The 71,740-nt window shown below is 43.4% G+C and overlaps 2 protein-coding genes, 1 non-coding gene and 2 pseudogenes across 4 annotated transcripts in view; 2 read left to right on the top strand and 3 right to left on the bottom strand.

Annotated features, from left to right (window-relative positions):
• The first annotated feature begins 4,943 nt into the window (after positions 1–4,943).
• Positions 4,944–5,447, top strand: LOC112306877 (large ribosomal subunit protein uL11-like; annotated as a pseudogene).
• A 28,855-nt stretch (positions 5,448–34,302) lies between these two features.
• On the top strand, positions 34,303–63,063 carry NFE2L3 (NFE2 like bZIP transcription factor 3). 2 transcript variants are annotated; one of them, XM_045197429.3, is made up of 6 exons: positions 34,304–35,137; positions 54,336–54,506; positions 58,069–58,152; positions 58,940–59,023; positions 59,623–59,706; positions 60,408–63,063. In XM_045197429.3, exons 1-6 carry the CDS (start codon positions 34,568–34,570, stop codon positions 61,656–61,658), a joined length of 2,244 nt encoding a protein of 747 aa, XP_045053364.2. In that variant the 5' UTR covers positions 34,304–34,567; the 3' UTR covers positions 61,659–63,063. The 2 variants fall into 2 exon arrangements, with proteins under 2 accessions (XP_053783220.1, XP_045053364.2); XM_053927245.1 differs by lacking the exon at positions 58,940–59,023 and having other exon boundaries at positions 34,303–35,137.
• LOC112307050 (small Cajal body-specific RNA 11) lies at positions 40,072–40,162 on the bottom strand (annotated as a pseudogene).
• On the bottom strand, positions 49,917–50,091 carry LOC112307044 (small nucleolar RNA SNORA23). The gene has a single exon (XR_002975010.1). It is a non-coding gene; the product is annotated as a small nucleolar RNA SNORA23 (small nucleolar RNA).
• A 4,700-nt stretch (positions 63,064–67,763) lies between the features above and the next one.
• Positions 67,764–71,740, bottom strand: part of HNRNPA2B1 (heterogeneous nuclear ribonucleoprotein A2/B1) — a gene marked incomplete at its 5' end in the record, with an annotated part of 8,936 nt that continues 4,959 nt past the window's right edge. Inside the window, 5 exon segments of the mRNA XM_024562944.3 lie at positions 67,764–68,255; positions 68,413–68,495; positions 69,601–69,723; positions 69,965–70,084; positions 71,322–71,384. Of these exon segments, the coding sequence (XP_024418712.1) occupies positions 68,434–68,495; positions 69,601–69,723; positions 69,965–70,084; positions 71,322–71,384 (368 nt within the window). The 3' untranslated portion in view covers positions 67,764–68,255; positions 68,413–68,433.

Raw genomic sequence — 71,740 nt, 5'->3', positions numbered from 1 at the left:
TCAGGGAGGCAGGCAGATGGGCCTCATTCCCCTGCAAAACAAGGTCCTCGGAACCCCAGGAAGAGCTGGGTAGCCAGATCTTGGAAGGGCGAATAGGCAGAAGCTGAGAACTGGCCACTCTGTTTTCTGCAGCCTGCCCTTTTTATGTTCCTTAAAAGTCAGTATAAATTAAACAACTTCAAAATTAATCCAGATCTACAATACCAGCCCCTAATTCTTTGTGGCATTTCAGCACTCATCACTAGACTCCAAATTGCCAAGAAAGCAGCCAGCTCATGTCTCCCAACAACAGCCTCCTCTAGCCTGACCAGGATGGAACATCTTTGGGTCACTTATCCAGTCATCTGCGGCTGGGAAGGGGAGTACAGCCCCATGGCAGGAGGGTGTCTCCTTAGAGCAGGGCTCAGGGCAGGCAAGTTCCCCAAACTCAAGTGACCCCTGCAGCTCCAGGAAACCCTGGAGGAACAAAGAGACAAATACCAGCACAAATACCAGGGGAACAATACAGGTACCCGGGGAGTAAAACTGGGGCACAAGAGGGAGGCTTAATTACAGGAAAAAGATACCAGTCACTGAATGTGGGGCGCACAGTGAGGGAAGGGCTGGAGACACGGTTGAACAATCACCTCTCTTGCAGAGACTGGCCCAGGGCCCTGCACGTGGTCGGAAATCAATAAAGATCCTCTGGCTGTTTTAATTCATTAACTCGGCAGCTTATTTAGCTAAACTGGGCCTGCTGCCCCTCGGAGGAAAACATGGATCGCAGTGAGTGAGGACTGCAATGCAGCCTTCCTGCATCAGAATCACGTGGGCGCTTGTCCAAAGTGCAGATACCAGGCTCCAAAGGAGCCACGAGGAATCTGGAGCTCTGGGAGTTGGGCCCCGGAGTCTGGACCATAGCAGAGGCTGCGTGCTGTGGACCTAGACCATCACGTTCAAATGGGAAACTGTTGCATATTGGACAGTTGGCCCTGAACTTCAGGCTAAAGTGAATTTTTCTCCAGCTGAACAAAATGGAGGCACTGACAGTATTCACACAAACACATCTGGTGTGTGAAAATAAAGGAAACCACACTTAAAACGGAGGGTGGGGAGCCCTGAAGAGGGAGCTCCAATGGACTGAAGCACTCCTTGCAGTCTACACAAACAACAGGAAAAAGGGAGACGAGAATTATTTTGACAAGAGAGGACATTTTTCCCATAGGAATTTCATCTCCCGCTTTTAAGAAAAGGAAGTTCCCTCCCTGCCCAGCAACAACACACTAACCACCGCTGGCAGCCAGTGAGAAACCACCACAACCTCTAACTCTTGCTCTCCTCCAATTAACTTCCATTCAAAACCACCCTCCCCATCCCCAGTGTCCTCCTAACACCATACAAAAGCTAACCTTGCCTTTGTGTCTTCAGACTTCCCTATGGGTTGCCATAGCTTGCTTCTCCCAAATTGCAATTCTCTGCTATTCCCGAATAAACTCTTTTTACTGGTAAATGAGTTTGTTTTACTGGCCATTTTGTTTTGGAGGTTGACAGGTGCGATTTGGCCCACTGGTCAGTGAGATGTGGTCCGTGGGTGGAGGTTATCTCTCTCCCTGCCTGCACACTTGACTAGTTTTCCCAGGCTCTCTTTTACCACAGGGCCCAGCTGCAGGGCGGGGCAGTCCAGTTTCTGCAGCGAATCCAATGGTGGGATCTCAGCCCCACCCTCTACCCATTGTGCTGATCTCAACCCTGCTCCTAATTAGTCCCTGAAGGTGCCCAGAGCTGGGGTGCCAGCGGTGAGGCCAGCTGGTCCACAAATCTCTAAGTCCCAGCCTCTTACCTACCCTGGCTGTATTGACACAGACCGCTGGAAGGGCTACTGCCCTCATTCCCCTTACTAGAGTCTCTTCTTCCCGCAGACACATTTATTGAGCACCCAAGCGTACACCAGGTACTGAGTAACTAAAGTGAGGGAGGCCTTGAATTCCCAAGGGTTTTCAATTCCCCAGGAGTACTGGTTGTTGTTATCGTTTCCATTTTCAGTTTTTATTTGATGATAATCTTTTTTTAAAGCTGATATTCTGCCATATAATTCAGAGTTTATATTTATATTTGTAAATACATTCTTACCAAGTGAAAGCCAAATGATACCATGTTACGATGAACAATGAAGGGTGCAAAATAAATTGAGTAAGTTAAGTAGTTAGGATGCCAAGAGTTTTGGGATCCACATGCAAAGGCACCTCGGACTACTCAGAACCACATTCTCGTTCTGTCCGTAGACCCTATTCTGTACCTGCCAGCTTGTGAAAGTTCACTTATTGTGAATGTAGCAGTAAATGAACAGGAAAGAACTTTTCTGTTTCTCGTTCCAGCCATAATGCAATTAGACACTCACTTACTGCTGACTTCCAGGATGTGGTGATACTAACTTTACTTTTGAATGAACAAGAACGTTCCACAGAGTTTTCAAGAGCATTTCATTAAAATCATCATTTCAGGAATGCTCAAGGGCAGAGTTGTAATTAACTAGGGCTTGATTATCCTGAACTAGCCAATAAGGCCAGGCTAACAGGCATCCTCTGCGTTAGCGCTGAACACGAAAGCCAAAGTAAATCAGAGCTGGACCCCAGACAACACGACGGATCAGTTTCAGAACAGCATCATCTGTTGTACTAAATTAACGTGGCTTCCTGGAACGACACTAGTTTTGCAGGTGTGTCTGTGCTCCATGCATACACTGACTGTGTTTTTATAATAAGAGCTTGTGCGCACTGAGAGCTTACTACCTGGCGTGCACTGTGCTAAGCACTTTACGTGGATTGGCTCATTTAATTTTCACAACAACGCTGTGAGACAGGTACTGTTGTCTGCATTTTACCAGTCGTGTACTGAGGCACAGGGATTAAGTTGCCGAAGGATACATACCAAGTAAGTGGTGGCTCTAGGATTTGAACCCAGGCAGGTCCGGCTCCAGAACCTGTGTTCTTAACCACTGCACTGTACTGTTTTATAATTATATCATTTAATATATACATTACATGTATGTATAATATGTACACATACTATGTATAAACATAGTATGTATATATAAAATGGGACTGGCATGGAATATATATTCCATATATAAATTAAAATATGGAATCATGTAAATTATGTGTGCAAAATTTTACATAACTTTGTATTTTACATACTTAAGTATTCACAGTAAAAATCATTTAATCCAATATTCAGCATGTGAGAATTTTTTTAAATTGAGGTTTAATTGAAATATTATATTGGTTTCAGGTATACAACATAATGATTTAATAGTTGTATATATTGCAAAATGATCACCACAATAAGCCTAGTTAACACAGAATTTCTTTCCTGATTAAACAAACAAACAAAAAGCTTCGTAGTCAATTCAAGTGAGAGAAATGCTGGTTCAGTGGCTTCTGCTCCAGGTAACAGGCACTCAGCCTCAACTGCATCAGGAAGCAGTATGAGGAAGCAGCTCTGATACCTGGCTTAGCTCAGCAAGCCCTCCTGCTCCACACCTCCCTCGCCGCACGGGCCAGCCAGCACCCCTCCTCACTAGGGAGGCCCTGCTGTGGCGGCCCCTGAACTCATCTCCTCTGATTCAGTGGAAGACAGTGCATGCCACTGCTCTGCCCAGGTCTCCAGTTCACCAGGCCAGGATTACAAAAGTGAATTATGCTATTAAAACTGCATTTCAAGGGAGTCAGGAAGATGCAAGCAATAAATGTTGCTGTTTAGCTGCAGGGCCTGTGAATTACCATCTTCCCTCTTTGCAATCACAGAAATGAAGCGTAATTACAAGTTAATGAAACTAAATTTTGCATGTGGCTTGGGAATTAAGAACACAGAGTTGCAAGGGTCCTCAGATCATTCATTCAGAAGTTCCATCACCTGTTGACAAATACAAACACTTTTACCAGCAGCCAGCATTTCAACCTTAAAAACTGACCCTCAGTGATCTTGATGCTCTCAGACAGAGTCCTGACCTCTGCCCAGTTCCCAGCTTCTTGAGTGATGAAAGGTGGTCACAGCAGTAGTCAAATGCCTTTCTGGTCCCTGGGTCACAGCCGTGGCACTGTGTTCTGGAAGTCAGCTGTCTCAGTGATGATCTACTAATGGCCCACCTTCCTGACGGCAGCAGAACAGGCAGCTTCCCTGGCAGGCCAGTTTGGAAGTACGTTCCAGAGGCCAATGCTGCAGGCTGGAGCCTGCTTCTCCAGCCTTTCATTGATTTTTATATTTCCAATTCCATGCATCAAATTCCTCTTCCGCTTCAAATACTCAGAGTCGTTCTTGTGTCCTGAAAAGAGCTGCCTGATTCATGTAATGCTAACAATCCTATGAGGAAGTACTATTGTCCCTCATTTGCAATCTGAGGAAACTGAGGCATAGGGAGGTTACTAGCTTGCCCGAGGTACTATTCAGAAAGTGGCAGAGCTAGGTTTCTAACACAAACAATCTATCTCTACAACTTGTACTCCCAAGGCTACACTGCCTCCTCAGTGTGCTCTCTGACGTAGTAGGAATTAATGGTGCCTCACTGGGCTGGAATTATTTTTATGACCTGATGTTATTTCACCTGTGATTAAAACTCCCAGAAGAGTCTGATTGGCCCAGCTTGGGTCTCAGATCCCGCCCTCCCCCCTTGATTGACAGCTTCATCAAGACTACAGTGGAGCAGGGTTAAGTTCCTAGAAGTAGTACCTGGCTGCTGTTTCCCAAGGGCAGGGAAAGGGATGCTAATCAGACCAAAACTACAGATGTCCACTGCAGGTACCAAAACTGATCCAAATAAGATCATTGCTCAAAAGTATCATGGAAAAAAAACAGTCAAGTGAAAATTGCCCAGGTGTTACATGGAAACTTGCCTTTGTTCTGTCACTAAGTAGTCCCATCTGGCTTTCCACCTTCGGCTTGGAGGAGTCTTAGGTGCGCCTAGAATTCAGGTTCGTCCAACACCAGCCGCTGCCACCATGCCACCAAAGTTCAACCCCAACGAGATCAAAGTCGTATACCTGAGGTGCACTAGTGGGGAAGTCAGTGCTGCGCCTGCCCTGGCCCCCAAGATTGACCCCCTGGGTCTGTCTCCAAAAAAGGTTGGTGAAGACATCGCCAAAGCAACCAGTCATTGGAAGGGTCTGAGGATCACAGTGAATCTGACCATCAGAACAGGCAGGCCCAGACTGAGGCAGTGCCTTCTGCCTCTGCCCTGGGCATCAAAGCCCTCAAAGAACTGCTGAGAGACAGAAAGAAGCAACAGCACATTGAGCACAGTGGAAATATCACTTTTGGTGAGATTGTTAACATTGCCCGGCAGATGCAGTGCTGATCGTTAGCGAGAGAACTCTCTGGAACCATTAAAGGGATTCTGGGGACTGCCCAGGCTGTGGGCTGCGGCATCTCATGACATCAGAGAGGACGTTAACAGTGACGCAGTGAATGCCTAGTTAATGAAGAACCACAAAGGAAAATATTTCAGTTAAAGATCATTTGAAAACCAAAAAAATAAAAAATAAATAGTCCCATATAGACCTTGAAGGCCACTCACACAAGGTGAAGCCTTTTGTAAAACAAAATAGGCATTGCCTCAAAGCTGCCGAGGAAGGAAGCCAGACAGTGGGAAGGAAATGGCAGAGAAGTGACACTGAGGAGTGTGAGGACTGGGTGCAGAGGTCACCCACTTCGCACCCCCACCTTCCGTGGGGAGGGCTTCTGGAAGGCTCAGGTTGAAGCCCCTGCAGAGCTTGGTGATGGCACTTCACCCACTATCACAGCAACTAGCTAGAGAATGTCCCTGTGGTAGAATTGAAAAGGCTTAGCGGTGCCCTGAAACAGTCTGTTTGACAAATGAGAAGCCTGATCCTCAAATGCCCAAATCAGCAGGTATCCCTGGACACCTGAGGGTTTCCTCCATTTCTCGGAGATTTTGCAAGTTCATTTCAGGGATATGTTTTATGGTGCACTTGAGTGGTTCCAACACTTCTTACTTAACATTTTTAAGTTTGTTTAGAGATTTTTTTCCAGACTTAAAAAATAAAAGCCCCAGATAATAGACTTCTGGCCAAGATGGATGCATAGGTAGACACATTGTGCCTCCTCACACAACCAAAAGAAGGACAACAAATTTAAAAACAAAAAACAACCAGAACTGACAAAAAAAATCAAACTGTATGGAAGTCTAACAACCAAGGAGTTAAAGAGGACACATTCATCCAGACCGGTAGGAGGGGCAGAGACGGGCAACTGGGCAGAGAGGACTCACAGCAAGGTGGTGGCTGGTGGACCGGGTGGTCCCACATTTGTGTGCAGATAAACTGGGAGGAACAACTGGGGAGTGAGACAGACCACACAACCTAGGGTTCCAGTGTGGGGCAATAAAGCCTCAAACTCCTGACTGAAAACACCTGTGGGGGTTGGGGTTAAGGCAGCAGCGGGAGAAACTCCCAGCCTCACAGGAGAGTTTGTTGGAGAAACCCGCAGGGTCCTAGAACGTACACAAACCCACCCACCCTGGAATCAGAACCAGAAGGGCCCAATTTGCTTGTGGGTAGCGGGGGAAATGACTGAAAGCTGGCAGAGAGCTAAGCAAGTGACACTGTTCCCACTCAGACCCTCCCCCACAGACAGCGTCACAATGCACAGGTGTGGGTTGCCCCGCCCTGGTGAACACCTAAGGCTCTGCCCTTTACTACGTAACAGGCGCACTGAGACCAAAAAAAAAAAAAAAAAAAAAAAAGGCCCAAATGAAAGAACATATCAAAGCTCCAGAAAAAATACAACTAAGGGAAAAAGACATAGCCAACCTATCATATGCACAGTTCAAAACACTGGTAATCAAAAGGCTCATGGAGTTGGTTGAATATAGTCGCAAATTACAGGAAACAAGGAAGGCTATGAAAAGTGAAATAAAGGAAAATATACAGGGAACCAACAGTGATGGGGAGGAAACTGGGAGTCAAGTCAACGGTTTGGAGCAGAAGGAGGAAAGAAACATTCAACCAGAACAAAATGAAGAAACAAGAATTCAAAAAAATGAGAGGCTTAGGAACCTCCAGGACATCTTTAAACATTCCAACATCCGAATCATAGGGGGACCAGAGGAGAAGAAGAAGAGCAAGAAATTGAAAACTTATTTGAAAAATAATAAAGGAGAACTTCCCCAATCTGGCAAAGGAAATAGACTTCCAGGACGTCCAGGAAGCTCAGAGAGTCCCAAAGAAGTAGGACCCAAGGAAGCACACACCAAGGGACATCATAATTAAATTAGCCAAGATTAAGGATAAGGAGAGAACCTTAAAAGCAGCAAGAGAAAAGGAGAGTTACCTACAAAGGAGTTTCCATTAGACTATCAGCTGATTCTCAAAAGAAATCTTGCATGCAAGGGGCTAGGAAGAACTATTCAAAGTCAAGAAAGGCAAGAACCTACATCTAAGATTACTCTATCCAGCAAAGCTATCATTTAGAATAGAAGGGCAGATAAAGTGCTTCCCAGATAAGGTCAAGTGAAAGGAGTTCATCATCACCAAGCCCTTATTATATGAAATGTTAAAAGGACTTACCTAAGAAAAAGAAGATCAAAAATATGAAGAGTAAAGTGACAACAAACCTACAGCTATTAACCACCGAACATAAAAAAAAAAACAAAAACAAAAACAAACTAAGCAAACAACTAGAATAGGAACAGAATCACAGAAATGGAGATCACATGGAGAGTTATCAGCGGGGGAGTGGGAGGGGGAGAGAGGGGGAAAAGGTACAGGGAATAAGAAGCATAAATGGTAGGTAGAAAATAGACAGGGGGAGGGTAAGAATAGTATAGGTAATGTAGAAGCCAAAGAACTTATATGTACGACCCATGGACATGAACTGAAGGGGAGGAATGCGGGTGGGAGGGTGTGTGTAAGGTGGAGGGGAATAAAGGGGGGAAAATGGGACAACTGTAGTAGCATAATCAATAAAATATATTTTTTAAAAAATAAAAAAATAAAAGCCCCTCATTCTCTCTCTCTCTGTGTTCCCCTCCCCTCTCATATTCTTATCTCGTGTAAATTCCTAACTGGTTTATTTTATAACCTCTTGCTCCCAGGACAAAAAGGAAAACTCAGATTTTTAAAACCTCAGACAGGTACTCTTTGTTGCTTTTACTAAGATTTTCCCATCATCCCCGGAGATTTCTCCATCGATTGTTTTCCATTGCTATTCTCTGCTTCCTGTGGAAGGTTGATTATGGGACTAAGAGTTGGGTGCAAAAACATGCCCCCGAATATCGCAGTTTCCCAAAAGTCTGCCCTTTTCCTAGTTTGAACTTCATGTTTTTACTTTTCCCTACAACGTAAGTGATCTCCCAGCTATAAGTTCAGAAAACCTCAGTGGTGGAGGCTTGGCTCACCATCTGCTCATTCCCTAAAGTGACCAAAGTAGGAAGGTCTTCAACGTCATTTTAGGAAGACCACCTTTCCTAGTGATGAGACCAAAGGACCCAGTGTAGGAAGGGGAAGAGGATTTATTTGAGGTGAGGCCAGCCTCCTGCTGCAGTCAGCAAAGCAGCGGAGCAGTTTATCACTAACCAAGGGACACTAGTGCTTTATCTGCCTGTGTAGATAAAGTTGTCTCCAGGCAAGAGGCAGAAATTTATGAACGCCTGGGAATTCTTTCTTCTATTAGAATAGGAAGAAGGAAGTTCAGGATGGTTGGGTCTCACTGATATGCCTGGTAATTAATGAGCGGAGAACACTGCCATTTACCATATTAGCTGAGAGAGAAAATGTGCAGGGAAGCAAAGAAGGCAAATACTGTTCCTGACAATGGTGACCAATCCGATCTCTGAGAGTCAAAGCTCTCTGGACGTGGAGGGAGAATTTCTAAAGCTTCCCCTAAGTTGCTAAACAATCCTCTCCCCACAAAAAATAATTTTCATTAACAAGAGAACAGTAGGGCCTTGCACCAAGACATGAAATGATAAATGAGCATCAGGACCAGTCACGCTGATATAAACTATAACCGTGGGGGCAGCCCTTTATTAGGAAGCTGCAAAGCGGAATCCCTCCTTAATGGGATTTTCTACTCACAGTTGTGCCCGGCTTCACCATGGTGGACGCTCAATTCATTTGCTCAGAAATCCTCCCTGAAGCATGGTGCTGTGTTGAATTTCTTAGCTATGTGACCTTGCGCCTGGGCACTTCCCTTCTCCATACTGCATATTAAAAGGAAACAAGAAAACACATTTCCTCTTTTCATATCAGAATCTCAAAAACAACTTTTAATTTTTAAATTAAAATACACTGAGGTAATGCCAAAATTAAGAACATGTTTGGGGAAAACGCATCACTCTACCATATTCCACCAGCAAAGCTACTTCATCAGTTTAGCACCCCCCCCTTTTATTTTTGCAAAGTTAAAGTCATAATGTACACATGACCACTTGGTTCATAATCATAATTTATAACAAAAGCATATGTCATCTTAGTGTGGGCCCTGATTGAGTAAATCCTTTCCCTATTGTTCATCCAGGTCAGAGTGTCCCAGTCGGCACAAGGCCACAGAGGCTTCCCTTTGTTACTGAGATCAGAGTCAGGGACTCTTACTTGGAGAGCTTCTGCTGCAACACATTCTCACCCAGACGCCAGCGTGGGGCCAGATCAGGTGAAATAAGCTCCCACTGCAGCTAGTGCAGGGGCTCGTGGAAAACTCCAGAAGCTGGGGCTTCATCATAGAACTGAAACTCAGGTGAGAAGAATGAGGTACGTGCCTTAGGTCCAAAAACAAATGAATAAACCTTGACATGACTAATCTGACCCATAATTAATTATGTTTAACATTGCTTGTCTTTCACATTTTGGTTACTAGCATTTAAACCTTTAACATGAACAAAACTTTTTTTCTTTTACAATAACAATATTTTTGTCATTCTCTTTTCATTGAAAAAGGAAAAAATGCATGTGATTTTTAAAAAACCCAGAGTAGACTTCCTCATTCCCAGACTTCTTCGTTAAGAAGCAGACATTGCTCATCATTTCTTGTGTGTCCTTCCAGAATTGTTCTTTTCACATACGTGCATGTTTACATGTGTGTGCCCCTTTCTGTTGTTGGCACAACAGGGCACACGCGACATTGCGCTTGCTATCTTTGCCTGACCCCAGATCTCAGATTGGTTCATCTTGGCACATATAACCTATTCCATTATTTTTTTAAAGAGCTGAATGGTTTCCCCCTGTATGAAAGTACTGTAATTTATTTAAACCATTTTCCTATTGAGAGACGTTTTCACAGGTTCTAGGTTTTTGTTTTACATTGAAAGTAATGTTGTAACCATAACCTTTTTGGATAGATTTGGGGCAACCAGAAGTTTTAGACTTCCTGAAAAATCGTAATGCAATGACATTAATTAATTAATTAATTTCAATGAAATAATTTGTATAGATTCCAGAAAGGAATAAATAAGTAAGTAAATAAATAAATAAGAAGGAAAATTTTCCCTTTGCAATAGCACGGATGGACCTTGAGAACCTTATGCTAAGTGAAATGAGCCAGTCAGAGAAGGACAAGTACCATATGATCTCACTCAGATGTGGAATCTAATGAACACAATGAACTAACAAGCAAAGTGGGGGCAGGCTCATAGATGGAGAGCATGCTGACAGCTGTGTGTTTCGGGGGGGTGGGGGGTTGGAAGGACTGAGCAGAAAAAGACAAGAAAGGAGAAAAAACTCATGGACATGGACCACAGTGTGGTGATTGGGGAGGAGGTGGAGGAAGGTAAAGGGAGGATAAATGGTGTTGGATATGGCCTTGACTGGGCGTGATAAACACACGGTACAGTGTACAGATGATGTGTTGCAGAATTGCGCACCTGAAACCTGTAGAATTTTTGTAACCAGTGTCACCCCAACAAATTCAAAAAAAGGAAAAAAGAAATACAAGATTCCAGAAAGGCATTTTATAAAACTTAACATTTTATTTCTGTTACTTTTAATTCTCGGCAAGGAATAAAAAGTGTTCTAATTTTCATCCTTAATAAGGAAATAATAGAAGCTTCCCCATTAGAGTCAGGAAAAAGAAAAAGATGCCCACTCTCCCTGCTATTGTTTAGCACTGCTCTAGAATTACCTGTAAAAGAAACACACACAGGCATTAAAATTTGCAATAACGAGGTAAAATTATCCTTATCTGCAACGATGTATTATGTACCTGGAAAAACACACAAACAGAAAACCAACAGAAGAGTTGTTAGAAACAGCAAGGGCATTCAGGGAGATGACTCTCACACACGCCTGGTGACTGGTCGACTGGCACAACCCCTTGGGGACACAGGGTGTAATGTGGACCATCCATCAAAACAAAGTGTGCACGTGCCCACTAAGCCTGTAAGTTCTACTCCCAGAAAGGTATCCTTCAAATACACTAACCATGGGCTCAGAGACTCACGGCCCAGTAAGCAGGTTTATGGTTGTTTGTATGGAAAAGAATACAATAATTAATAATAACATACTAATAAACTCTGTTTCACATACTCATAACTGTAAACCGACTTTTGCCCCCCATATGTGTGTATAGATACAGACATAGATTAGATATAGACATGTCCACTAAAGCATGTTCTATAATAGCAAAAAAAGATTGGAAACAACTTTGTTTTTAAACAGCCACCTATGCATGTATGAGGTGTATTATATGACATGAGCCTAAAATACTTGTTCAAAGAGTAGTCAAGAGGTGGGCCTTAGTGTGTGTCTCTAAGGAACGAACCTGGGAAGGACAAGGAGCTTTGTTTTTCCTCATACCCTTTCTGGGCAGTTAAAACTTCCCACGTGCCCCAGGATGCATGCCTTTAAATGTGCCTGACTTACTTTTTGTACCACATGCAAGGATTTTCTAATAGATCAATTTATTTTCAGGAAATCCTCATTCAAACCAGGAGACTGATATTTAGCTTAGATGGATGGCCTTTGTTCAGTAAACAAAAGCCTATTCATTGGCAGGAGGGGGTGGGAAACAACACCTTAGTGTTTTGGTGTTTTGGTTGTCATTGCTGTGGTTACGCTTGTTGTATTTCAGTCTCAATAGCTTTGAAATGGTATAACTGTGTCTCTACTCATCAAGTGACTTTACAGGTCTGGACGCTTCGAGTCCTCTGGCCCAGTTCCAATTCATATTGTTGACTCGGTGAATCCTGCAGACCTGTAACCCAGGATAACCTAGTTTTCCTGAGGGTCTTCAGGGACCCAGTCAAATGGAGTGACACTGACCCCAAGAGCTTGGTCCAGACCAGGCCAGCAGGAGGGACAGAGGGACCCTCAGCAGGTGGCTGTTCCATTTGCTTTAGCTGGCACCTCCCTTTACAGTGACTACCACTAGTGACAACACAGTCCCACTCCCATCCTCCTTCACCGCCGGTGTCCCCATCTGAAGCTCACTTCTAACATATGGAGGGATGGCCGGGTAATTATAGCGGGTGGGGAGATGCAAAGAAATAAGGACAGGTGGTGTAAGCAATAAAAAATTCTATGTTTAATAACCACACTTTACCTTAAAATTACCCAAGACTAAACTATATTGAACAGGCCCAAAGTCCTAATCCAAGAGGAGCTAGGTTCTGCTGTACTCATACCACTGGGGGGCCATCTTTAAATGGAATAATTCCCAGGCTGCATCCCCAGAGATTCTGCTTTACTGCAGCTGGGATGGGACCTAGGGATCTATATTTTTAAGACACTCCCTAAGTAATTCTGACAGGCAGCCAGATTCGGCAAACATAGGTATAAATTATTCAGTTACATCCAAATTATTGTGAACCAAGTAAGTCTAATAAATTTGGATGTGACCCTTTGAGTAGAAAAAAAAAAGTCCCAGGAAAAATTGCTATCATAAGAGAATTAAATTAATCCTCAGGAGTAAGTAAATTACTCCCAGTAAACACATTATAGTCACTGCATTAAGTAAAATGGTCTGCCTAATCAATAATGAAATAAGCAGAGAGAGGACATTTTAACGCATGCAAGAGATATTATAATTCAAACACTCACCTAGATCTGATAAATATTTCATGGACAATTTTATTTCACTCTACTTGAGAAATGAGCAAGGGCCTAAGTTCCTATTGAGCAACACCAGGTGTTTGAACTGAATTGGGAGGATAAAGGGTTAGTTACTATGTGAACCTCTCTTTCAAGGTAAGTATTATCAACCTCATAACTGAAAACAGCAGGTTATTCTCTTTCTTCAAGGTGGGCCGCTTCACGTGGTCTTCTGTCTCTGGCTCTGAACTGCAGCTCCGCGAGCCCCCTGTGCAGAGTGACGACCCTGTGAAGCATCCCTGGTCTCCAGAACAAGCCAAGTCTGTAGAGGTCTGGTGCCGCCAGGCCCCAGGCCTGGTCTTCCTGAACTTCCTCCTGCACAGAACCTGGCAAAACCTCGGGCTCTCTTCATTCATCAACGTGCAGGACCATAACAAAACTATCTGCGGACAGTAGGCGAGTTGTGTGTGAGGCCACAGCGTGGAGGGTGAACTCACCGCGTGGGTTTCTTGCCCCACCCTAAGTTGAGGAAGATGTTTTATAAAGGATAAAATGGAGCCAGCCTAGGAAGCCTTCAGGATTTGACAAGCTTATGGAGAGATGGTCTCAATACAAACAAGATATCTAGACTGTGAAAATCAGTTGTTTTCGGGTCTCAGAAAGTTGCAGGACAGGGCAGTCCAATTAATTTCACAGCAAAATGTACTAAAGACACTGGAGTTACTCAGAGAAATTGGTTGTCAGCGGTAAAGCCAAGCTTTTTCTTTTTTCCGAAAGAAACAGGAACTTTAACAGGACGTTTCACCCATTTCCCTGACCCACTTCACTGCTTTCCGCGAGTATTTTATTTGGTATCAACATGTAGTGAGACCCTCCACTGAATTTAACTGGGATGCCACCACCAGCCACTAGAGGTCGCATTGCATGAAGACCTGGGGCTGCCCTGTAGGAAAAAGGAAGGGGCTGGGAATCCAAGATTAAGCCCCCAGACCCTAAGATTAAGCCTCTGAAGCCGCTCTTCTGGACACAATGTCTCCAGAAGAGAGAACACTGAGGAACAGAAACTTTCAAGACAAAAGAGAAAAGACAACTGCACAGGGTGTGTCCCGCCAGTGCCCCCCACCCATTCGATGCAGGCTGTGCAGGGCTGGCGGAGAGCACTGTCGCTTGAAGAGGGTGTCCTTTCATTCTGGGGTGGAAAAGAAGGGTCTCTGGGCAAAATGTTTAAAGAGGGTAAGGAGCCTCTGCCTCGGAGTGCAGCCACAGTGGGGCAGCTAGAGGGAGGCCAGGAGCAGCCTCCAGATTCATCAATCAGGAAGGAGGGTTACACCCTCTCTGATCAGCACATTGGCACATAGGAGGATGCAGGAAACCAGCCACCAGCGGGAACTGCTGGGGCTAGCGTCCCAGTACCAATGCCTTTATTATAATCTTGGCCCTCAGTCGCCCCTCCCTCGTGTGTACGCGTGCATTTTGAGGTAAAAGTTGTATATATTGAAGTTCTCATATTTCTTTTTTTAAAGATTTTATTTACTTATTTTTAAACAGAGAGGAAAGGAGGGAGAAAGAGAGGGAAACATTGATGTGTGGTTGCCTTTTGTGTACCCCTCACTGGGGTCCTGGCCTGCAAACCCAGGCATGTGCCCTGACTGGGAATCGAACCTGCGGCCCTTTGGTTTGCAGGCCAGCACTCAATCCACTGAGTCACACCAGCCAGGGCAGTTCTCACATTTCTATAGTTAAAACACACAGGAATACATGAATGAATAAATTGGATACTAAGAATGCATGATTCTTTGAGAATTAGATGAGAATTGTATGAAAATTACATGCAAAATCAGAGCCTTGACTCTTTACTAAGCAAGACAATGACTTCCAGTTGGTCAATGCAACCTTCTATCTCCCTTTCACATACGCAGTTTTTCCCATAGTTATTGAAAGTAAAATATTTACCTGACCTCCAAGATTTTTATTTTAGGTGAGATGACAAGGCACACCCATGTAAGAAGTAAAGCTCCATGTAAGGCAGAATGTGACCAGAACCTCAATGGCGCAGATATGGATGTAATCACAACAGTAATCTAAACAAAGATACCATCAGTAGGAGCTGAAGTTACTTAGAAGTGGGACTTCAGCTGAGCTCTGAAAAGAATTTGGTTAAACATATGGGAGAGGAGAAAATAAAGGTTTACCTGAGAGGTAACCGCAAAAGGACAGTGAGCAGAATGAGAGGGCTGGGTGCAGGACAAGACAGATGTCTGCCTGTCACTCTCCACTGTTGGTGACAGTGCATAGGAATGTCCCCGTACTATCTTCTCACTTTACTTCCTCATTTAACTTAATCTCACTTAATCTTAATTTCCAAATGACTAGCCCCTGTACAACCCTGTCACATCCTCCCAGAAGCCTGACTGGCCACGTCCAGTTTTACAAACAAGAAGAGAAGGGCCAAAAGTGATCAGTAACTTGTTCAGGGTTACATGTTAGTAAGGGGCAAGCTGGACTCCACCCCAAGTCAGTGGAGTGCAGAGGCTGTACCATTGGGTTGGCCAAAACGTTCGGGTGTTTTCTGTGCAATGCCTCTAGTTGTACTTAGTTGTCTTGAAGTTCATTTGAAACAATTTTGTTAGATTGTATTGTGACAACTGTCATATCAGCGTGCGTTTAAAAAGCCTTTATCAAAATTGGTGAATTTTTGTATAGCCATTTTAATATTGAAGATGGAAGAAAATATGCAACATTTTTGGCATATTATGCTTTATTATTTCAAAATAGGCAAAAACACAACTGGAATGCACAAAAGGATTTGTGCAGTTTATGGAGAAGGTGCTGTGACTGATCGAACATGCCAAAAGTGGTTTGCGAAGTTTTGCGATAGAGCTTTCCCACTGGATGATGCTCCAAGGTTGGGTAGACTAGTTGAGGTTGATAGAGATCAAAACGAGACATTAACTGAGAAAATCAACATTCTACCAAGTGGGAAATAGCTGACATACTCAAAATATCTAAATCAATAAACTTATTGGTGAAAATAAAAAATGTGTCTTTACGGAAAAAACTAAAGGTACTTTTTGGCCAGTTCTATATTAACTTCTACGTGACTGAGTAAGTCTGAGGTGGGTGGCCAATAGTCAGCTCTGAGCTGTACAGAGCTCTCAGATGTGTCCTTGGCCTAGACTAGGTGGAGAGGCTGGCTGCAGGACCAGCTTACTTCCTATTCTCCTACCCTCCCTGATTCACAACTTCGTGCAACCTGCCCAGTTAATTGGGCCTAGGAACCCTAGCAGACACTGAATGTGGGGGAAGAGAGAATGGAAAAGGAGGCAGCCATTTTGAAGCTCTTCTAAAAGAAGATTTTGCAAACAAAGACAAAAGAGTTAAAGATACGAAGGCTTCAAGTTTTTTTAAAGGGTGTACTCCAGCACCAGAATCCTCTTGGGAGCTTATTAAAAACAGAGCCCTGGGGGAGGGAGGTGCTTACTGAGCCTCCAGGGTGGCCAGGGAGTCTAAATTTTTAACAGGCTCTCAAGGGGATTGTGATATACACTAAGACTTGAGAACTATTGAATGGTGCTTGTACCATTCATCTAGTTTCCCCTTCTTGCAAATATAATGCCACATGTACTCTAAATGAAAAAACCATATAACCATCATCCTGTAACAATACTTCACTTGTATCTTAGAAAAACGTTTCATTACTTAACTTTCTTTTCTCTGAGCATTTTTTATTTTTGAGCTTTGGATGACCAAACGGGTCAGTTCTAAACCCTTTTTGACCAGCACTAACCTCAAAAGGGCATCATTGTAATCCAGCTCACCTGAGCCATTTTCACCATTCATCATCAGTCTGTTATTACCAAGGAACTGATCGGTGGCATTGAGAATAATTTTTTATACTGACCGAAGATCAGGGTTCATTGAGTCACAAGACATGTTTGGGGGCCACAGGCAATCATTCAGCTTCCTTCTCCTGCCTGTCGCCTGGAAAGGTGGGCAGGAGAAATCCCTTCGCCTCTGGGAAGTGAGGGGTGCCCAGGCCCTTGCCCATCACCTTGGGGAAAACTTTCACATCTCCAAGCCTCTTCCTTTGAAGTTCATGGTGCCTGGAGTGGCCTTCCCTGCCTGCCACACCCATAAACTCCTATTCACCCTTCAAGTCCCAGCTCAAGTAGCAATAAAAATAATAATCATAAAAGTTTTCCCTGTTCTATTCTGTCCTAGCTTGCTATAATTTCTCTTTACAGTATTCATCAAAGTCTGTAACGATAAATTTATGTGATTATTTTATGATTATCTATATTCCACTTGACCGACAGCTATTTAAGACCAACTGTTTTGCTCACATTTGTATTTATAGCCTATTACCATGTCTGGCACATAGTAAGTACTCAATTAATATTACGAAGTGAATGAATTAATAAGTTCACATTTATTGAGTACTTCCAATGTGTCAGCCACTACGTTAAGTGCTCCTGATACATGTCAATTTTAATCTTCCCAACAACCTCTGATATAGGTGTTATCATTACCTCTATTGAATAGATAAGGAAATTGAGGCTTAATGAGGTTTCATGGATTTGCCAAGGTCACACAGCTCACAGTGCGTTCAAATATGAGTTTGTCAGCCTCTAGAACTCAGCTCTCAGTCATAAATCCATATACTTCCTATTTGAAATAGCCAACCTCCCTCACACTAGAATTTGTTGTTTCCTCCATTGTTTTTTCTCATAACATTGCAGCTATTCTTCTATTGCCACACTTATCATATTGCATCATCAGATTTAATGTGTGTCTGTGAGCTCCATGCAGGCCAAGTCTAACCAGCTAGTCCATACCTGGGTGCAATTACAATACTGCACAATATGTGCCCAGTTAACCTCTCATCAGTTTCTCTCAATACATCATTATCACCTTACAGCAAAGAACACACATGCCATTAATGTAGGTGGACTAATTAACCAAGTGAATGCATAGAGAGCTCAGAGGCAGACCAAGCACATGTGGAAATGACGTGTGAGATAAGTGGCAGTGGGGAAAGGAATGGAGCCGGTGTACACAGTTATTCACTTAAAAAGGAAGGAAGTTAGACCCATATCATCCACCATACACAAAAATTAATTATTAATGGTGTAAAGATTCCCAGGTCAAAAATAAAACTTTTCCAACATATAAAATGATGAGCAATTGAAATGCTAATCAGGGAAACAAAAATTAAGACTATGATAAAATAATCATTTTTAGCCCTACTCGGCATGGCTCAGTGCATTGAGTAATGGCCTGTGAATCAAAGAGTTACCAGTTCGATTCCCTCTCTAGGGCACTTGCCTGGGTTGCAGGCCAGGTCCCTGGTAGGGGGCGCACAAAAGGCAACCACACACTGATGTTTCTCTCCCTCTCTTTCCCCCTCCCTTCCCCTCTCTAAAATAAATAAATAAAATCTTTAAAAAAAAAGATCATCATTTTTATACCACTAAATTGGCAAAAATTAAGGAATCTGATTATACTCAGTGTTGGCAAAGACGTGGATCTCTAGAAACTCTGGTAGGTATATATATTAACAAACCATTTTACAGAAAAGTTTGGCAATATCTAATAAATCATGTTACAGTTATACTGTAGCGTATTATATGCAGTTAAAAAAGGAAATGAACAGGTGCAGCCACTGTGGAAAACAGTATAATTCCTCGAAACGTGGAACTGCCTTGTGATCCAGCAATTCCACCCCCGGGTGTAGGCCCAAAAGCAGCGAGCGAAAGCAGGAACTTGAGCGAATGTTTGTACATCCGTGTTCATGGCACCACTATTCACAAGAGCCAACGATGAAAGCAATCCAAGCACCAATCAATAGAAGGATGGATAAACAAAATGTGAGAGATATACAGATGCATATAGTGTGTGTATTATATATATCATTATATATAGTATGTTCAATATTATTCAGCTTTAAAAAGGAAGAAAAATTTTCTACATGCTGCAACATGGATGACCTTTGAAAACATTATGCTAAGTAAAATAAGCCAGTCACAAAAGGACAAATATTGTATGGTTCCACTTATATGAGGTACCGAGAACAGTCAAGTTCACGGAGACAGAAAGTAGAATAGAGGTCGCCAGGAGCCAAGGGGGAAAAGAACTGAGGAGCTAGCGTTTAATTGCACAGAGCTTCAGTCGGAGAAGATGGAAAAGTTAGGAAGCTGGGTGGGGTGACGTTTGCACAACAATGTGAGTGCGCTTAATGCCTCAAAAGTGTAAACTTACAAGTGGTTAACATGGCAAATTTTATGTTATGTATATTTAACCACAATTCTGAAAAATGAATGAGCAATGTATTTACTCATCCTCCTGCCAATGAACATTTGGGACATTTCCAGTTTTGTTTGTTCATTTGTTGGTTTTTGTCGCTATACTATGTCTCCTGATACGCTCGTGTACCTAAAAATGGAATTGCTGGGTCAAATTCACCAGGCCAAATTGTTTTCCAAAGTGGTTGTAGTAGTTTATATGAATTATATCATAGAATAATAATGTATAAAAGATGTTCAGGAACTGTTAAATTATAGCCAAAAGGATGTAGGTGAATTTCTCAACTTACCCAACCATCTAGAAGTATATTGCCCAGAAAAGGGAGCTCCACCCAGACAACAGCTGCTACATTTCATTCCCTTGCTGGGCATCCCTTTGAACAACGTTGGCTAATTGATGCCAGCAGGTGGTGGACCTCCAGGGTGGTGAAAGGTCTGGAGCCTCTGAAAGGGACGGAAGGCTGAATGAGATGGGGTACTGGTCTGGAGATGTGCTCGGGGCTTCTCGGGGAGTCTAGTTTGGAAGCACAGCTACTGCGCTTTGCTCCGCTGAAGGATTGTTCTCTTCCCTCACGGAAGTTCGTTCTCTTTGATTAAAGTGAGAACCTCAGGATCCACCAGCTTTACAAAATCAGCCTGAAGAGGAAAATGGCAAGTTGGCAGACACATACGACCCAACTTCAACAATTAGAAAACCTGTCTTATAAAAGTGGATCTACTCTGGGAAGTTCCAGAGAGCAAGCCAGAGGGTTAGAGGCCAAAGGGGAACTTTACAAACCTAGATCTGGGCAAGCACCCACGAGATCGGCAGCCTGTGAGACCCTGGGCATATCTGACCATCTAGAGTGTCACAGATTCCAGAAGTGGAGGCTGGGGAAACTAGAGAAGATGACAGCCAAGGCCCTTTCCCACTCCATCAACATTTGAGTTGGGTTTTCTGTCTAATTAGTCCATAGCCCATTCTGACCCTACCATGACCCACGTTAGCCCTCTTTACAAACGTTGCGTTCCCTGGAGAATTATAACAGCTGCCAAGGCTTAGTTTTTACTATTCACAAACTAAGCTATGCATTCCACTAATAAAAATCTACTTCAAGGAGATACCTACATTTCCCCCCTATATTCCAGATAGGTCATACTTGGCTACCTTTCCAATAACTGTGACTAGCATCTTTTCAAGATTTCCTCCCATGAGCCCTTTAAAGCACTTCCATATTTCACAAACAAAAATTCTTCAATTACATTCTTAATAATTTTTATTGAATTTATTGAGGTGACATTGGTTAATAAAATAGAGGCTCCAGGTGTACAGTTGTATAAATACATCATCTGTATATTGCATTATGTGTTCACCACCCCAAGTCAAGTCTACTTCCATCATCATTTATCCCCCTGTCCCCTCTTATGGAAGGCCACAAGGTACTGAACTTAAAGATTTATATAAACAGGCCCTGACCAGCGTGGTTCAACTGGTTTGGTGTCATCCCACAAAGCAAAAGGGCTCTGGTTCAATTCCCGGTCAGGGCACATGCCTGGGTTGCAGGTTCAGTCCCCAGTCAGGGCGCCTATGAGAGATGGGTTTCTCTCTCACATTGATGTTTCTCTCCTTCTCTTTCTTCCTCCCTTCCCCTCTCTATAAAAATAAAACCTTAAAAAAAAAGATTTGTATATACAGCTGCAGGCAGTCTCTTGATACTGTCCAATATAGTTATGAAGAAGGGCCACAAATAAGTCAGCTAATTACATGCCACTTAAAAACCACTGAATGAAAACTTAAGGCTGCAGAAAGGTTCTAATCAATACTGACTCATGAGAGCAAAACCCCATTGATACACTTTAAAAATCTACAACTGGAAATTTTTAAAAGGCTGGATCCACATTCATTTATTTTGCAAGCTATACCAGGGAAGCCAGATGTCAGCCCAAGCCCTGCCTGACAGAGGGAGAAAGGCTCGAAAAGTCCTCCACAGCTGATGGCAGAGCCCAATGGGCTCCCTTTGTCCCATCCCTGCCACCATTTGGGTGGTGTCCCTGTGAAATTTTCTGCCGCTGCTGCTGGCTCCGGCAACATGCTGAGTCAGAACAGGTGCAGGAATTAGGTAACCGCTTTGTACCCACATTTGAATATTTCAGCTCCTGAGCAAGTTGGCTCAGGTGTGCTTCCTCCTTTCATCTGCCATTGATTTTTCCACCCCACAATGGGTTGGCTGCCCAGCATTACCTGCACGTTGCTTCATCACTGTCATTTGATGAATTACAGACAGCGTGTTTGAAGCTGTCCTTTCATCCTCATGAGGCGACTACTTTCTGTTGTGGAGTCACTCCCCATCTCCAAAGACATGGTCTGGGGCACTGCCTAGACATTGCCCTGAACCCGTGTCTGGGGCTGTCATAAAGCAGGACAGTTGTTTGGCCTTGGGAGCAACTCATCATCTTTCTCCTCACCCAGAGTGTGAAGCACAGAGAAGCAGCCAGGGAAATAAGAAGCTGAGTCAGACTCACAAAGAACTTAGCAATGAATAGTGCAAACTCTAGCATTTCATATTTTCTAAGTGGGCACCACCAAATATGATTTTAAGGTTAATGGTGTTTCTGACTTAGGGGATGGGTCTCAGAATCACATGGGGGCTGAGGCTGCCGCTGATTAAGAATGTCAAAGCAATCTATCGGAAACCATCAAGGCTTAGGAGATGCTCATGGGGTTTGCCCTTTACACTCCAAGGTGCTCTGCGATCTTATAACAGAACTGTCTGAACCAAGAGCTGAGCGAAGGCAGAGGGACACAGAGGTGAGAGAAAGAAAGAATGAGACTCCCAATATCCACAATACTTTCATACAGATGCACAGGGCTGAGACCATGACCTCAAGAGGACATAGCAAAGGTGAGAAAGAGGCAGGAGGGCACTGGCAGTTAGAGAGGAAGGTGGCTGCATTGACATTCTTTTAAAAAACTGTTTTAAACAAAAACAAACATATATTTCTGGAGCCCAAATTGGAAAGGACTAGATTTTTCCCAAAGAAAAATGGGAATGGGTACTATAGAGAGGCAAAGGGCTGTTAAAAGCAATCTTGGTCTAGTATTAGCCAATCTTATAAAGAGATAAAACAGATCCCCAATCACATGGGCGAGGGGGGTGGGGCTGGAGCTCTGTGCTGGGCAGGCTGGTGAGGGGCTGAGACTACAGCTGGGACAGTGAACACGCAGAGCCCCTGGACACTGTGACATGCGGACACTCAGCTCTGCTTGCCAGGTAATTTCCAGGCACTCCCCCTACCTGCCTTCACCAAGCTATTATCAAGAGAAGGGAAAGATGTGCTTAGCGATCCTAGGAAAGGCTTTCCTCTTGTCTGGAATGAGCCAAATCTTTTCTCATGCATAGAATAAAAAGGAAAAACAAGCCGAGCCCTGACTGGTGTGGCTCAGTGGGTTGGGTATCGTCCTGCAAAGTGCAGGGTTGCTGGTTCAATTCCCAGTCAGGATACATGCCTGGGTTGCGGGCTGGGTCCCCAGTTGGGCATGTGTGAGAGGCAATCAATGGATGTTTCTCTCACATGTGGATGTTTCTCTCTCTCTCTATCCCCCTCCCTTCCCCCCTCTCTAAAAATACATAAATAAGTTCTTAAAAAATTATTAGAAAAAAACAAGCTGAGTCATATATACACACATATACTATACATATATATATACTTAGTATTATTATACATACCACACTTAGTATACTTAGAAACTTTTGTGACCGTTCTAAGGAGAACAGGATAAGATACATAGGAAACAACAGCAACTTCCAATGAATAGTAAGAATTATAAAGAAAAAAATTTGTTGTCAATTAAACTAGGGAAATATAGTGCAAAACAAAGCTAAACGAGCTTCCTCACTGCAGAACTTCCCAGGGGCCTTAGTATGTGAGTGGGCTCTGGAATCTGCAGCAACAGGTCCATTGCAGGCAGCATTTCCCACAGCTTTTGGTCACAAGCCCCTCCCTCCCCTTCAAGAACACATAAACTTGGTTGCCCAGAGCAGGGCTGCTTTAATGTCCACTGAAACAAGGTGGTTTGACCACCTTGACCTCTATGGAAAGTGTGCTGTTGGACCCCTGTAGGCATAGGCAGTGATCATCGATGATGGCTAAAGTCCACAGACGAAAAGCCCACAGGGAGCGTTACTATGTCCCCATCAGGCTGAAGCCAGCTGAACCCACTGATGAGTCCTAAGCCCCAGAATTAAAAACAGCTGTTCAAACGAAACACGTGTACATGAATGTTCATAGCATCACTCCTCGCAATAGTCAAAAAGTGGGTAAATAAAAGGTGGCACAGCCACACAATGGAGTATCATCCAGTCGCATGAAGGAACGAAGTCCTGACACATGCCACAATGTGGCTGAACCTTGAAAATGTAATACGAAGTGAAAGAGCAGACACAAAAAGCCACATATTGTATGATTCCACTTATAGAAAATATCCAAAGTAGAAAAATCCAGAGATGAAAAGCAGATTAGCGGTTGAGGGGGATGGGGAGTGAGTACTTAACAGGTACAGGATTTTTTTTTTTTTTAAGTTGAATTCATCGGGGTGACTTTGGTTAATAAAATTATATAGGTTTCAGGGGTACAATTCTATAACACATCACCTGTATGTTGAATTGTGTGTTCACCACCCAAAGTAGGTCTAGGATTTCTTTGGGGGAAAGTTCTGGAATTAGATAGTGGTGATGGCTGTACAACATCGTGAACGAGCTAAATGCTACTGAACTGTACACTTTAAGGCGGCTAACCGGTAAATTGATGCATGTTACCGGAGAGAGACAGAGCGAGCAGCAAGGCAAGCTGCATCGCCCGAAGTGGAGCGACAGGAAGTCCACAGCACTTCCTGTCAGGTCCTCTTGCCAAAAGATCCCACGTGAGTATATGCCTCTAGCGCAAATTACCACTTTATAGGGAAAAGAGCAAATTACCACTTTAGAGGGGGAAAAGGTAGTGGGGAAGAGAACTTATTAAACAATCCACAGGGATGCAGTCAGCAAAATCCAAAATGAGAGATTTCTAAGGAATTCATGGCCAGGTTTCTCCAACAAATAAATGTCAAGATAAAAAAAAAAAAAAAAAAGACGGTGGGTGAACAGTCATTTTAAAAGGTTTATAAGACCTATCAACCAAATGCAATGTGGCAACCATGTTTGTATCCTGATGTAACAAATCAACCATTTTTTTAAAAGCATTAAAAAAATACTCTGGTTTCTCTTCAGAGCATATAAATCTTTTGCCTTTTACTAACAACAACAACAAAAAGCATTACTGAGACAACCAGGGACATTTGATTCCTGACTGATTTTTGATGATAAGTATTATTAAATTGGTAGGTGTACTGAAAAATGGTATTATGGTAATGCAAAAAAAAAATTCATTTTTAGAGAACCATACTGAAGCATTCATGGATGAGAAGACATGTATGGGATTTGCTGTGAAGTAATTCAGTGTAAGGAAGGGGAAAACGGATGGCGGTTTAGAAGAAAGATTAGCCATGAATTGATCATTGCTTGAAGCTGGGTGTTCTATCTAATTTAGTATTAAGTTTTGAAATGTCCATAAAAAGATTAAAAAATATATATTGCTGAGCAATGAATGAAAAGGACTTACTCAAGAAAGAACAGAACTGAAGGAGCTGAAGTCCTGGACATGGGGTGCTGAGGAAGTCTGGTAGAGGGAGGGTGTTAGAATTGTAAGATCAGGACTTTCATAATTGCTTTCCATATTTTCAAAAAGAAAATACCACTCTCATAGAGCAGAGTGGAGGTTACCTTCAGATTCAAGGGAAGCCAAAATAAAAGCTAGCTTTGTTTGTTTGTTTGTTTTGTATTTATTGTGTGGTGTTTTCAGTGTTTTGCATGCGTCAATGTCTTGTTTACAAACCTCTAATAGCTTCCCATCCCACGCAAAGTAAAATACAAATTCTTCACCATGGTCTGTGATGTCCAGTAGGACTTGGTACCTGATACAGCTCTCCCTACTGCGCAGGCCTCCTCACGATTCCTTGAACACAGTTGGTACTCTCCTGCCTTTGAACATGCTATTCTCACTATCTGAAATACTGTTTCCTGCAGCTAACTGTGTGGCACTCCACTCTCCCTCACCTCCTCCAGGTCAGACTTTCCCTATCCATCTCCTCATGTAACACAGGTGTGTACACCCATGCACAATACACACACCATCACTCTCCTTCCCTACATTCCACCCCCTCAGCATTTGCCACCCCCTGACAAATTAGTTGTTTGCTGTCTGTCTCCCCCAAGTAGACTGCAAACTCCATGAGACCTGGGGATTTGTTTTATTCACAGAAAAATGTTCTCAGAACAACGTCTGACACATAATAGATGCTCATTAAATACTTATTGAATGAACTGAATAAATGAATGACTGTAGTCCACACCCAGAACCTCTCAGGTGAACGTGCCCATGTATCGTTGGGGGTTGAACTATGTATTTCCACAGTGGTCAAAATGCTCCTGGATTAGCTGGGTCTAGTGAAACTGGGCTAAGATGTCTGCAGAGCAGCCAATGCCTTGCCAGGAAAGAAGAGGTGTCCCTCTGGTCCATTCCAACCTGTGACAGGGGCAGCTGGAGGAGATGGCCTCGAGCCCTGCCGAGGCTGGGGTGAACTGTTCTTTTCCTGAGAAAAGCGAGATTAGATGAAGGTCCAACTGAGGGGCGGTGGCATCTGCTGGAAATAAACTTGGAAGAACTCACGTGGCTGGAGGGAGTGTTTTAGGGTCACAAGAATGATGTGGAGTCAGAGGCTGCAGATGGTGCAAGGTTCCCAAATGAGTGTGTTTTCAGGGGAAAACTGGATGATACACACATGGATTAAAAACAGTGTCAGACATCCCACTGAGCAATACTCTTTAGGAGGGGAACTGGACCCTGAAAACTGCCAAATGCATTTTCAAGAATTTCACTCCTACCCAGGATGACCTCTTCTTGAATTACTCTTCAAGCTGTGGTTCAAAGTAAGCTGGGTTTTCTCCACAGGAATCCAGGTGGCTAAGACCCTCCTTTGGAACTCAGTTTAGGCAATTGACCATATGTCAGAAGCTGGGCTCCGTCTGTTAAACCTCCATCCTCAGACTGCAACGGAGCTGAGTTTCCATATGTAACAGAAGAAAGAAGTGTGCTTATTTGCTTAAGAAACAGCATTATATAATGTAACTGAAATAATGGAACTCTTAAGAGGGGGATTGTATCGCTGTCTCAGCTGGTCACTTCCTGAAAGGCCGAGCAACAAAATAACTGGTTAATAACATGAATATTTAAACCAATTGGCTGATTCTGCCGATTAAAAGATTTGTATGGAAAACACTTTGCAAAAGTAAACAATCCCTAGTTTAATGGTTTCAAAAATGAGACATTTCTACACTTCCAGTTTCCACATAGCAAAGTATCTCTTTACATCAGGCAGCTTCTGATCTGTAAGCCACCTTGCTGAACGTCATTGTCAGTTATGCCAAACAGTCATCCCTTGGCTGTGAAAAGATCTTCCAGCAGGCTCTCAAAGACCAGGACAGATGGCATTCCAGTGGGGGTCCTCCCACCTCTTTGTTTTAGCAAATATTGACATTTTTGCAGGAAACAGATCCAGGTTCTGTTTCCTCCTAACTCATCTCATCAATCCTGAAGGTTTGCAGGCATATAGTGTCATATCATTGGGGAAATGCACTTGCCACTGAATTTAAAAAGATACATGTCAAGGAGAGTAGTGCTCGTCTTTAATGATGCTTGTAGAAGTCACAAAGTAATAATACCCTGTGATCACACAGCACTTCCTAATAGAAATGAGACAGAATAGAAAGGGAAAGAGGAGACAGCTGAAGAAAAAGGTTCTCTGAGTAAATTTAAATTACTGTATGAGACTGCTGTAAGATCCTTTCTCATCTAGATGTTAGTAACAGCCAGGTTATATTAGTTTTACTCAGAACATCAGAGGCTATTTACCGAAATTCAGAAATAGGATATACTGTTAAGAAACACATATACAGTCCTTTCTGAGGGTCAATTAACAGAATATATCTCAACGTTTACCTTAGTTACACCTGCAAAGGCCCTATTTCTGATTAAGTTCACATTTTTTGGGGTGGATGTGAATTTAGGGAGGAGCCCCAAATAGACAATATTTGCTCAGCAAGCAAAAACTCTGACTCCTTTTTACCGTTTTAAAAGGTGGGTAGATAGATGGTAGGCAGGGGTTATCAGAGGGCTTGGAAGTCCCTTGTATGGCCCAGGAAACTCTGCCTTGGTCTTGTAATTTGGCAACCAGAAAGCTGCCGCTGAGTTCGGATCAGAAAGAGATTCTGGGGTGCAGGAAGATAAAACTATGAGTTAGAGAAAACCAGCAAGGACAGAGAAACAGTTAGGCAGTAATTGGTTAATGACGTGATTTTGTAACGGGAACATTAGAGCTGCTATCAAAAATACAAATATGCTCGAGGGAGATGATTAAGCAAATGAGGGAATTCAGGTGCTAAACTAATCATCAGTTTAGATAATAAAAAACCCATCAAACTTATTAAATAATGACCAGAGTTGTTGGCCTCAAAATGAGTTTCTTATAAGCAAAGGAGCAATAAATCAAGCTTCTGCAAACTGTATTTGTTGTGCTCATCGCCCACTATGGGCGCTTGGGTCTTCTCCTTTGTGGGTAATCAGTGACTTTCTTCACAAACCAACCTCTGTGCTGCTTCCCAGTCATCACAGAGTGTGAGGTTGAAGGGTGAAGATCAATGTCAGTGTTAGACTTTCAAAAGGTCACCAAGCAGTACATGTGCTAACAAAGAAGTAAGATGCATCACAAGTCAGGAAGCGATGTCTTTTAGCTTCTTCTTCCAGTTGGAGATTTAATCAGGGGTAGAGAGTATGATCTTTTGCTTTCTTTTTCAAAGCGATGTGGTGGAGCTTTTGGGACCGCAAGTCTCATAGTCAAGCGAGGAGACGGGAGTTTGGTAGTAGTCTAACATAATCCTCATTCGTTGCCAAGACTTTCAGAGATACTCAGAGCAAAAAGGGAACTCAGAAATCTGTCCAGTTCAAGGTCCCACTGTGCAGGTGCAAGGCCCAAGGTTCAGAGACACAGGTGTCCTTTCCACATGACTCGCTTGGCCCAAGCTAGGATTAGACTAGACCCAGGAATCCCAAGCTCTTTTCATGATCTGCATCACCTGCTCATATCAGGCGGCATCTTAAACACCTAGCCTTGTCAAGCTTGAACAAGCCACTCAGGTTTGCATTAGTGTGTTAATTCACTATGAGGGACCAATATATATATATAGTTACTTATAAATATTACTTATAAATATATATAAGTATATATACTTATTCAAAAGAGCTAGGTACCCAGGAGGTACTGAATAAGTGGTTTCTGAATGAATGGGATGCGCAGTAAGAACAAGGGACAGTGGCTCACCAGATGTGACAGAGACAGCTATCTGTGCTCTTCTCTTGGTCTTGGGAACATGGCTGGGCCCCACCTCCCCTGCAGTTAGGTGTGGCCATGCGGCCAAGTTCTGGCCAATGGCATGTGGATGGAAGTCATTGGGAACACGTCCAGGCCCAGCTCAGACCTTCCCAGGCTTGGTCTTCACTCCCCTCTATCACCAGCTGAATGGAGAAGACACTGAGGACCTAGACGAGGGCAGGGCCACTATAAGGAAGGGGCCTGTGTCCTCAAGTGACCCCAAAGAACAGACTCCCCTGATCCCAAGCCCATTTTCAACTGTGAAATGACAAAAAAGTAAACTTTCTTTGGATTAAGCCACTGAAATGTAGGGGTTGTTTTTAGATGGTTAAACAGAACCAGGTCCAGAATGGTTCAGGGGTCTAACACTTTGGATGTGATGGACAGGACAAAGGTTGATAACGGTAGTTCCCCTTGGCTCCCAAATATGTATATGCTGCAAACTTGGAGACTTCTCTTTCCCTACAGATCAGCCTCATTCCAATGTCCCCTAGCCCTTGCTACCTCACTTTCTATATAATTCCCTTTCTGTCCTCTGCAATTCTCTTATACACACACACAGCGACTGCAAACTCTGGAACTTTAATCTGAATGTTCACTTCACACTACAGAGTTGAGGTAGGAGGCAGCAAAGCTACTTAGCTTGTGAATTCCCTGGCATAGGCCTAACCTTCAGTAAATCTATTTCTCACATGAGGAATCTTAGGTTCCCAAATCAGTGGTGTGCATTTCACCCTGTGCACACCCTGCTTCCCTACTCTTGTCTTGAAAGTCTACCTCTCAAAGACTGCCACCAACCCGGTGCTTGAAATGTGTCACTGAAGGAGGTGGGGCTAGCACAGATCAACAGGATTCAAAACTGTGCAAGTATCACCGAAGAGCTGAACGTGAGAGGGAGCCCGAAATACACAGTTGGTTATTTTAGTGTAAGAGATCAAGAAGAAGGAGCATCGTAAGGAGGGACGAAACCCACACTCCACTTCCCCTGCAACATTGCAGAGAAGACACAGTTTTAGCAGATTTTATACTTTCAAAAGCCATGGAAAGAATGCATTGATTGTACAAGAGCATTTTCTTCCTTCGTGAGGGGGAGGATGAATCAACAAGCAAAACAGAGCAGGGGAGGGGAAGCTGCAGCGGAAAGGGGAGAGACTGTGGGTTTGGATTCTGACTCTGCCATTTACCAAGGGCGTGTCCTTGGGCACAGGGTGTCATGTCCCTGGGCCTCTGTGTCCTCATCTAGACAATAAAAAATGGTGGTACAACCTTCATAGAGCTGCTGCAAGGAGTAAATGAGATTATGCATGAAAAGGGACCAGCACAGAGCCAGGGTCAGGAAATCGAAGCTTCTACACTGTGAATGCTATGTGTGAGCCGATAGAGGGTGAAAATCATCACCACAGTGTCCAAAACAACTTCCTAGCCAAACTTCCCTAAGACTACAGACTGACAAGAGAAAAAGGATAAACTCTTCATCTTCGTTAAGCGTCAGTGAATTCATCAGGCTGGTGCGATAGCAAATTAGGTCATTAACAAATCAATTTTGCAGAAGCCTTGAGCAAAATGTCTCAACAAGTGCAGAGTCATTTAAATTCTAGTGACTCTGCCTGTTTTGAAACTAGCCATGAATAAATCTATCTTAATACTATCTTACTCCTAGATCATGTGATTTTTATCTTAATATATGCTTTGAATTTTTAAATAGGCTATTTTGCTTAATCCTGGAATTTCTACCACAAATTTAAATTTCCCGTGGCTAATCTTAGCAGAAACCTTCTAAAAGAAGGACGCCAAGGTCCAGACCTGTTTTCCTTCTTGCTGAGTTTGGATACTTAACAGGAAGCTGCCACGGGAGAAAGCACCTGTGCTCACCTCACCCCAGCTGACTGGTGGCTACGTTTTGGCAGTGACTATGTTTCATGCCAAGTTACAATCTTACGTTTAAAGGGGTGAGCCAGATCATTGCAACTGGGGACCAGAACACCCTATGGTAATGGTGCTTCGTAGTTACAAATTATTCATTGAATACACCTGCAGTCACATTTTTAGTGTTTCCTTCCATCAGTCTGATGTCCACTTCTCATACAAAGTGTGTTAGTTACCTAACAAATTACTCCAAAATTTAGTGGCTTGAAACAACATTTTTTATCTTGGTGCCATTTCTGGGTCAGGAATCCATGTGCGACTTAGATACATCCTGTGGTTCGATCAGGGAGTTGGCTAGGGCTACAGTCATACCCCAAGCAGGGAAGGATCGACTTCTAAGCTTCCTTAGTGGCTGTTGGCAGCCCCAGGTTCTCACCGGCTATTGGCCGAAGACACCAGTGCTTTGCCACACAAGCTTCTGCATAGGGTTGCTCACGGCATGGCATCCTCTCCAAGGAGAGAACAAGAGATAGAGAGGGAAGATAAGTCCTATGGGCTGAATGTTTGTGTCCAACCTCCCCCCCCCCCCACCCCGCCCAAATTCATGTGTTGAAACCTAATCCCCAAGAAAATGGTAATAGGAGGTAGGGCCTGTGGGAAGCGATTAGGTCGTGAGGATGGGATCAGGGTCCTGATGAGAAAGCCACTGAGAAATCTCTCTTGCCATTTCTGCCATGTGAGGACACAACAAGAGGTCAGTGGTCTGCAACCCGAAAGAGGGCCCTCACTGGAACCCAACCATGCTGGCACCCTGCTTGAGGACTTCCAGCTTCCAGAACTGTGAGCAATAAATCTCTGTTGCTTATAAGCCACCCTGTTCTGTAGTATGTTTGTTGCAGAAGTCCAAACAGACTAAGACAGTAAGCAAAACAGGAGCTGCTCGGAGTCGTTTCATAACCTAACCCTGGAAATGACATTCCATCACTTTTGCCGTGCTCTCTCTGGGAGAAGCAGGTCACGAGGTTCACCCCACACTTGAGGAAAGGGGAGCACTGGAAGTCGTTGTAGACCCTGCCTACCTCTCAGAAACTCCACTTAAGGCCATGCTAACCCCGGAGAAGGACCAGCTTTTGGGTGGGTTGTTTGTTTTGTCTTCACTTCCAATCTGTTGTATGTCACAGTTTTTGTAAAATAAATAAAAATCAATTTCTAGAAAAATAAAATAACGAAGACATAAAACAAACCCATTGGTCACATGCTGAATGTCGTAACAATTTCAAATTGTTATAAAAATTTCTACTAAACAGTCTCCATTCTCACCCGGACCACATATGAATGGTTATCGGGTTGCCATCAGTTTTGGACTATCTTTTGAGTAGTGCTGATTTAAGGATTTTAAGAAATGCAAATGACTTTTTAAGGCTTTTGCATGACAATGGTTTGCACTATTCACTTGGCTATTCCTGGATGGAGGTATTCAAGAAAAAAATAATAATCTCGCTCTACTCTTTGTATTCCTAAAAATGGAACATTTGTTACCGTTGATGTCAAGGGTGTGTGGGATTGAGTCTCCTGTTTTTTACTCCAAAGTCTTTTATGTGCCTCCTTTTCCTTTTCACCAGGCTGTAAGCTAGAATTAAGCCACACTTTTGAATTGAGCAGCCCGAGATATGATTACCAACTCACATTTTAAAAGGTCAGCCCCCTCCACAACTAATGTTAGAAAGGAAGTTTGAATGCCCTTCCTAGTCTGTTCAGATTCCTCAAAACATATCTCAAGTGTAAACTCCTCAATTCAACTGGAAAAAATTTTTGAGCACCAACTCTGTGCAAGATTGTGGAAGACACTATTTTCAAGAAGGCACTGTCTCTCTTCTCACCTGGTTTACAGCACTTCTTTCATAGTCATTTACATCTCCTCAATATTCTGGCATTTGAGAGCATTCTTTCCTTTGTTTCTAGGTGTTTCAAACATCTGATCTTAATGAAACCATAAATTTACCAAGCAGAAGTATCCATTTCACATCCTTCAGAGCCTCCAACACAGCATCAGGCAGCTGAGCAGGGCCTAAGGGAAAACATGAATTCAGCTGACATTTACCAAGCCTGGAATCCAAACCCCCTGTCCAGGGACTAAGAGGTGTGAACAGGGCTTCTGTCCCAAATCTTGCTAATCTGGCCAGCATCTCTCTTAATCCCTCATCCAGCCTCTTCACCACCCCTAACTCATCCACCAAAACAAAGTGGAAGCCGACTCTGCTCCCCTGACTCTCACAGGGCAAACTGAAATCTCGTGTGAAGTTATCACAGCATCCCCAAGAAAAGGAGCAACCCAGGTGGAGCAAAGGGCCATTAAAAACAAGTCTTGCTCAACTTCCTACACAACCACCAGCCCTCACTGGGCATCCCCTCCTTCCCCACCAAGTAAGGGAGTGGGGTTAGTAAAACCTACATTTGCAAGCCCAGCGCCAGGGAACTGTTCAGGCACAAAGGTGGGCCAAACAGGGTTTTTTGCCCTCAAGAATTTACAATGGGCAAATCACACCAATCTTCAACCAGACTACAAAGTAGAAGGTGGCAAGTGTTGCAGTGCTGACCTGGAGAAAGCACTGCGGGAGAGCAGATGGGGAAGTGATTAACTTCAAACAGTGAAAACTCAGAGGGTCAATCTTTGGGTTAAGCCTTAGAGGATGGGTACTACAAATAATGGGGAACACTCAGAGTGCACTTCCTACCTACCAAGTGCTGTGGGTGGTGGTTGATAGGCATCTCCTTTGGGACTCACAACAGGTCTGCGGGGAAGGTGCAGTGGGGAAACTGAGGCAGGCAGCGTGAGCAATTTGCCCAACATCCAGGCTACTAAGTGGTGGAGAGAGTATGTGAACCCATACAGACTAATTCTAGAGCTGGCGCTCTTTACCCTCTCATAAGGAGCAAAGGAGACGATGAGGGAAGGCTTAGCATTGCCTGCCGCAGGCCCAGTGCGGAACAGTGCGGGGTCTGGGAGGCTGGAGCGAGAGCCTGAGGAGGCGGAGTGCTCTGGGATCCCGACGGCCGCTGTGGAATCTATGTCAAACTGGGCTTTACGTGTAATATTTCATCTGACCCCGCCACATCCCTGTTGGACAGGTACTAGTCTCCCCATTTTACAGGTAAGAGAACTGAGGCACAGAGAAGTTAAGGGACGTAAAAGTCACACGACTGGCAGGTATCCGACTCCAGGGATGAGACTCCTGAACCCCCTGAGGGGGCCCAGTGGGTCCTCACGTGGGTAGAATCCCTTTGCAAGCTGCCCGTGCCTTGACTTTCCCCCCAGTCTACACATCCGGTCCCTTCCCACCTGTACTGCTCCTTGACCCCTGACCCTTTCCTCCCACCCGGGCATTCAGTTCGACCGCGCAGCCTACCCGCACAAGGTCGGGAGCCCCTTAGCGATCACAACCCCTGCTTCCCAGCGAGCTTTGCGTTCCCGGGGAATAATGAGCCTTTGAGCGGGGGAGCCTCGTCCCGCCCTGCGGAGGCCCCTCCCACCCGCGCCGGCCCCAGGCGGCAGGGGGCGTGTTCCCGGCGGCTGCGCCCGCGGCCGGGGCCGGGCTTGGCGCTGGCGCGGAGCTCCTAGGCAGCGGGGCAGGCGGGCCCCGCGCGCAGGTGGCTCCTCCTCCGTCCCTCCCGAGCCCCAGGCACAGTGCGGACCTGCGAAGGCTCGCCTTTGTGCCGGGCTCCGGGAGCCCGCGACGGCCGCTGCACGTCCCGGTCTATTGTTTCGCTTCTGCCTCTTCCGGGCAGGTGTCGGCGGCGCGCGGGGACCGCACGTGTCGCAGCGGCGGCTGGAGCGCCGGGACTTGCGGACGCCGGCAGGGGCGTCCCCAGGCGTGCGCCGGGAGATGAAGTACCTGAAGCCGTGGTGGTCCGAAGGCGGCGGCCTCTTGCATCTCACGGTCCTGCTGAGCTTGGCGGGGCTCCACCTGGATCTGGACCTAGATCTCTACCTGCTGCTCCCGCCGCCCACCCTGCTCCGGGATGAGCTACTGCTCAGGGACTGCCAGACGAATCCCGCGTACGCGCCCAGCCCCTTCCCAGCCTCGGGAGTGTGGGGGCGCACGGACCACCTGCACCCCAAAGGCCGGGAGCCGGACCCCGCGGCAGAACCTGAGGGCCAGCTGTTCCGGGAAGTGCGCACGCTTGGGGTCCCTTTCATCCCCCGCACCCGCGTGGATGCGTGGCTAGTGCACAGCGTGGCGGCCGGGGACACCGACGGGGCACACGGGCTGCTAGGCGCCGCCGCAGCCGCCTCTTCGGCCGGAGGAGTCGGCACCAGCGGGGACAGCGGCAGCCAGGCTGCGCCGGGAGGTGGCGGGGACCCCCGAGCAGCTCCGAGTAGCCCCTTGGAGGAGGAGGAGGCACCCGCGGAACCGACGGCTCAAGTGCCGGACGCCTGCGGACGCGCGAGCGAGGTAACGGGAGAGCGCGGTGCGGGGTGAGCTGGCCAGGAGCCCTGGGTGGTGCGAGGAACCTGGGGAGGGAGCACACTGCTTGTTGCTTTTCACCCTCATCCCCAAGGGGTTTGTAGGTTCGCGGACGACTCTGCGCCTCTCCTTTTTGTGATTCTGAATGAGGGCTATTAGGCTTTTGAGAAAGAAGTGGGTGAAATCATCCTTTTCGTCGTAGGGGACACCTTTTTTGTGTTTGATGGCTATCGAGCGTAGTTCGGGGCTGGGGAGGGGAGAGGAGAAGGGACGCTGGTAATGTTGTTGCCCGCTGCAGTTCTTCAGTACCTCGTGTGCGCTGAGATGTCTTTTTTTCTGGAACCCGTGCCCGACTCGGAGGACCCGAAGGAGGCCTTGGCCTCCGGGAGGACGCACGTTTCTCTTTAAGAACCACGCTCCCGACCTAACGCGATGGTCCCCGCCCGGAGTTTTAACCCAATTGCAGTTCGTTTTTGCTGCTTCCCTGGATGAAGGAGCGGTGGTCAGTGTACAGGCAGAGGCCAGCTGGCAGACCGTCCCGCGGTGACCACCCTTCCCCGCGCTAGCAATGCGCCTCCCCCCTAGAACTTGTGTAATCGCTTATTAGCATAAAACAGGAACCCCGACAGTCACCTAGTGACTAACAAGTTCCCTTTGGTTTGCCGGTCAAACCCTTTGGCTTAACTTTCTTTTGAAACAAAGTTCACGAAGATCTGTTGATTGAACTGTATGTGTGGCTGCCAGCGGCCCTTCCAGTATAAGGACACCGAATACCAATTTCCACAAAATCATCTTATCCGAAGTATCCTCAAAGGGATCTTTTTGATCACTTCCTGGCCCAGGCCTTGGTGCTCACAATTGGTATCGATCGACGTGTTCCTCGGACGTGGTTTTCTGGAGTGCAGTCTTATGCAAAATGGGAGTTGGGGCCAGACTGGTTTGTTTGCTGCTCTTCAGAACTGCAGTGTGTGTAGGCAGTTGTCGGACGAGCTTCTCCACCCTCTCCCGGAGGGGTCATTGTGCCGAAGTGCCTGGTGATTCACTGTTATGCAGATCTGATCCCTTCCTCTTCCTGGGGCCGGAACTGATGGGGTGGGGGTTGGTGAGAGTCTTGCTGGGGTGGGCTCCTGTCTGTTGGGAACTGGGGAAGGTTGTTCCCACCTACTCATCCAATCTGAATCCTCACCTTCGTCCTCTTCTACCTCCTGATGAGAGTTGCTTACTGCACCGCTACCTTTCCTGATTCTGTAACATACGGGGTGAAACCCAATGCTGGATGCTGTACCAGATGGCACCCTGCCCCCCTCACAGCCGAATGCCAACCGGCTGGCCAAGTATGCAGGGGCCTGGCAGGAGAGGAGACAGTTCACTCTGCAAGGACTTCCCTCCCCCTCCGAGCATCACCTGGTGGATACCTGTTTAAACAGGCAAGCCTGCCTTGCGGGAAGCTCCTAGGGCCTAGGCCCAGAGAGACCTTGGAGTCCCTGAGCCCAGCTTTGCCAGGGAGGAGGGTGAAGTTCACATGGGGCCATTCTGGTGGTGCTTCCCCGGCTACCAGGTGTGGACCTGCTGGACCTTAGTGGCTGTGGGGATGACCTGGTCATGCTAATTTCAGTGAAGACCGGCTGTGGAGCACCTTACAGTTTTCACAGCCGGTTCACCTTTCTGGGTGATGCCTTTTCTACGTTAATCTTGTGAGGTACACGTCCCTGGTAGCCTTGCATCCAGTTTGTACTTAAGGCAAATAGAGGCTCAGCGAGGTAGGTCAGGGAACTTGGCTGAAGCCACATAGTTGGAGTGCCAAACTAGAACCAAACTGAGGGGGACTAGAACCTGAGCTAACTCTCAAAGTGGCACATTAGTTAAGCCCCTGAGCTGTACTCAGGTTCTCGGGACAAGCATGCAGCCAGAATGGTGTGACACCCCTCACTCCCGACCGCAGGCCCACTGTTTCTCAATGCTGGATTGACTTTTTAAAGCAGATTATACCACTCATAATGCCGAGATCACAGTTTGAAGCCATGGCTGGGAGAAAATGGGCTGGGAAAATGACACTGGTTTTTGCAATCCACAAACCTGAGTTTAGGGACATCGCTTACTAATGTGCCCTCCTACAGGTCTCTCCAAGCCTCAGTGTTTCATCAGAGTAACGCTTACCTCCAGGGCGCTGTGCCAATTTAATGGGAAAAACATGTGTGAAGTGCCAGCCCAGTGCCTGGAATGTAATTGGTCTTCTCTTATTTCTCTCCATCCTTAACCTGCCCCCACTCACTTTATTTCCTTTTGTCTTATTTGCCTGTATGTCTTGCTAGGTTGGTTGGTTGGTTGTTTGTCTGGGGGTGGGGTGTGTTGCCACCAGACTGTCTGGTTTGGATTCGCAGCTGTGCCACTTAGAGCTCTGTGACCTTCAGCCGGTTTCCTAACCTATCTGTGCTGCATTCTCCTCACCTGCACACCGAGAATAATAAAGGTGCCTACCACGCAGGGTTGTTGCCAGAAACAATTCATTCCACACAACAGCCCACGAACTGTGCCTGCCACGCCTTAAGTGTTTAATAACTTGTTAGTTACTGTCAACTGAAAATGGGGGGTGGTCCTTTTCCCCACAGACCATCCTAGGTTTGTTATGGTTTTAAATAGATCATTCTAGTGGCTTACTTTTGAGTTGTAGGAAACTCTGGTTTTATAGTACAGTTTTCCATACTTTTGGTACATGTGCAAAAATGTTTCTGGAGTAGGGGATTTTCCAAGTACCAAAAGAAGTAGTGCTTTGGTTTCACTTCTTCGTGCGGCTCTTCGCTATCCGAAAACGGAGTCCGGAATTCCCCAGGGCCGACACGCTTCCCTTCGAGACCACAGCCATTCACTCACGCCGGTGAAGCATCCGTCCTTCAAAGCGTCGCGTGGGCGCAACAAAGAAATGAATGGGTTTTGCAGAATTGAATGTGTGAGGCTCTTTGGAGGTGGAATGGCTACTCATAGCCAGCTTCAGTATTTCAGAAAGCTGTTGCCACTTTGAAACTCAGAGGGCTGTGGTCATCTTGATGTGGATTCATGCCCTGGGGTGGGCACCCGGTATGGGGTGAGGGTCCAGCAGGACCTCTCGGTTTACTGCTCGTGGGACTGTGTTTCTTCAGGCCACGGGAAGAATCTGTTGCGGTCAATACTTGCTTCTAAGAGAAAAGGGAAGAGAAAGGTCCTTGGTTGTTAACGTAAAAATTCTTTTTCCTTTCGAAATCAAAGCTAGTCCGCGAAGCCTCGGCAAGTGCAGAGAGATGAAATTTCAAACATCTGCCCGCTTTCACTCACAGGCAGCACACACGTCGCAGCACTGCCGTTTCACAGTAGGCTTTTCGTTTTGCTCACCGAAGGACACAGTACGGTGACCCTTGTATGGGAAAGAATGACACAGGTCACAGTAGTAGTGTCCTGGGACTGCCAGAACAAAGAACCTACAAACTGGGTGGCGGAAACCCCAGGTCTGTCGTGTCTCAGGGACACGGAGGTGGCAGCAGGGTTGCCTCCAGCTGAGGGCTGGGAGGGAGCGCATGCGCCAGGCCCTCACCCGTGGCAGTTTGCTGGCTGTCTTTGGCAACCCTCTTCCCCAGTCCCTGCCTTCATCTTGTGTGCATGGCAGTATCCAGATTTCCTTTTTCATAAGGACATCAGTCATGTGGATTATGGACCTACCCATGTCATCTTAACTAGTGACATCCACTGCACGTCAGTTTCTGGCTAAGGTCACATTCCGAGGTACTGAGGGTTATGACTTCAGCGTATGGCTCTTGAGGGAGACGGTTCGGTCCATTACACAGTCTCCATCTATCTCCCTTTTCCTGGCAACTCTTGGGGCGTTCAGCTTGCTTAGCAAGTGGGCTCCAGCTGTTGAAAACTAAGCTGTTTCTGGAAGCAGCTGGTCTGTGTGTAGGATCATTTGCAGCAGGATTTGGTATATGCTCGTGAGCAAATCCTTATTTTGTTTTGCTTTTATCTGCCTTCATGTGCAGCAACCCTGAGGAACCTTGTTTCACATTTTCTCCTGTCAGCCCTCAGTTGGCAGGTTGCAGGCATACCACCTCCATAGTGTCCCTCGTATTGTTCTCCTCCCCATTCTCCTACTTCTCCGCTCAGCTGAGACATCAGGGTGCAGGGCCCAGGCCCTGACCCGGAAGCAGGCTGGCCTTGGTGGTCCAGTACTCTGGACTGGAGCCCAACCAGCTGCAGTAGCTGTAGGTGTCGCCTCCGCCCCTGACTGTTGTATGATCTGGGGGACACTTCGTAACCTCTCTGTGCCTCGGTTCCCTTCTCTGTAACATGGGGTGGTAAGTGTACCTTTGGGAAATAATGGTGAGGATTAAAGGAGGTCATGCAAGCTCGGCAGGGTTGGTGCATGGTGGGCCCCCGGTAGTGTTAGCTACTGCTATTGATTCCGCTCTTGGGGCTCTGTAATGCCCCTTCCCCAATTTATTTCTGTCTGGTCTGTTTCCAGGTGCAGGTTTCCAAAGCATGCCTCGGTTCTCTCCACTTGTTTGGGGGGAGCCTCCACTAGCTCCTCATTACCTACCTATTTGATATTTTGTCATTCAAGGCTCCTCACTTGGCCAGTGTGACCTAAGCTCTCGCACTGCCCTAGCTGAGTTCATCTCCCATGATCCTCTGCCTGGAGCCTACTTTCCAGCTCAAACTTTCTCCCTTCCTTTTCCCCAGACAGCCCCCTGCTTTCCTGACCCCTTACTCTGTTATCTTTGGCCAGAATTTCTCTTTTGATTCCTCCCAAGGCTTTTACTGTTAAATTCTCACACTCACCTCGACTGTCACCTCATCTACAACCATTTCCTGTTCTTTCCTTCCACCCCTGTTACACTCTATAGTATTTCTTTTATGGGACTTGGCGTTCTCTACTTTTTGTTTTTAAATCTTATATTGTCCTTTTGTGCCTTTAAGAGCCAGCCCTATACTATACTCAGGACAGCCCTCTTGAACTGCGAGGGAGGTCGCTTTGTGGCCTGCCAGACGCACTCTACTTTGAACTGCAGTTGTCTTTAGTGTGGAAACTGGGTCTTCACTTTAACCCTCAAGTGGCACCCAGGACAGGGTGAGGCATGCAGGCCGGTTCAGCCAGCGTCTGCTGAGCACTCACTCCTCATCCATCCCTCCACGTTGGTTTGACACCATGAGCTGGAATGTGTCGTGGGTCCTTCGTGGCCAGAGTCCAATTAGAAAGTAGGTCAGATCCGAATCCCGATGGGCCATCTGACCATTTAATGCCAATTTGAGTGGATGGGGGCAGCAGGAAGCAGACTTTCAGGTTGGCATTATAATTAATCAGGTGGCGAAACAGGATTGCCCAAAGTTACACAGCAAGTTAGTAACCTTGCCTGGAACAGAACTGGTCGCTGTTCTTAAGCACTGAGTAAACCATAGGTCCCACCCACTACAAAACGATGCATTGTAAAAACAAGCTTCTCCCATTCTGGGCAGCCTTTCAATGTGAATAGTTTATTCTCAAAATCTAGGTAAGGAATTATGTTGTTATTCAAACACACTGGTGGGCAGCTGAGGCTGGTGAGGCCCTGGTCCACACCTGGCTTGTTTTGGGTAAAGTTGCAGGTGGTGGTGGGCAGAATACAAGCAGTGGCAGAGGCCTGACCCATGGTCACAGCGGTGCGACTGTTTGAGATTGGTATAACTCAGTAGCAGTCAGGGTGCACCAGAGAACAGAACCTGTAATATGAATACATATTATACCAGTGCAAGATGAATGAATATACACATATATACGGACACATAAACACACACACACATGGGTATTTTAAGGCAACCACAGTTGTGGAGGCTGACAAGTCCACGCCCTACGCTAGCTGGAAACTCAGCAGACTGGAGGCAGAATTTCTTCCAGCTCAGGGAACCCTTCGTTTTGCTTGTAAGGCTTTTCAGATGATTGGATGAGGCCCACTCAGGTTATCGGGGATGATCTCTATAAAGCCACCTGGTTTGGTTATAGCTATCAAGCACATCTATAAAATACCTCTGCAACAAACCTAGGTTAGTGTTGGAGCGACTGTGTACGGTGGCCTAGCCACATGCCGAGGTAGCGCAGACAACTGACCATCACACCATCCTTCTGGGAGAGTCTGGCGAGAATGAAATAGCACTGTGCATTTAAGGGCTGGTACAGTTCCCTGCATGTTAATAGATGTGCAACAGATGATCTGCCCTTACTGCCCCAGAGCTGGGGGTCGAATCTCCAGGAAACTCTTATCCCGCTTGGTCGTGCTGGGACCTGCTTTGGTGTGGCAGGAACCCTACTGTCCCCAAGGGGGCAAATCACTGGGGAAATGGTCGACCAGAGTGGGGAGGTTCCAAGCTGAGACCATCAGGCAGGAAGAGGAAACGAGATGTGCAGGAGGCCTCGGGCTTGGAGGAGGCAGGTCCCTTCTATAAATGTTCCAGTGTACATTCCTGAAGTGCAAGGACTCTTTACTACACCCACAGTGCCATTAGTACACCTAAAAAAAATCAGTAATTCTTTGGTATCATCAAATGCCCAATCAGCGTCCAGATGCCCCAGTGATCCCATGAGCAGTTTTCCACGGGTGGGATCCAGGGAAGATGCATTACCTTGCATAGTAGCCCCTGTTTTGCTGATAAAGCGATGTGCCGCCAGAAGCTTCATTTATCCGTGTGGAGTCAGCTCTTCCCGCCACTGCTGTGTGATGTGGTAGGAAGCAAGTGGGATCCAGTGTGGGTTGTCATGGTGGTGCTTTCAGGGTTCTGGCAGGAAGCAGCCTTCGCCCTAGATGGCTCCCATCAAGGGACTTATGAATGACTGACTCCTGGCAGGAGTAGTCGGGGATGGGGGAACTCAGAGGCCACCAGCAGAAGGGGGTGGAAAGAGTGTTACCAGAGCCTGGTGAGGTGAAGGAGGGCTGCTGTGCAGAGAACGTTTGCTCACCCTCCAGTCTCCTGCTCCCTCCTCCCACTGCGTGAACCCAGCCTGAAGCCAGCCAGCAGAGGAGCCCAAGTTTTCAGGGGACAGCTTCTGGGGGACACCCATGGTTCTAAGAAGGGCACTAAGTAGCAGGACAGTGCCTGGGGTCTGGATCTGAAGTACAAATGCCTGCAACCAGGTCCTGGTTCTGTCACTTACTAGCTCTGTAACTTTAAGGCAAGTTGCTTAACTTCCCTGTGCCTCCGTTTCCTCCTGTAGAGGAATGCTGAGCGACTTAATGGGACCGTGAATGGGGTGCCTGGCCCACAGCTAGTGCTCAATAAATGTGAGCTGTAATTATTATAAACTGCTATTAGAAGCCACCCAGGCCAAACAGGACACAGTCTCTTCATCTGGCTCCTCGATTCTCTCCAGACCCGATGGCTCCAGCTTGCCTCCCGCCTGGGGACGGGCCTCAGAATTCTGTGGCTGTCACCCCTGTCCTTCTGGTGCCATTCTTCTCAGAGGCACCACACTGCTGTTTGTCTTTGAAGGTTCATCCAACCCTAAAGGTCAGAGCAGGTCTCAGTCCTTCCTCCCCCGGATGAATAAATGAGAAAGGCTCAGCTACACCAGCTGGGACTGTCCACAAAGAGTTTGTTCAAGGGTCAAACTCTCAATCACACTATTCAGGTCCCACACAGTATGTAAGTACAGACTTAGAAACCACGTTGCCCGTTATCGGAACTTCAGAGATTTTAGTAAGAAGAGGAAAAGCTTTGCTCCTTTCTTCCCTTCCCACTGCCTTCAGTGACTCAGAGCCTCCAAGCAAGGCTTCCGTGGGGGACAAAGGTGAATTAACAGCTGGAGGATAGGTGTCGTAAGTTCACAGCCCAGTGGGAAAGGAAAGATCCAAACAGTTGTAATTTTAGATAGAATAGGACACATGTGATGAGAGGAAACCTAGCGGCCATGGGATTTTAGAGACAGGAGAGTCCAGTTTTGGCTGAGGGGCCCACACTGAGAAGTTTCTGGATCCACGCGGAGGATGAGGTGGGCCTCCCCAGCAGAGCGAGCCATGGCAGGGAGGGCCTTTCCAGCAGGGGTCCAGCTCAGAGCAAGCCACTGGATTCTGAGTTGTGCCGGACACCCCGGGTCACCCCAGCTCACACGTTTATGATGGCTTCCTATGGAGAGCGTGAAGACTTTTTTTTTATTGAGTCCCAGCCTCATAAGAGTAAATATCACCTACATACAAATAAAAAGTAACTTAATGATGGGTTTAACCTACCCATTCTTTAGATTCAGAGCATGGACCATAAATCTCCAGTGGACTTGTAAAACACATACACTCGTACCTCGGCGCCATGGCATTGAGTTGAGGAAAACAGGAAAAGGGAGCAAACAGTAATTACTGGCTCCCAGGGGCCGCCCTTGCTTTCTCCTCACATTCTGATGGAGTTGCCAGCAGTTAGTCATTAATGGCAACTCTTCAGAATCAAAAAAACAGTAGAAAGGAATAGTAACTAGTGGCTACATAGCATCCGAAAACGTATAAAGTGCTTTTTCTCAACTCATTTCTTAAAATGTGAGTTAGACAGTATACTCACAGATGAGGATACTGAGGGTCCAAGTGGCCCGGCATCACAAGGGAGTAGGATGGGTCTTTTTACTCAGCCGTTCCTGGACCGTAGCCCTCCTAGCCACAGCGCTTTTGTGGAAATACAGGATTGAATCCTCCACCCCTCCCTGCCTTGAGAATTCTGGTCTCTCCTCTCCCAGCTGTCACAAATTGGGTTCTGTGCACAGGGGACTCCGAGACTGGGTTGAGTATGCATAATGTATGTCAGGGAGTGCCCTTGGCAGTGGAGGGGAAGACAGAAAAGCAGGGTTAACTCAAAGCAGAAGTCAAGCTGCCCTGCAGGCTAATGAAACCGGAGCTTTAGGGCTGAAGTAGCCACATCACAATTGTCCCGCACTGAGCGGAGATGGCCAGGCCTTTACACCCTCCCTGCCCAGCTGTGGGAGGGATGTGGGTGCCCTGGGAAGGGTGTGACCTTAGGTGAAGTAGCTCTCGGCACAGCTGGATGTGCTCTGCCCACAGGTGCCCAGCAGCTGCCACAAGTCCTTCCTTGTGGGGCATCCGGGGTGCACAGCTCCTTGTGCATGGCACTAAGTGGGGAAATTCTTCCCTCTCATCACTTCTGAGAGCACATGTTTCTGTTAGCTTTATAACAGGCTTGCAGTAAATGAGAGTTGGATGGCTAAGTGGAGGACTAGCCAAGGAGATATTTATTGACTATGTAAGGCTGTGCAAGTTAAAGTATTTCTCTTCCCTAGGTCTGTGGAACTCAGCCAACACTTCCCATTCTACCTTCAAGGTTCCTGATTGTCCCCTCTTCCCCCTGTGGCCATAGATAGGGTGACCATTTGGGACAGTGTTGGTGAATGCCTGTTGTCCAGCTTCGTTGTTAATAGCACCTTCTTACCCTCTCCGAAATGGACTCGTTTGATGTAGCTACTTGTTTGTAGACCACTGGAGTGTCGGAACTGGAATGGGCCCTCTCCGGACTTGGTATTCAGCCCTGCCACGCCTGGCCCTGGTTCTCACCTTCTGTCTCTCCTGCCTCTTCCTAAGGGGCCAAAGAGATAAAGGGAAAGACTACAGGCAGCAAAGCTCCAATTTCAGTCTTGACCAGGACTTTGCTCCTGGGCTCCTGGCGCTCTTCCCGCCTTGTCTTTAAGAGTAGTCAGTCATTCTCTTTTGTTTAGAGTCTGCCTCCCACTTTGTCTAGAACCCTGCCCCTGCTGTCTTCACAGGCAGTCGGCCGCTAATGAGCTGCAGTTGTGGCCTCCTAGTGAGCCAAATACTAAGAAACCCAGAGTAGGTGGGGCGTGAGGAAATGGATATGCCACCGATGACAATGTCAATAAGAACAGTATTTTTGGAAAAAGCTGTTTGTCAAACTCCTCCAAAGAGGTTGAAAACATTGCCAGCATAGTTTGAAAAACAAAGACAAACAAAAACCTCCTGGAGTCTGTAGAATTCAAGGAGAATTCTTCTCAAACTTTCCAGTAAGGAATCCTTACACAAACCTTCCCAATTCTGTTGTTCTCAAAACCAGCATGACAGTAATAGCGAAAATATCTAAACAAAGCAAAACAGAACACATCGGAGACATCCAGGAATCATTCTGATGCATCTTCACAGAAAATACAGCTGCCAAAAAGCACCTTTTTTTTTTTCATCCACTGCGTAACAAATTGTCCCCAAAGTGAATGCTAAATGTAACCAACATTTATTATCCTAAGGCCTCTATGGGTCAGAAATTCTGTGACAGTTTAGCTGGGTGGTCCTCACTGAGGGTCTCGTGAGGTTCTAGTCCAGATGTCGGTTGGGTTACAGGAGCTTTGGCTGGAGCTGCAGGATCCACTTGCAGAATGGATCGCTCGCAGGGCTGTTGGCAGGAGGCCTCAGCTCTTTGCCAAGTAGACCTCTCTGCAGAGAGCTTGAAGGGTGCCCTTACACGGCGAGCTCTGGCTGCCACCAGAACACGGGATCAGAGAGAGCAGGAGGGAGCCACAGAGCTAACCGGCAGTTCTCAGCCCTTGTCCTCCGACGGCGCACATAAACTAATAACTAAAATTATGCAGCACACCAAAAAAAATTTATTTTTCCAATCTCACACACACACAAAAATACTGGCATCGTAGGTGTATTTTTTATTCATTCATGCCAGGCAGCTATTGTTATGTTAGCTGTTATCATATTTTTATTTGACAATCGAAGGGAAAACATTGCATGTTTAAAAAATTCTTGCGACACACTGGTTGAAAATCACTGTGCTACACTTCCACTTCCACCTCATTTTATCAGATTCAGTTCGCGAAGCCCAGCCCCAACTCAATGGGCAGGGAACACGGCTTTACCTCTGGAGAAAAAGAGTGTGAAAGAGTCTGTGCCCTTATTTTCAGATCACCTTACTTTCTACTTCTTAACAACACCATTCAAAAATAAGAAAAGATACATCCGCTATCGAAGTCCTCAAATCCATTGCATCCACCTGAAATATCTTGGAATAAATGCTCTATTCATTTTTTTCTTTCAGAATCAGTTGCCTCTGGTATTTGGAGTTCACATACCTTAATGTCTCTCATCTTCAAAGCCAGACACTGCCCTGACCCATTTCTCCTCTTCATGGCCAAAACTCGTGAAAGATTTGACTCTCCACTGTTTCCAGGCTGTCACCTCCCATTTACTCCTCACGCAGTATCATTTGGTGTTCACCCTAAACTGATTTTTCGAGGCCACCAACAGCTTCCCTATTGCCAGATCCAATGGATACTTTTCTGTCTTCACTTGTGCCACCTCCAAGCACATTCAACGCAATCACCCACTCCGTTCGCCTCTCCCCCCTTCTCCCTGCAGCCCCCGCACCCCCTCCCTCACTTCCTGTTCTCCTCAGTCTCTTAGCTGACTTCTCTGAATGAATGTCGCAGCGCCAGTGTTCTGGCCTTCTTGCTTTGCACTCTCCTGCTGGAATCTTATTACTAGTGTCCCAGTGTGGTTTTGTTTGTTTGTTTATGTTGATGTATTCCCCATTTATATCTCCAGTTTAAATCTCCAGATTCCAGACCCTGGTGTCACCAGTGTAATGGATATTTCTACTTGACTTGTCACACTTCAGATTTAACTTATCCACCAAGTTATTTAAGCCAGAAATCCAGGAGTCATTGTTAATTTTTCCCTTTCCTTTATCTCCCATTTCCAGCCCATCAACAATTCCCTAGCTCTTCTTTCTTCACGATATGTTGTGGGTTCCTCCACTTCTCTGTCATCACCAGTACCTGTTTCTGGGCTCTCGTCCACTCTCACTTCTCTATTGGCCTGGCCTGCCTGGTCCCCCCCCGCCGCCCGCCACTCTTGCGTTGGCGCAGAGACTAGGTGGGAGGCGGTGAGTAAACGTGATCTGATCGTACTACTCATCAATAAGACGTGAAGAACAGGACTAACACGCCGACAGAGAAATGGGCTAAGGCTACAAACAGATCACGGAAAAGGAAATATGAAAGCTTTTAAATTTGTGAAAGATGTTCAGCCTCGTGCTAGTAAGAGAAATACAAATCAAAGTAACAATGAGATGCCAGTTTTCATCTACAAATAGACACTTATCCATTGTTGGTAGGAATTTAAATGACCACAAATGTCTTTGAAGGGCTTTTGGGTAGAATCCGCCAGACGGAAAGTGCACGTATCTCTTGACCCAGCATTAAGATCTAGGGATTCCTGCTACTGGCACGTGTGTGCAGAGAAGTGTGTATGAGTGCATGTTACTGTTGTTTGTTGTAAGAAAATGTTGGAAACGACTAAATATCCATCATAAGGAGCTAATTGAATACGTTATGGTAGCAGGCAGATGAGCACGACATGGATATTATCTGCGTCTTGAATGCATTCTTCTCTTTTCACACAGCTCTGTGTGTGTAGGTCTCGGCTCCACCATCACCTCCCCTAAGAGAGAGGCCTTCCCTGACCGACCCCTCTTTCTAAAGTAGGTCCCCTCTTGTTTCTTTCACTTTCCATAGAATTCAGTTATTTTGTTAGTTTGCCTGTGTTTGCCTCCCTCTCCCTGCAGAATGTAAGCTCCGAAAGGGCAGTCTGCGTGTATTTTTCCACTGTTACGTCCCCAGCATTTTTGCGGTGTGTGGCACTTGGATTAATTGAACGAATGACTAAAACAGTGTTTGCCTGTCGAATCTCAAATAAAAGTCCACATGTTGTCCTTACTGGTGAAGCATTAAGAGGAATGGGAGCATCTTTTGTTATAATAATTAGACTTTTGTTCATAGTTCCTGAAATGGCTCCAGGATCAAAAGGGAAAAGGTGTGTCTTATTATTTTTATCAAGCCTCTTTTAACCACACCTGATTTAAGTTAATCAGGTGACTTCTGGAAAGCACAGGAGGGTGGCTGCTGGTTGCCAGGGAACCAGCCTTGTGATTACAAGGTTGGAACTTCAGCCTCAGACCTCTAGGTGAGATAAGAGAGCAACTAGAGATTGAGTTCAGTCACCAAGGCCAATGATTTTTTTCTTTCTTTTTTTTTTAGATTTTATTTATTTATTTTTAGAGGGAAAGAGGAAGAAAGAGAGGACGAGAAACATTGATGTTGTGCAAGAGAAACATCCATCAGCTGCCTCTCGCATGCCCCCAGTTGGGGACCAGCCCACAACCCAGGCATATGTCCCGACAAGGGATCAAAGAGGTGACCCCCCTCGGTTTGTTCTCCAGGGCCCAAGCCCGGTGATTTAATCATTCCTGTGGAATGATAGGCATGATTACCCATCCAAAAGGATGAGGTTCGGAGAGCTCCTAGGTTGGTGGAGGGACAGGAAGCCTGGCACACCCAGAGAGGGCATGGAAGCTTCTTGCCCCCTCCCACCTACCTTGCTCTATGCACCTGGTTGTTCCTGAGTTGCATCTTTTTATAATAAAACAGTAATCTAGTAAGTAAAGTGTTTTCCTTAGATCTGTGAGCTGCTCTAGCAAATTACTGGAACCCAAAGAGAGGGTTATGGGAACCTCTGATTTGTTTAGCCAGTTGGTTGAAAGCACAAGTGACAATTTGGCATTCGACATCTGAAGGCGGGGCAGGGCAGTCTTGTGAGACTGAGCCCTTAACTTGTGGGATCTGATACTATATCCAGGTAGATAATGTCAGAATTGAGTTAAGTTACAGACACTGTTGGGAAGGAACATTTTTTCCTTCTTCCCTTCTAGGTTTTTTGGCTGGTCTGATAAATTGATATAAGGCAGATTAACAGCGGGTAAAGAAAAATTTAATAAAATATATACCTCCTGTGTACATGGGTGAGACCCAGAAAAACTGAGGATACAACTCCCTTGGAGATGGCCTAAGCCATCATAAGCCATCACCCTAAGTACCATACTCAACTGAAGACAAAAGAAGATATTGGGGGAGGGGAGAGTCAGTTTGGGGAAGCTTCCAGGAAAAGAACACTGAACAAGGGTAAGGTTGTTATGCAGATTTAAGTCATTGCCCTCTTATTTTATTGATTTATTGAGTTTCATCATTGAATCATCCCCTTCTTCCTGGTACAGTGAGGGAGATGCCCTTACAAATGGAGATTTCACTTATACAGATAAATGTCTTTTACAAAGGGTAACTTCTACTGGTTTTCATGGCTTCTCTTAAGCCGCCGTTTGTTTGTTTCTTTCTTTCTTTCTGTTTTTGAAAGAGAGAGACATCGATTTGTTGTTATGCTTATTTATGCATTAATTGGTTGATTTTTTTACACACCCTGACCTGGGATCAAACCCACAACCTTGGCGCATTGGGATGATGCTTTAACCAACTGAACCACCCGGCCAGGGCTAAAGCCTGCTGTTTCTTAAAAAATAACCAGACTAAAATAATCTTGCACCAAAGAGACATATTTTGAGGTGGCGAATTATGCACCCCTAGGACAACCCTGATGGTATCACAGAATTTCTTGGTGCGTGGAGAACCCACACATTTGGTGCCAGAAGTAGGGTGCTGTTGTAGTGGAGTATTGAGTGTTTACCTTTATATCATTATGTCATTTCTATCATTATTATTGAACATTATTCTAGAAGCATAACCAAAGCAATTAGACAAGAAAAGTAAATATGAAATTTAAATGTTGAAAAGGAAAAGGTGAAAATAATTGTTAAAGTAATTGATATGACTATTCACTTTTAAGGGAAAATACACATTAATGGAAAAATAGTTATGGAGGAACCCTTTGCAGTTGACCTTGGCCAAAGTGATTTTGTTGTGTAGGAATTTTTCTTTTTCCATGTGGGAATTTGGAAGCTGGCCAGTAGTAACTTATGTCCAGTGAGATAACACTAGAACAGTACTATGCTCCCAACTTTGCATGATGTTTGTGTGGATAGCAAGATCTGAATGCAAAACAGAGACACCGCTGTCAGACACAGATTGATGAATATTATGCACACATTAGCTATGTAGGAATTTTTAGGTTAGCGTTTTAATTTTCAAAAAAATTACAAGAATAGTATATGTCCTTTACTCAGATGTACCTGTTGTTAACATTGTGCCCCATTTGATCGACCTAGTTTTCTAATTATATTTATCTCTGTTTATATATACAGTATGTAATTCTTTTTGTTCTGAAACATTTAGGAGTGAATTGAAGCCGTTGTGCCCCTTGATACCGAAATACTTCAGTGTGTATTTCCTAAGAACAACGAGTTCTCTATAACTGTGGTAGGCAGATAGACAGAGCAAGGACAATGGGCTATGTACAGAAGGGTCACCAGGGTGTTAAGTCCCAGGTGCCTAGCAACAGGCAAAACCGGGAAAACAAGGACCTTGCCCCCAGGGAACTTTTCCTCTGCTCTGTATAACTGATCCTGTGGGTTAGACCCCTCTAAACAAGGAGGCCAGAAAATAAGCCTTAAGCATTAAGTCCCCAGGCCAATGATGTTCTAACTCACATCAGATACATCTAGGCCTCAGTTGTGCTTCGGGCAGACCCAGAAAAGCAGCAAAAACAGATAAGTTACACCATGGCTGACATCAGGACCAGCTGCATTGACGACTAAAGACCCCCTGCCCTTGTGCAGTCAGCAGAGACCACCACGCTGAAAGGACACACCTGGAAAGCTGATGAATATTCTATTGGGATCCCCCCTGAGACCTCCAGAAAAATATCGTCAAGATTGAGAACTCAGTGGCCTCTCTCTCTCTGGAGCAGCCCTGGCATTTTCCCTCCCCCTCTTAGTCTTGAGCGTGCACCCCCACCCCCACCCCACCCCACAGGCGAGTTACCTTTACCCTTGTCTTTCCTAAGCTCCAAGGGCCCTTCTTTTGCCTCTGTAACTTGTTTCCTGAGCCCATTCCTTCTACAGCTCACTTCTACATCTGTGACTGTCTAAGTAAACTTTCTCTAACAGTTTGAGTCTTGGCTCTGAATTCTTTCTTAACCAGAACTGAAGTACCCGGTCTGACTCCACTACTCTAGCAACTGGTGCCATTTCTTGCCGCCAACATAACCAATATCAAAATCAGGAAATTCACCAAGAATCTGAGACTAATCTGTCATGTTCAGATTTTATGTTGTCCCTGTAATCTATTAACTACTTTTCTCCTGGATCAGCATCTGACCCAGGGCCACCCATCGAAATTAGTTGTGAAGCCTCTTTCTCACGTTTAATCTGGAAAGAATTTCCTCAGGCTTGGGATTTCTTGACCTTTAGATTTTGGAAGAGCATTGATCAGTTACTTTGTAAAACAGACCCAATTTTTATTTGTCTGATGTTTCCTCATGATCACATTGAGATTATAAATGTAGGGCAGGAGCACCACAGAAGCAGTGATGTGGGTTTACCTCCATATTGTGGGTTTACAGAAGCAGTGATGTGGGCTTACCATAGCAGGAAGCACTTGATGTGGGTTTATCTCCATATTGTGGTGATGGATTTGACCCGTTGGTGTGGATGGTGTTTGCCAAGTTTCTCATGCAGTGTTATTTTTCTCTTTGTAATTAAAAAATAATCTGTGGAGTGATGCTTTGAGACTAGATACCTTGTTTCTCATGACATTTTTACTCCCTGGTTTTAGCAACCATTGGTGATTTTCTAACTCCATCATTCTTCTGTAGTTACAAGTTGCATTCTACCATAAGAAGAGATTTCCTTTTTTCATTTGCTTGTTTACATTCAAATGGAGTCACTGATTCTTTTTAACACATTTAATGAGCAATGATCCATTAATATATGATAGGCTGTTTCACTGATTTGATTCTTGCATTGAGAGTGTGGCCATGTAGAGATACTCAGTTCTTTTCTTCCCAAGGTTTTAGTTAAGCCATCTTATAGACTTTTGTTACCAAACTCGCATACACTCTAAAAATTTTACCCACAAAAGTCTTCCCAAAGTTTACTTGATCTCTTTCCTTATGGGCTTGATCTAGTCCTTACGTACCTCTGTTATTGTTTATTAATATGACATTATAGATAACATAGTCTTGTGTTTGCAAGTCCACGGTGGGTCCACATGCATTAACTCAAATATTACAAATTAACTAAGGGTATCTTGGTTCATGGATCTAAAATAGATCGTGTCATGTAGGGATTAGAAGCTTCTATGCCCTCCAAGAGCAAATTTTGTAAACAAAGTCAACTGCATCAGGAATCCAGAAATTTGAATTTTATTATCTTCAGGCCTAACAAAAGAAACTTTGCCTTGGGAAAAGATAAGAGTCCAAAGAGTAAGGACATTTTCCTTCCATCCCCAAATTTAGACAGGAGTCAGCATTGTAGTTGTAGGAAAGCACAGGGCTGTAGCATCTCACCCACTGGAAGTCAGATCCCTACCAAAGTCTTAGGATGTCGTCTCTAGTTTATCTATTCAGCAAGTATCTATTAAGGGTCTTCTGTGTCTTACAGCAGGAACTAGGCAGACAGAGTCCCTGCCCTCAAGGCTAGCATTCTGGTGGGACAGATACACATCAGAGAAACAAATGTGGTAATATATCAGCTGGTGCTAAATGCTGTGGGGGGGATTAAGAAAGATAAGGGAGATAAATACTGATGGGAGAAGGGGTTTTGGGGGGGGGTTGCTTTAAAAGTGAGATGGCAATATTTGAACAGGGACCTTAAAGGAAGCCATAGGAGGGAGGAGAGAGAAGCAGTCAGGGAGAACCCCCAACCAGCTGGAGGAGAGAGAGTGCTTGGTGTGCCTGAGGCTGAGCTCTGTTTAGAGAGAGTAAAGATGAAAGATCAACAAAGGAGAAGGGTTGGTCAGTTAAGAGAAGAGAGAGAGAATGAACTCGGCTGCCAGGTGAACTACCTATAGTTTCCAGGAGGAAGGGGTAAATAAGTGAATGTTGTTAAAGGGTCAAGAGAGGTGAGGATGAAGAACTGGCCAACCAGGGGAGACCCTGATGAGCTTTGCAGCAGAGCCACGCCACAGTGGGGCCACAATTCTCACTGGCATATGGGATGGGCTCTGTAGAGTAATGTAAGATCCAGAGAGAGGATTTTAAAGACACATGTTGTTAGTGTATGTTCATAGGCTGATGGTGGGAAATTTGTTGGTGCAGAAAGGAAGGTAAAGGAGAGGGAGCAATGTTCTTGAGCACAGGAGTTCCTTGAATCTGGTGCTCGCAGGGACTGGTGCGTGGAGATTGAGTGTGTGTCACAGAGTGAGGTACAGTAAGCAGAGGCGAGGAAGCAGCAGATGGGCCGCCAGCATATCAGCTTCCTTTTTCTGCTCTGCTTTGATTTCTCCTAGCTTCTGGCATCTGTGGATTTTCATTTCTTTGACCTTCATGTGTTTGTTTGATCAGATTAACATTTCTGTGGTTTCCAGGGGTGGGGGGGGTGGTGCTGTCCTTTGAGTTAGTCCAGTGTGCTATGTCTTTGGAAGAGAGAAATTAAAAACATACTTTGAAAGGTTTTGAGAAGCCTTGGTCAAGTTAAAGGGGAAAAAATATACAAAGATTTTAATAGCACAGTTCAAAGTGTCAGTATATATAGTATATACTGAATGGTAACTATTTGATATTTAGATATACAAATTCTCTATAAGGCTCTTCAAGTAAAGTAAGTTAAAAGGATGGAAGGACTCATCTGGGTAAATAAACATAGTTGAAAATATCTATGGAGATGTTAGTTTGAGCTTTGTTGTTATTTTCTTGGAATAAAAAACATGCTTACCTTTTTCCTGTGTATAAAAGAAATACATGTTTGTGCAGAATATTTAAACAGTACAGAAATGTATAAAGTGAAGTCAACTCTTTTTAAGCACCCTGCCCCCAGCTGATCCCAGCTTTCAGCCAGGCACAGTGAATACTTTGTAATACTTTCCAGACTTTCCTATGTGCATTTGATTAGTGTTTGCTTCTAAATTGGCTGTTTGATCTATTTTTAACAGAAAACTAAATAAAAACTGCAGACAACAGTGCTTTCCAAATCTAATAAAATTTACATGTTCAGGGGCCTTATAATTACATATAACTTAAATTCTGCAGATTAGAGCAGCCTGTCTTACAGTGAGTTCTTAAAAAGGACAAGACTCCAAACTGAGCTTTGTTTCAGAATATAACATTTCTGTAATAATGAAATGTCAGTCTCAGCTTTCAACTTGGGTGTTTTCATGATCCCTGAGCAGTAAGCACAGATTGTTTGACTTATTGGATGAAATATGCATTTCTACTTAGCACATTTTTGGGTACTTTTATAGGACAATGAGGTGTTAAGAGCTATGGGTCACAGTTCCCAGCAGGAGGAAAATAAGCGAAGAGTATCATCAGCCCAGAAGGAAAAATCACTACATCAGAAGAATGAAGATGGAAATAAAGTAGCAGATAAATCTGAGTGGGAAGCAGAAAAGACCACTGAGTCTAGAAATGAGGTAAGCATGTCGCAGTCTCCGAGACTGACCATTTTGGCATTAAGGTAGATTTTGTAAGGCTTTGTCAATTTGTGTTGAGAATGAATTTTGTATGTAAGTGTGACCCACTATTAGCAAATCTGATGTATGAAAAATACATGTTTTTGTTTTATTGTGGGAGTGGTTGTTTGGCTTACAAAGGAATCAGCCCATAGAATTAGGTGTCTCTGGTTAAACTGAAGATTGTGTGTGTGTGTGTGTGTGTGTGTGTGTGTGTGTGTGTGTGTGTGTGTGTCAGTGTCAGTGTACACACCTATACCCCTCCCAGAACTTGCTAGCAGGTTGTGTTAGTTGCATTTGCTGAGGCAAGGGATAAAGAGATGGCAGGCATCCTGCGTCCGGGAATCCTCACCCAGACACCTGCACACAAATCACCCTGAGTACCACCAGCTGGGGCTTGGGCTCAAATCCTCACTCAGTCTCTGCTGGGCCATGCTCCATGGGAACCATTTTGTACCTCTGGCCTAGACTAAGGCCAGGCCCAGTGGGGACAGCCTCCTTGACTCCTGTGTCTAACCACCCTGGTTCAGCAGTGAGAAGTGGTATAGAAGGATGAACTCCAGCAGCCAGGCTGACGGGATGGAATTTTCCTGCAGCCTGTGCTTCCCCCTTTCACTTGGGCCATACTCTGATTTCTAGTCAGCCCTGCTGGGGTCCCAACGCACAAACCTGGCAAAGGCTCCAGAGATGGGCACAGAGGTTCCACAGACTTTAAACCACTTACCACTTCACCTGAAAGGTGCACCCTTGAGGGTCTTGTCCTGATGGTTTTCTCAGCCATGATTGCCCCAGGTAGAGCTTGGGGCTATGCCTTGGGTACTTTTATAGGACAATGAGGTATTAAGAGCTATGGGTCACAGTTCCCAACAGGAGGGAAATAAGCAGAGTATCATCAGCCCAGAAGGAAAAATCACTACATCAGAAGAATGAAGATGAAAATAAAATAGCAGATAAACCTGAGTGGGTTTATCCTCCCTTGGAGGATGGAGCGTACCGTGCCTTGGACCTCTTCAGACAACCCATCACTGTCTCCTTGGCCGTGTAACATTAAATTAGAAAACAGCTTTGCTCTCTGCCCACCCACCATTCCCAACCCTCCAGCCTGTTCTTGATGGTTGAGGAGACCAAGTCCTTTTCTGTACCTGGAGTGAAATCCAGGGTAGTCCTCGTAACTTCTAGATAAGCAAATGAAAAAAAAACATGTGGAAGGAGGCATTTCAACTCACTTTCCTAAGATCCTCAGAGTCATCTTTTTTTGAGGGAGATGTTTTATCACAGTCTTATCACTTCGCTGTTTTACAGATTTATGCTGTTGGTTCAGTTTTCTCCTGGGTATGCCGTTGCCTTTACTCCTTCACTGGGCTGGCTTCCCAGAAAAGCAGGAACCATGTGTTTTCTACTTCTCAGAATTACCCGAACTCACTCACTGCTAGATACGTAGTAGGCACTCATTAAATGCCAATAATGAAGAGACTGACGAAGTAGGGAGCTTCCTTAGAAAATCTAAAGTACAATTTAAATTAGGACAAATATTAATTTGGAAAAAAACTTTCCAGGAACACATTACTCACTCAGAGCAAGGCATTTGTGCCTCAGTCCTTGAACTTGGGCTTGGCTGCTCATTTGCACCTCCAAGTTCCAGGTCTGTGCATCTTGTTTGGTTAGCATTCATTTACTCTTCTACTGAGATGTGGTGCTCTTACAGTTTGTTGAAGTAGTACTTATTTCCATTCTTTCGGGTGATAATCCTGGGTGATAACCAGGGCAAATGACATAATTTTCTACTTAACAGTGCCTTCTTCTAGCCCCACTGCAGGCCCAGACAGACTTAGACTGCTGGCTATTAATGAAAACTAAATACACTGTATGTAGATTAACTGGTCTGAAGAGAATTTCTTCTCACTAAAGCCGAGTTTACATTGTTTTGCTTTAAAAAAATAGGTCTTATAAAGTTAAATGTGTGTGCATCGTATTCTTTGAATACTTCTAGTAATCTCTGTTCAAAATGAAATCTTGACCCAAAATAGAACCGTGTTTATATTTTAAGATTTAGAAGAGTCTGACTTAAAAAAAAAGACTGGCCACTTCCTGGCAAATGAAATCCAACTGATAGTATGGAGCACCTCTTTTGGACTAATTGTAAGAATAGCTCGATCATCCATTGCTGTGCAAGATCGGTACCCAGCTGAATAGGAAAAATAAAGCAGATTTCAAAATGGATTAACCAATTTCTATGAAAACAAGTGTCTCAAAAATTGTTCTGTGTAATTTAAGTGTGGTGGACAGAACTCTGCTGCTTAATGAATTAAGGAACCCAAAGCCAGATACAGCATCTGGTCCACACTGCCATTACTGTCAGGAATCCTGAGCCAAGAAGGCAAAGTTTAGAAAATGATACAAAAATTGGTCCATGCAGCCCCGGCTGGTGTGGCTCAGGGAATTGAGTGCCGGTCTGCGAACTAGAAGGTCACAAGTTTAATTCCTGGTCAGGACACAAGCTTGGGTTGTGGGCCAGGTTCCCAGTTCGGGGCACGTGAGAGGCAATGAATCAGTGTTTCTTCCCCTTTCTTTCTCCTTCCCTTCCCTTATCTAAAAACTAAATAAAATCTTAAAAAAAAAAAAACTGGTCCTTGCAAAGGAAAAACACAAAACTTCCTTGTAGTTTAGTTGGTGACCCTTAATATGTAGGATTCCTACAGAAATAGCTGTCAACAAAGATGAACTCTCTAATAGTCCCAGGAGAGATCAGAAAGCATGAAGCAGCAAATTTTGAGGTTTACGGCAAATTATTTCCCAAACTAAAATGATACTATGACTCAGATGAAAGGAATACAGAGTCCCAAGCAGACTAAATACAAAGTCCCAAACATATCAAAGTGAAACAGCAGGACAGCAAAGAATAAGAAAAAAATCTTTAACATTACTGAAGATAAAAAAGATTGGCTATGAAATAACAGATTGCAAACAAATCAATAGTAATAAATGCCTTAGGACAAAGTACTGAGGGAAAACATTAAACCTGATAATCTTGCCAAATAAATTACCATTTAAACATGCAAGCAAAATAATTCCAGGTTATGAAAACTAAGTTTACTACTTGCAGCCTATCTAAAAAGAGCTATTAAAACCTTGAAGGCAAGTGATGAAATGGTGAGTAAAGAAGTTAGTAAAACATTTTAGTATATCTAAATACATATTTGACTATAAAGTTAGATAATGTAGCAAATTTGGAGGGTTACCTGTGGAGGGGCAAAATAAGATGAAACAATTCTAGGCAAAAATTATATGAAGAATAAATAGGGCAGGAATGGGGAGGAGTTTCAAGTTGAAGGCTTTCATTAAGGAAGAATATGAGAAGATTGAGTACCTAAAAGAAGGGTATAAAAACCCCAAGATAGGGATAAAAATCCCGCATGGAGGTAAGACCTGGTTGTCCTTTCAAGATAAAACCTAAAGCCCCAGGCAACCACTTCAGTGTTTTAATTTAATGAATGGTGGGTGCACCTTTTGTTTTTTTCTACAGAGACATCTAAATGGGACTGACACATTTTTCTCTCTGGAAGACTTACTTCAGTTGCTTTCCTCACAGTCTGAAAATTCACTGCAGGTAACTGGAACCTTGGCTTTTATCCTTGCAGGAAAATACCTGCACTCACCTCTCTGAATAAATACAGCTCTTACACCTGGAGGACAGTTGTTTAAATAAGTATCCAACACATTATTTTTTAAGCACACAGACTTAGGATTACTTTTAATAGAAACACTTCAACTTTGGAGAATTAGCCAAATATGTGTACTGTTCCTCCAAGTAATAATCAAAAGATCTAAGCAAATTTATGTAATTTATACTGGATCAAAATGGCACTAAAATTTGACAAATGGAGGCAGCTTTATTTTTTCTGGTAGCATTTGTGTCTTCATTATACTTTTTAAAGTAAATCAGACCAATAAAGAGGCAAACCCTGCTATCAGCTAACACTGTATTTCACTATGGTGGTTTATTTTCTTTTTTGAGAGAGGGAGAGAAAAATCACGTGTGCTTGCCTCTCACGCCCCCTACTGCAGACCTGGCCTGCAACCCAGGCACCAGCACCAACTGGGAATCGAGTCAGCGACCCTTTGGTTCGCAGGCCAGCACTCAGTCTACTGAGCCACACCAGCCGGGGCCACTATAGCTGTTATTATCTACAATCTTCTACAACGTGGATTTAGACTGTTAACAGCAAAGATGAGAGTTGCATCTTATCAAGTAGTAAAATAAGTCAGATTATAACAACATTAGAATGATCCAATGACACAGAGCTCCAGTGGCACAACCAGTTTAGCACATGGTACTCACACAACTGCCTTTTAATTTAATGAATGGTGGGTGCACCTTTTGTTTTTTTCTACAGAGACCTCTAAATGGGACTGACACATCTTTCTCTCTGGAAGACTTACTTCAGTTGCTTTCCTCACAGTCTGAAAATTCACTGCAGGTAACTGGAACCTTGGTTTTTATCCTTGCAGGAAAATACCTGCACTCACCTCTGTGAATAAACAACTATGTCCTCCAGGTGTAAGAGCTGTATTTAAACACTGATGTAATAAATACCCTACACATTATTCTTTAAGCACAGAGACTTAGGATTACTTTCAATGGAAACACTTCAGCTTTAGATAATTAGCCATTATTCCTCCAAGTAATAATCACAAAGGTCTAAGCAAATTTATATAATTCATACTGGATCAAAGTGGCACTAACATTTGACAAACGGAGGCAACTTTATTTTTCTGGTAGCATTTGTGTCTTCATTATACTTTATTAGTCTGATTTACTTTAAAAAGAGGCAAACCCTATGCTCAACCAACACTATACTTCACTCTAGCTGTTATTACCCATGATCTTCCACAATGTGAATTTAGACTGTAAGCAGCGAGGACGAGAGTTGCATCTTATAAAGTAGTAAGATGAGATTATAACATTAGAATGATCTAGTAAGATGGAGCTCCAGTGGCACAATCGGTTAACATGGTACTTATACAACTGCCTTTTAATTTAATGAATGGTGGGTGCACCTTTTGTGTTTTTCTACAGAGACATCTAAATGGGACTGACACATTTTTCTCTCTGGAAGACTTACTTCAGTTGCTTTCCTCACAGTCTGAAAATTCACTGCAGGTAACTGGAACCTTGGCTTTTATCCTTGCAGGAAAACATCTGCCCTCACCTCTGAATAAAGACAGCTCTTACACCTGGAGGACAGTTGTTTAAATGTAATAAATATCCAATGCATTATTCTTTAAGCATACAGACTTAGGATTACTTTTAATAGAAACACTTCAACTTTGGAAAATTAGCCAAACATGTGTACTATTCCTCCAAGTAATAATCACAAAGGTCTAAGCAAATTTATGTAATTCATATTGGATCAAAATGGTAGGAAACATTTGACAAATTGAAGCATAGCTCTATTTGTTCTGCTAGACTGTTTTCATTATAGTTTATTGGTCTGATTTACTTCAAAAAAACCCCCATCTTGTCCTCAGCCAATACTGCTTCACTATAGCTGTTATTTTCCATGATGCTCCACACTGTGGATTGGATTAACAGCTACAATGAGTTGCATATGAGAATGATTTAATAACAAAACTAGCTTTTTACTAACCTAATTGTTTTCAAAATTGCCATGATCGGGTTCATACCCTGTATTGAGAGTTACCTGTATTATTTAACTGGGGAAAGCTATTCATAGCCAACAGCATATCCCTACTTGTATAGAGGAACTGACAAAAGTGAGGAAAGAAAATACTGTATTAGATGCTAGAACTACTGTTGAAATTGGGTTGTGTGTATTAAAGTGCTTTTTTCCATTTTTTCAGGGCATCTCACTGGGAGATATTCTTCCTCCTCCAGGAAGTATCAATGATGGCATGAATTCCTCAGCACACTATAATGTAAATATTAGCCAGGCTATAAGTCACGATGTAAATCTCCATGAGGCCATGTTGCGGTGTCCTAACAATACATTTAGAAGAGATTCGGTAGAAAGGACTTCACAGCCACGAGAACCATTTCTGCAGTTGAATTCTCATACCAATCCTGAACAGACCCTTCCTAGAGCTAATTTGACAGGATTTCTTCCACCTGTTGACCATCAGATAAGGAATCTAACAAGCCAAGATCTTCTATATGACCTTAATATAAACATGTTTGATGAGATAAATTCAGTGAATTTGGCTACAGAAAGTTTTGATCCACTGGAAGTTTCTCACCTTTTCGAACCACCAGATTCGGATTCTGGGCTTTCCTTCAATTCAAGCCACAATAGTACCTCTGTCACCAAGTCTAATTCCTCCATGTGTGAAGGTGCTATGGGTTCTAGTAGTGACCTTGAATCTCCTTCCCACTGTGCTTTAGAAGGGGCTGTAGGAGGCTACTACCCGGAGCCCAGTAAGATTTGTCACATGGATCTTAGGGATGACTCTGGTTTTTACCGGGACCTTGCATTTCAACACATACTTCATAACCACACTTACCACTTACCATCAAGTGCACCAGAGTCCACTTCTGAATCTTTTTCATGGCCTGGGAAGTCACACAAGATAGATAGATACCTCCATGACAGAGACAGACATTTAAGCCGTGATGAACGCCGTGCTGAAGCTCTGCACATCCCTTTTTCTATAGATGAAATTGTCCATATGCCTGTCGATTCTTTCAACAGCATGCTAAGCAGGCACTACCTGACAGATTTACAAGTGTCACTCATCCGTGACATTAGACGAAGAGGAAAAAATAAAGTTGCCGCTCAAAACTGCCGTAAGCGCAAACTGGACATAATTCTGAATCTAGAAGATGATGTATGTAACTTAAAAGCAAAGAAGGAAACCCTCAAGAGTGAGCGAGCACAGTGTAACAAAGCTATTAACATAATGAAACAGAAACTGCATGACCTTTATCATGATATTTTTAGTAGGCTAAGAGATGATGAAGGTAGGCCAGTCAATCCAAATGAATATGCTCTTCAGTGCAGCCATGATGGAAGTGTTCTGATTATACCCAAGGAACTGGTGACCTCACGCCACAAAAAGGAAACTCAAAAGGGAAAGAGAAAGAGTGAAAGAAATTAAAAATGGATTCCATTAATATGTACAAAGTTATGACACATGGATTACAAACTACTGAAACTGCTTCAAGGTTTACCTCAAGTGTTATGTATCTTTTAAGTACTGCTACTTGAATTACTCAAGTTAACTATTATGTTGAAGCTTATATAGACAAGTATAAGACTTGAAGATCAGGCTTGTGGGAAATCTGGGGAAAGTCACCCCTTTCCATAAAGTCGTCCTGCACTATATGCACAATTCATAAATATGTACAAAGAGTGGGGTGATGTGAAAATTAATGACTATCCAGTTGCTTTTGGTAGCCATTCAGTAAGATTGTCACTTCAAAAATAGCAAGCACTGGATGTAATTATTTTAAAACATTTTTGACTCAAAATGCAAAGTAGCCCTAACATTCTCATTTAGTTTGTAAGCACTGAAGTACAGTGAGCTTTTCAAAAGCTATTTTAAGTGTCATGAATACTTAAATTAGAACTTTTTCTCTGTGCAAGTTTTTATACTTGAATTTATTTTTTAAAAATTAACTTTTTCCTTATACACAGAAATTCTAAGCAAATTTACCTTGGCTACTTTTCTCCAAAATCCAGCAACAGAGGTAAATCTCTTGCAAACACAGCAGTATGTTGGTAGACTCCATCCAAATTGATGTCATTGCAGTTCATTAAACTGGTAAGGGGAATCCATGTTTGGATTTCAAGAATACTGTATGAAATAAACTATAAATGGCCAAGCTCTAAACCATGGCTTCAAAAACAAAAAAATGATTTTTGCATTAGGCTCTGGCCAGATGGCTCAGTTCATTGGAGCATCATCCTTTACACCAAGGGGTTTTGGGTTCAATCCCTGGTTGCCTCCCAATTGATGTTTCTTTTCCCTCCCTTCTCTAATCAGTATACATATCCTTGGGTGAGGATTTTTTTTTTTTTTTTTTTTTTTTAAGTGCATTAGGCCTCACTGGCTGAAAACAAAGACCTTTAATGTCACAGGTTTGAGAGAACAGAGCTACCTGTGTCTAGACAACTCCTGGTCAAGTAAAGGCAGCCTGCAGGGACGGCTTCATAACATTGGTGTCTCACAAAAAACTCACATGGCTTGTAATGTTTTCACATTAAGCTATGTATGAACACAAACCAACAGAGGATGAGTCAACACAGGAGCATAGCCTCTACAACCAATGAACTGGAAATACTGAAACCATATGAAACAGTAAACAAGTGGACTTGAACAGTCAACCTAGAAATAACAGCACTGGCATGCATATGAATCAACATGAACAGTATTTTGATGTCAGCTGTCTCTACCATAAGAATCATTTGCCCAACGATGTAGAAATCCCAAAAGTAATGGGTTGCAAAAAATGCAGTATTTTTTAAGTGAATTTTTATAATAAACTTCATTTTAAATTGGGTCTATACATTTCTTTAAAGCCCTAGATTTTGCCTAATAATGCTTCTTCATACATCTCTCTTCTGACCAGTTTTGTACAATTACCACTTTAAATGCTGATAGGAGTGTAATCCTTGGATGTCTTACTAACCTTTGGTATTTGGGCACTTGACCACAAAAATTATTTCAAGTCCACAATACAAAATTATACAGTAGTTGGTTTCAAAACTATTAGTAGCCTTATTACTGAAATACTAATTGTCAGACTCTCCCAAATCCCTGGAACCACCAAGACCACGATGAGATATTGGTGCACAACAAACTGGCAGGGGGGAAAAAAAGCACATACTGGAGTGCTAGGACTCAGCATTGTAACAAAGTTAACCAGAGGTCAATTAATGAAATCTGCAATTCCTGGACACCACACACAAATCACACTGATTCAAAGGGTAAATTGAAGCTGTTTACTCAACCATCCTTGATACCCCAGTTTTAGCAGAGACATCTCTTAAGATTTTATTCTGAACTATTTAGATTAAGGAACCGATAGTTTACCAGACTGTTGTACTAGTTCAGTAGTCTTAACATGCAGGTTATCCTGAAATTGAAGATACTGTTAAAACAAAAAAAACCCTTCAGGATCTAATTTTCAAAAGACCAAATATCTAATTGAAGTTGTATGCACTTTACTAACCACTGAACCAAGCTCTTAACTGACCCATTTAATAATTTAACAGCAGACCAGACCAATCTTAACATACCCATCAAATGAAGTTTGTACTAAATGTGTTCCCAATTACTTGGTGTGAGATTAAACAAAGGGGCAGAATGAGATCTAGACCATTAAGATGAACATTCACTCTCACATTTATAATAGCTTGTAGTGTCAGCCCTTGGCCTCCTTAAAGTTCATTTTTTGGTGAGCATCTTTTTCCACTTCTGAATTTACAGACTAACCCAAACCTAAACTCCATTTTAAATTGGTTTACACACAAAATTAGTCTTACCTCCCTACTACAGTATTCCTGACATCCACCATAAACGTTTGCTGAACACCTGTAACTGTTAACATGAGGCCCTGCTAATTAAATGTATGCTCAGCAAGTCTATTTCATTTGTTCCCTATCAAGGTTATATACCCAGTTCAATACTGACCGACTTCTAGAATCAAGCCTCAAGATGCCAGCGTAAGAATGCACACATTGACTTCACAAGAATTTAGTATAAATTTTAACATAGGTGAGCTGCTCCCCTCCCCCAATTTACTCATTGTTTGGGTAACCCATTGATTCATCTAGCCCTAGGCAAAAAATCATTTGCAGCACTAGTGATGCAACATTAGTTTTATGGGGCATGCTAGCCATCTGGGTGTTATCAGTTCCATAAAACTCATTTAAATCAGGCTGAGAATGTGCATGTATTTTGGGCATTCCACTCACGTGTTCTTCCTGGGAAGGTTCATACCCACTTTCCACCTTGTTCCTAAGGATCCAAGACATTCTTTTAAAGTCTCCCCTAATTTAGTAATTTAAACACTTAGTACCAGTACCAATTGTTATCACTTTCACAGGACCTGATTTGCATTCCTACACCAAACTGGATTATTGAAAAGCCCATTACTATCCAGCTCTAAAGTTTTCAGTCCTGTGCAGGACCCAGGCCCCAATCAGGATTGCCTTGTTAATACAGGAAACCCTACTAACAAAGTTCATTAGCTATGGGAAAAAAAATAGCCAAAACTGACTTTGTCAACCATCAGGCCTTTTGGAATGCAAATTTACCAGTCCCGTTCTAGATAGTCCAACTGCAGTCTTAGCTTTGGCCAGAATCGAACTGCTTCCAAATCTGGACTGTAAATACTGAGGTCACAAGTTTATTGGTCTAAATTTTAAGTACCAAGATGTTTTAAACTGGAGATGAAATTTTTTTTTCCACCACCGTGTTACCAGTGACGTTTAACCCATGTACAATTTAGCCAACACAACAGCCATTGGTATGAATGCCATCATGAACCAAGTATGGTATGTCATATTGAGTCACACCTTATTCACCAAGTCAGATTTTGTACAATTGGTTTAATTCTTGCCACCAGAAATCCTTAAGACAGTAGGAAACCTGATTTTTAAAGACACTTTGGAACACAAGGAGTAAGTGTTTTGTAAATCATAAAAAAAACTTGTACCTTTTTGTGTTGCAAAATTGTGTGCGCCATGGAATAAAAAAGGTTGAGTAGCCACCCTAATCATATAAATACCTGTTTTAATAACCTCTCTATTTCAGTTAATCGTGCATTAATTTGCTATTTGTGGTTAAAGGTTGAGTACTTCCATTTTACCTTCACTGTCAACCTAGACACTTAAAACCTCCAAAAATAATGAGGACAAGCCTTCTGAGTTTGCTTGACGAATATAGCTATTTTAAACCGAACAGCTTATTTTTTTATTAGCCATCACTGGTTTGACTTACCTGATACCTCATTATCAAAACCAAAAGAAAAAGGGTCAACCTTGCTGTTTCATGTTTTTGAAATTTTAGGTAAATGCCCCCCAAAAGTCATTGCTACTCAATTTCATCCACCATAATTAACCCTTTATAAGCAGGTACTGATACTGTGTGATCTGCAATATTACTCTGAGAAACTTGAATGACAGGTTGTCTTGGTGCTGCTTTGCATAACCACAGAAATTCGGACCACTCTAGCTGCTTAAAATCTGTAATATTTTAAACGCCACCAGTGATGTTTAACACACAAGGTAAAGCCAGAAAACTAGCAGCATTCAAACGCTGAATATACAATGTATAAAGAATGGCATTTTTATTAGGGACAGCCAGTATGTCCACATTGGTATTCTCATGTCTGTTAATACTGTAAGAAAAATGGCAATATGCACAGCTTTGTCAAACTGCTTTAAAAATTTAGGGGATGGCAATTCTTGAGACAAGTGAATGTTTATAGAACAAGATTCACACATTTTATGTGTAAACATTACACCACGTATTTGGGTACAAAAGTATTTATTTTATAAACTTTATATTAAAAAATAGAACTTTAATCTGTCTACTCACAAAACCTAACTTAAGACATGATACATTTATCTCTCTTGTTAATTTGATGTTACTTCTACAAACAATACTCAACTTGTAATTGTTTTATATTAAGAACCTATACTAAATGAGGTTTGTATTGTATCAGAAAACATTTCCCTTTAATCTTAAAGAGTGCTTTTTAAAATGAAGGCACCAACAAGAACTACTTTCAGATGATACAGAATTTCTTATTTCTTGAAGATTCTGTGGTTGACCACTTCTTCATTAGTTACCTGCAGCAAGACACCTTCCTGCCAAAGGAAAAAGAAAGTATCTGAAGAAGTTTATCATGTTTGTCCAAAGAACCTAAATAACTTCAGTGGTGGTCTTAGGATCAAAGAAGACTCACTGGTGCATACAGAATATGCCCTGATTATCACATTCCTGAAAAGGCAATTAAAGCCAGGCAATCAAACTGATGACATTAAGAAATGAATTTCAGCAGCCAACCTAAATCTCTCCTGAGGTAGGGAATAGGGAAAGAATTACCACATTTATACCCCAGTTATTTAGTACTGGATGCATACAAGATTTATAATGTAGACAGACACTGTAAGTATAAACTATTATCTGAAAACACATTCAACCAGTTTTGCCCTACCTCTCCTTAGCCTGATCCTGATAGCACGTAAAGCTAGAACCGTATCAAATAAAACAAAATTGTCTTTATTTTTAGGAAAAAAACAAAACAAAACAAAAAACCCAGTTCACTCAAATGCTTGATCCAAGAAATGTGAATACACAGGGTGTAACAATGGGAATGATTTATTGAACTTGCAGCCTAACTTTTACCTACCATTTTACTACCAACACCACTGAAGGAACCAAGAAAAGCTTTATTAATCACTTGGCTTGCCTCAGCTGTTGAAATGTAGCACTTTACAGTCTTTGTGGCAGCAGAATATACTTGTCCATGGTTCATATCAATGCTAAAATTCCAGCAGGGAAAAAAATGATATGTTAAGCACCCGAATCTTCATAGAGGGGGAGGGGGATGGGAAAGAAAGAAAGCGGGGAACAATCAAAATAATTTAAGTAAATGACAGATTGGAAAACAGGGTTTATAAATTACTCTCTTGAGTTTATAAATTGTTAAACTCAATTTATAGCTATGTTAAACTACATAAGAACCACTATACTGAAAGACCATTTAAGAGTATTAGTTTATCTTTTGGGGAGGAAAATTAAAAAAGGAAAAGTAAATAAGATCTTACCTAAAGAAGTTTAACTGAAGCTTAGAACTATTTGCTCTACACCCTCAGCTTTCGTTGGCATCCTTATAAACTACTGTAGTTAAAGCTTTGTAGAAACAGCACAGTTTTTTAAGACTGGCTGAATTTAGTAGCCGTCAAGAGTTTTCTTGTACTAGACCTGTATCCCTGAAGAGTACCTCGCTGGGGTTATTTCCTTTCCTTGCATTGAAGAAGCAGCATCTAAAAGATCTAAAAAGGTGTTTCTCCTTGCAGAGATATCCCTTAAGTTATCTAGGTAATTTAATCCTGATGAATTGCAGACAACACACTTACATCTGACCAGCATTTATCTTACACAAATACAACAACAGCTTTGCAATGGACCTTAATTATACTACCCACTCCTTAACTTATTTAAAATAAAAAGTCTATAATTACACAATTTCCTTTAGAATTATTTTATTAAATCATAAATGTACAACAGCTTCTTAACTCTACACACGCACTTAAATTTTTTTAAAGGAAAAACGTTATGTCTTATTACACCATGATCCTGGCTAATAGCTTTTCAAAACTTTTGAGAAAAATCTTAAAAAAGGTTTCACATGTCACCTGAAACTTACAAATTTAACATTATCAAAGGAATGCTTCTACACTCTTACAAAGACCACTAGAAATAAACAACAATTAAAAAGCTAAGAAACTGTCTCAAAGGCATTTTTTTTTTACAATCCTTCCTCCACAGTAAGGTAATGTTATTAAATAATCCAATCCATTCACAAAATGGCTCTCTGCATCTGCTCTGGTGTCTTCTGCCATATCACTGCATACTTATGCATGACTGAGATAAGTTTCCTTAACATTGTTATTTCGATAACCTGAAGCTGTTCTGTTACCTCTGGGCTCTCATCCTCTCCTATTTATACAGTGAAGCCTGTTTCAACAGAAGTAAAGAGTAAAAAAAAAATAGGTTATGAAATTATCCATCTAACCAGATTTTAAGGAAAGATAACATGATCCTAAAAAGCTTTTACTCCTGACAGCTATGTCTCCCCAGACAATAATAATGTAAAAACTCAAAAGCTACTTACCCATGGCAAATAGGAAGAAGCTCAATATCGGCTTCTCCCTCCATAACCCCCACTTCCTCCACTTCCACCAGGACCATAGTTTCCTAGAATTGATAGACCGGGAGAAAGCAAACTTACTTCAGTTTCCCATCATTAGCGAAGTTATTAATCCTATGGCACACCTATACATACTTTAAAACAGACCATTCCCCCTGTTTCTAATTACCTTAATTACTTGGGAGATAAATTATTCAAATTCACAGATACCACATTTTGCTGTGTATAATGCACACTTTTGCCCATATTTTTGAGGGATAACTAAGGGTGTACATTAACATGGGTAGGGCTAATTCTAGAATGCTTATGCTTTAAAAGTGTGACTCTAGAAAGGAATGATACCCAAATGCAAAATAATAACCTGAAATACGATATATCAGTTGTTCCTAAATATAAGTAAGCGAAATTAAGAAAATGAAGTTTTTCCCCCTTGTGAAAGCTTGGGCCAAAAAAGTGGGCGGCACACTACACACACAGTAAAATTCGGTTAATCTATTTGGTCGTACTAAAAACTTTCTCAGGAATAACTTATGCCCTGCCCTGGCTTGGTAGCTCAGCTTGTCAGAGCTTCATCCCAAGACCCCAAAGTTGCAGGTTCAATCCCTGGCCAGGGAACAATCAAAAATCAACCAATGAATGCATAAATACATGGAACAAATCAGTGTTTCTCCTCTTTCCTCCCTCTCAAAAATATCAATAGAAAACAAAAAATCTTGAATATTTATGATTAACTTTTAGAAAGACAACTCATACAACACTTTATACCACTTTGCAATGTCCTTAGCAATTTTATTTGGCTCTCTTAACCAGCTAAAGGAAAACACCCCACACAAAATATCTCAACTACTCTCCCAATTTCTAAATAGATTCCAGTTATGAATACATGAAACCGAATTTGCACTTGTATTATTAATTCTTGTATTATTTTCCAGTTGAAGTAAACCTACTTTTGTCCCACCCTGTGTTCTAAACCACTTAAATGTCTCATCCATCACACCTAACCCAAGTTTATGTTAATGATTAAAGTACTTCCCACAAATTTCGGTAACCCTAAAAATCGTATAATCTTTCCCATTTCAGATCATGTCAGAAGACTAAGAGTAATCCTCTCCTTTAATTACACAAAATAATTTTAAGAATGTAATAAATTACCTCCACCATATGGTCCCCCCATGTTCCTGCTACCACCAAAATTTCCACTCTTCATTGGACCATAGTTAGAAGGTTGCTGGTTATAATTTCCAAAATCATTATAATTTCCACTTCCATAATTTCCTGTAAAAAAGTTGAAATACAACTTTAGCATAATGAACCTCAGAATACAAACATTAGAGTTATACATGCTAAATATTTAAAACAAATCTCCCCAAAAGAGCAATCAGAATAAATGCACAACACCTATCTACAATTCTAGTTTAAGGCAGCTATTGACAACAATGAAATAAAAAAAGTCTCATTAATAAGTCATTAATTCCACTCCAAATTCCCACATAAAGGATGCAGGTGAATTTATTACCTCCTCCATAGTTGTCATAACCACCTCCGTAGCCCCCACCCTGGTTGCCATATCCAGGTCCTCCACCACCATATCCTCCTCTTCCTCCTCCATAACCAGGGCTACCTCCAAAATTGCCACCTATTATAAAATAAGCCTTTAAGTAATTACTTAATATTTTCAATGCCATTTGAACTGTCTTACCACACCCACTTCCAGCTTTCTAAAACACATTTTTATAAGTAAAATATTTGTCTTAAGAAATCTCTTCTGGAATAGCCTCTAGGGTGAAACAGAATATCCCTTTAAACATTTGGGGATGAAGACTATGTACATACAACCAAACTGCATAAAACCTTTATGAAGATAAACAACAATTAATATTGTTGTTCCTCCTCAACACTAAAGATATTAAAAGTTCTCTTAAAATACCTTGAAATACTACTTGCATTTTGTATTAAGGGTTGTGAGGGCATATGAGGTATAGGCAAACAAAACAAGTGGAAGAGCCTCCACACACCCCTAACTGGCCCCAAAGATTTAAGTACCCAACTCAGGTCTCCCTATGAATTACAATGTTCCCTGATAATATGCTTACTATCCTTGAGTAGCAATGAGGAGAGAACCAGATATTAATAAACTTACAAGAAATTAAAAAACAAATTGGTAGTTAATCTCCCATTACTGTAATATATGAAAACTCACAAAATTCAATTTGGATTTCAAAGCATAGTTGGAAAATAGTGAGATGTACACGAAACTTGATTATGTGTAATGAGGGACAAAAATCAAGGTCTTTTACTAGCTCAGTTTTAAATGTCTTTCTTACTAGGACATTTTGTCAGCAGGTATCAACCTTTATTGTAGTCCAGCAAAAATATCTAACATGTCACTTGATATGTAACAATGGCCCACAAATTAGCTAGACCCAGGGGCACCCTTAAGTATTTTGGAAACGTTCCTTTTGGGAAATTATCCCGGGGGAACTAATCTTGTTAAGGGCTAAGACATCACCACTGTTATTACATATACCAACTTACATGTTCATCATGGTGATATACAATGTCCTATACCTTTCCCAGGAACAGTACATGTAGTATTGTATCTTTGTCCATCTGTGTTCAATGCTTTGACTTAACTAACAGGTTGGCAAGATGGCATCTTTCAATTCTCATTTAAAATCCGCCCAAATTAATTTTGCAACCTATAACAAGTAAGTAACCACCCTTCCTTTATCTATACAAAAGCTACACCTACACTTTTTATAAAAGACAAACATGCAAACCACTGAGAAAAAAATCCCATGTATACATTAAACTGGACACAGCATGAATAAACTTTTAAAAGTCCATTAGATCAAAATATGTAAGAAACTGACCTCCAGGTCCTCCTCCATACCCATTATAGCCATCCCCAAATCCACGACCACTTCCATAGCCATCTGTTGGGGCAGAAAGAATTATGATTAATACAACCTATTCAGTTCCTTTTCCTCCTTTCCTCCACATTCTCCATTAAGTATCTATGGATGATTATTAGGAATCATGTCTCCCTTTACGCTGAACACTAGAACGTTACTACTTTATTCTTAAAAATGAACACAGATGTGTAATGAATTAAATCTCCCCACCAGGGTAACTGCCCAATTTGGGGACTTGGCAAGCCTAAAGAGATTCCACTTATTTCCACATAGGAATGACATTAAATGGGAGGCAGTGGAGAGTTTTTCAGGTTGCAACTTGTTTTACCTCAGAAAATTATCATTTAAAGTCGAAAGCAAAAGAGTTTAGTAAGATA

The sequence above is a fragment of the Desmodus rotundus genome, chromosome 6 (assembly GCF_022682495.2).
Source record: "Desmodus rotundus isolate HL8 chromosome 6, HLdesRot8A.1, whole genome shotgun sequence".
Taxonomy (NCBI): Eukaryota; Metazoa; Chordata; class Mammalia; order Chiroptera; family Phyllostomidae; genus Desmodus; species Desmodus rotundus.
This window is presented reverse-complemented; position numbering and strand designations above follow the sequence as displayed.

Excerpts from the sequence above, each read along its gene's own strand:
- NFE2L3 (XM_045197429.3), top strand. The coding sequence starts at position 34,568 with ATGAAGTACCTGAAGCCGTGGTGGTCCGAAGGCGGCGGCCTCTTGCAT. Across the intron at positions 35,138-54,335 it reads CCTGCGGACGCGCGAGCGAG|GACAATGAGGTGTTAAGAGC; the intron begins GTAACGGGAGAG and ends GTACTTTTATAG. Across the intron at positions 54,507-58,068 it reads CCACTGAGTCTAGAAATGAG|AGACATCTAAATGGGACTGA; the intron begins GTAAGCATGTCG and ends TTTTTTCTACAG.